This window comes from Pygocentrus nattereri, chromosome 3 (genome assembly GCF_015220715.1).
Source record: "Pygocentrus nattereri isolate fPygNat1 chromosome 3, fPygNat1.pri, whole genome shotgun sequence".
Lineage (NCBI taxonomy): Eukaryota > Metazoa > Chordata > Actinopteri > Characiformes > Serrasalmidae > Pygocentrus > Pygocentrus nattereri.
In genome coordinates, this window is record NC_051213.1 from 27199329 (window position 1) to 27271417 (window position 72089).

General features: G+C 40.5%; 2 protein-coding genes across 2 annotated transcripts; both read left to right on the top strand.

Annotated features, from left to right (window-relative positions):
* Positions 1-11384: 11384 nt before the first annotated feature.
* Positions 11385-14960, top strand: sox4b (SRY-box transcription factor 4b). The gene has a single exon (XM_017710327.2). The coding sequence runs from the start codon at positions 11775-11777 to the stop codon at positions 12840-12842; it is 1068 nt and encodes a 355-aa protein (XP_017565816.1). The 5' UTR covers positions 11385-11774; the 3' UTR covers positions 12843-14960.
* Positions 14961-54411: 39451 nt separating this feature from the next.
* LOC108434890 lies at positions 54412-55361 on the top strand. Its single transcript, XM_037536929.1, has 2 exons — positions 54412-54738; positions 54924-55361. Exons 1-2 carry the CDS (start codon positions 54532-54534, stop codon positions 55359-55361), a joined length of 645 nt encoding a protein of 214 aa, XP_037392826.1. The 5' UTR covers positions 54412-54531.
* The last annotated feature ends 16728 nt before the right edge of the window (positions 55362-72089 follow it).

A 72089-nucleotide genomic window follows, 5' to 3' on the forward strand; every position in this document is an offset into this window, starting at 1 on the left:
CCAACCATTATTTAATAGTCAGTTCATGACATAACCACTTTTTGGGGTACCAGGCCAGCATCAATTCTGCCATCTACACATTTTTAGAAACTCTTACCTTAGACGTACTTCCATCTTCATGTTCCACTGTGTACCCTTGAAGTTACAGACCATAGGCCATTGTTGATGCACACTCTTAATTAATCATCTTCTAGCCTTTTATTAATAGAGAGTTTATAACCACAGAGCAACTCTTGGCTGGATATTTTTAAGTGGTGAACCATTTTCAACTTAGCTGACGTATAACTCCAATGTGATAAACTTATACTAATACGACTCACACTACAATACCACTAACATGTCAGTGTCACTGCTGTGTTGAGAATAATATTTGGTTAGCAGTGGTTCTGTGGTTTGAATAAAACTGATCAATGATGAACAGGGTAGAGGGTGCCTGACGCACACACACACACACACACACACACATATATATATATATATATATATATATATATATATATATATACATATATATATATATATCACTACTGTTAGAACAAAACCTAATTTCTCCAAAATGATACATTTACAGAGAAAAAAACATACTTTTAATGTAAGTCAGTGGAATCATAATTTATTTCAAGTCATTTTGGTTCATTTCTTTTGGTCCATGGATCATGAAATTTACACACAATGTAAATGGTAATTGACCTTTTTAAATGAAGTAAAAAACTGAAAAATGTCAAAAATGGAGATACAAGTTTTGTTCCAAGAGCAGCGATATATAGGTGAACTTCATTAAGTGGTCAGTGTATGGAAGTGTAAGAAAAGTGTTTGTAATAAAGTGGACTTTGAGTGTATTTTGTGAGAGAAGAATTTGAAAGTAAATTTTTTTTGCCTCTCCATATGCAAAGGAAATATGATTCTCTATATTTGTTCAAAATATATGTGACATTTTGTGATATATTTTCAGATATATCTGACCTGTGTAATTATAACTATTACATGTATTTTCATGTACACATATTTTAATATTTAAAAATGTATGTGTCATAAATACATATAAAAATGCATAATAACTTTATGATGTATGATGCTTTAGTTCTTTGATTCTTTCATTATAGTAAAAGTACATCTGAACTCAATGGTGAAGTCGTGACACTGCAATCAAACATTTACACATGCATTTGTGGCTACATTTTTATCAGTTATATAGTTATGGCTATACATATATTACATATAGTTCTTTTCATGTGATCTAACATCATAGAAACCTGAAAAAGCATAATCATAATTGATTTCAAGTGACATAACATTTACAGGAACACAATCAAAATATTTTATTTTTACCTTGAAAGGAACAATGTCATTTGCACCAATTCAGCATTTGAAAAATTGGATGCTGGGTAATTTTAATATTCAATCTAATTATAAAACATTCTGACATTGCCTCTCTCTCTTTGCCCGTTTCAAAAGCCATTTTTTATTTTCGTTTTCCACACCGATAAACTCTAGTAGTCCTCAGTCAGGTCTGTCTCCAGTCCTAAGAGGCTTGGCATCCTCTGAACAGTCTAAAATTGGCAAGAGCTACAAACCCCACCTCTCCTGCAGTGCACATGCCATTTACAAGTCTGTCTTATTCCTGAGAGAGAGAGAGTCAGAGAGAGAGTCAAAGTGAGGACAAGACGAAGGTATACAGAAGACAGTCGGATGCTCCTTGTGCCATAATCCAGGAGAGACAAGACAGTGCTTTGAGCCGCTCCCTTTGTACTGCACAGCGTCGGCTCCCTCTGCCTCACAGATCAACACAAACTCACTCTCAGTCTCACTTATAGGCAGACAGAAGCGTCTCAGGCAGCTCTGCATGCATCCCCAGTGGAGGCACAGCACAACAGCTTTGGTGTAGATTTTAATCCACCTTAAAAAATGCAGTACTGGTCACCGGCTGGAGAAGGAGAGGGGAGGTTAGGGTGATTGTAAAGAAGAGTCGATCCCCCTAGATGAGCGTCATCTCTTCAGCGGCGGCTGGGAAGCATGCAGTCCCTGAGATTCTCCACACGATGGCTGGCAGCACACACAGAGAGAGAGAGAGAGAGCGCGAAAGAGAGAGAGAGAGAGATCGCGAGAGACAGAGAGAGTGCCAGTTATTGGCCATGTTGCTGCTCTTTCTCTCTCTTGCTCTCTCACTCTCACTTTCTCTCTCAGCATCCAGGCAGGACTAGGACTGAATTAGGTCAGCAAGTCTGGGGATGCTCTCTTCCATGCTATGGAGGATTCCAAAAACACCGGAATGATCGCAGTATCACAGCATGGCAGGACAGGCCTTAAATCACCTCATCGATGAAGAAATGATGAAGAATAGAAAGCAATTTTTCCAAAGAGATAAAGCTCCTGGAGTACACTTGACTTGCTTGTTTTAGTGTTTTTCTGCAGTAATACACCTGATCCTTCCTCCTCCTGAGCCCTTCTTGAATTGGATTGGGTATATTAGAGCAGGAGCAACACTACAATATGCAGGACAGGGGGTACCCCAGGACCACGACTGGTAACCAATGCTGGACATCAGCTGAACCCATGGTGAATGCAGTGGAAGCTGTGAATGCCTTAAATCTTGGCGAAAAAAGCTTTAGTTCTTCTTGTCCAAGCTGCATACAATCCAAGGCTTTTTTCCAGGGCATTTTTTCTGACTTGCTGGCTCCTCGATGAAGGAAGATGAAGACCTCCAGATGAGATGGGATAGAAGAGCGGCTTGAGAAACTAAAGACGAGGCGGAGACGCGTTGCCTCGTGCTCTCCCTTGCTGCCGAAAGCAGAAGTGAGCTGCTGCTGTGTGTGTGTGTGTGTGTGTGTGTGTGTGTGTGTGTGTGTAGGTTGCAGGGAGGATAGCGGTACTCCTTTTGCTTCTGCCACTGGAGCTCAGTGACACGATGGTCAGCTGACTTACGGTGGCATCGCTCAGCTTCCCCCTCCTAGCCTGAGTGTATGGAGGGCGAGGGATGGTTGTCCTCTTCTTGAACTCTCCAGCCACAGCTGACCACTCCACTGCTGTCTAGAGGGTCTGACTGTAGTCAGAAAATCTGCTGCAGTTCTGTCTGCTTCTCCTTAGCCACCTTTAACAAAGGAGCAACGGTTTAGTTTGGGTGATGAGCAGGTGTACTGTGTGTATACAAATGGAAACCATGAATATAGTCCTTTAGAAATGTACAGTCATACAATTTGCCCATTACTACCATCAAATATGAAGTTTTGATGCAAGAAACATAAGTAATGATGGTAATAGAAATAAGGTAATAAGTAATAGAAATGTAAATCATATAGGCATATACAATGAGACTCATATACAATGAGTTTCCAAATGCGTTCCTAGTTTTGTTTGCTTGTCCTTTATAATATTTAAGTTCCTCAGAAAAGAAACATACCCAGTGCACCACAGCAGTGAGAAAATCTCTGAGGCACTTGTGTGCTGAGGTAATCACAGCATACCCAGTACTTCCTACTATACCACTGTAAAAAGTAGAAAACCGGGAGAGAGAATGTGATCAATCTTATAAGCAAAGCCTTATCAGTTTATCTGGTACACAAAAATACAGAATCTCTACCATCTGACTCTTGTACACTTCCCTACTTCCTTTTACATGCACTCTCACTCCTCATATACTCTCTTCTTGATGGTAATCTCTCACTTTGGCTGCGATTTGTCTGGGATTGGCTGATGCTGTGTTGATCAACCCTTCCACTGGTCAGATGTTACAACACAGTAGAAACCTGTTAGAACAATCTACATGTTGATATGTTTGTGCCACCTTCTTAATATTCATGTATCATCCTGTAACTTAATAATAACTATTTTTTGTGGTGTTCCATGTAGTAACTGAGTAATAAGCCTTAGTAGGAAGACTTCCATGAATGTTAAGTGGTTCAGCTATATTAAAACACACCTCTGATGCCAAATAGTGAACAAGCAACAATTTTAAAATGGACACAATGAAACCATGCTTTATCTTTTTTTTCATGTGTATTTATTGCTTATGAATCAAACTTTCAAGATGTAAAGGCTTGAACATGATCACCAACTCACTTACCCTTGACAAAGCTTTGAGTGAAGTGTTCTTGTTATTTATGTTTAGGAACATCTTAAATTTTTAAAGAAAGGGATTAATGATATTCCTATTATAGACTCTTTTTGCTAGTAAATGAGTTTTCCTGGGATCTTATGACTGGCTCTACTTCATGTCCATGAAGTTGTTGGTTTCAAAACAAGCTTAGTCTCTGCCTTTAACCTCTGGATGTGTTGAAGTGGTGCTGGGAAAGAGAAGGAGTGAAATAGATGAGATAAAGAATCAGTGAACATTTGCAATTTGGAGGTCTGAGAAGAGCAAGAAAAAAGCAAGGTGGCACCATCATAGCAGCACATAACCCCTGCTTAATTTACTCTTCAGAGGCCCATGTTTTCTGTCCTCTACTTAGATATCACCCTCCTATGTCCCTCTCACCTTCCACAGACATGATCTAGAGATCTTCCTCAGTATAACCTCCTGCAGTGCCTCATGCTTGACATATACATATATATACTTGTCCAAATACACACATACACACACACACACACACACACACACACATATATATATATATATATATATATGTATATATATATATATATATATATATGTAAGAAAATACACCCTGTCTTGATTGAGGTTGGCTTGACTTGCACCATTGTGCCACAGGACCAACAACAAAACAAAAACAAAACAAAAACACATGGATCGACAGTGACCACTGTGCCACAGGGGGTCAGAAACTGAGCGTGCATTCTGGATTTTTGACATTGACCTTCATCTTCTGAAGATGTTGCTCATTTGAATTAAACAAACACAAAAGACAAAAACGAGCCCGTGGCAGGAGTATAAAAGGCTGATGTCCAGTTGTGTGTTGTGATTTCCCTGGGCACTTACCTTTGCTACATTGTATGAGGGCTTCCTCATAATTTAAATTGAAATGACACTGGTCATTCTCATTATAGTGGTTGAAGTCCTTGAACATTCTTTGTTTTAGTTCATTTTAGTTCATTTCTAATAAAATCTTCAACTTTTTAAAATGTTTTCATTTGTTTTCATACTGTTACAGCATAAAAAATCTTAAAATCTCAGCAGTTGTCATGGCAGGTTTTTCTTACAGCTAAAGCTAGTGCTTATAATGTAAGCTAAAATTCAAGGCTAACTTCGATTAGTTTAGGTAGCCAAAGAATCCAGTGGAATCCAGAGATCCTTCATTCTGCAAGACTAATATTAACTTAATTACTTAAGTACTTATCAATGAAAAACTTATTTTCTCTCACTATAGGAAATTTCTTTGTTGATATTGTGTCATTATAACTCTTTGCTTGTACTATTATAACTGTGGTACAGATTTTAGCAGTGGTATAGTTAATTGAGTAAAGATGTTTACTCTTTCCACCCCTGGTAGTTTGTAAAATGAAAGATGTGTCCATATTTCTTTACCCTTTTCTGTCAGGTAGATTCTGTTGCTCTGTCAAGGTGTCCATATGCACCAGCCACCACTGGACACAGGTCTGGTGTGGGCTGATGGGTAATTGCCTGGATTGTGGGGGTCAGTGCAGAAGGTTTCCCCCTGCATTCTGGATAGGTGAGGGTGTTAATGTGCCATATGTCTCTGTAATTTGCCACAATCGCCCTGCCTGTTCTTGCCAATACCACCTGCCCTGAGGCGCACTGATCCTTCCTGAAGCCAGAGCGAATCAGGCTTGCCGGTAATGGGCACAGGGTGAGAATTTTGTCCTTTTTCCTTTCTTTCTTTTTTTAAATGCAATAGCTATGTGGTTGGAGTTAATCAATGGCAATTCACACACTGTCAGAAGAAAAAAATAATGAATTACATCTTGTTTTCTTGGTGTAGCACATTGCAATTAATCTGTTGCAATTAATATTTTATTTCCACATCTTAGCAGCCACTGGTTGACGTTGGGTTGGACTTTTTGAAACATATAAATGTTTATGTACCTCATCATCATGTTTTTCCAAATCATAATTCTTAACTCTACAAGATAACACACATTGCATGTAATTGCAGTGCAGTTGCGAGCAACAATAACATTAAAAATAATACGATCTTGGATCAGCAATTGCTGACGTTCATTAAGAAAATTTGATCTGATAGTAAAGCCCTATCAGTTGTGTTTGAACAGCGAGTATAAGAAAAAAGCAGTGGCTTCCATTGTACATTTCATTGATTTCTTTCTTATTTAATCTGTGTGATCATAAATATGTTTTACCATCAATAGGATATCGTCTGAGCATCATTGCAAAGCTGGAGTAGGTTAAATTCTACCTACTGTCTCCTTACACAGCCACAAAATACTCTGAGAATCTCCAGAGAAGCTCTTTTTATAGCTTATGCTGACATTAAATTTAATGTCAATGTGATCATGGTTATGATCCTGGCGGAGAGCTAGAGATGAGACAGGTGTCTTCAACAGTGAAGTGCTAGAAGAAGACAGAAATGAAGCATATGGTGACTTTATTGGTATTTTGTGATTTTTTTCACGATGTGCCTTCATACAGACTTCAAATTACTGCATGCATTCTAATTACCGCATTCTAATAGTGCTGTGAGGTGTTTGCATGTTCTTTTGTGTAATTTAATGTAAATACTTCTGTTCTACACTAACCAACTCTAACCTTAATCTCAGCAACCAAAAAATTTACTTTAGCTTCTTTTATTTCAGCCTGCTAAATGTGAGTGCGTGAGTTAACAATTTACAAGCCAGGTCCCTGAAGTGCTCTGCATCTGAAAAGGCTACATCAATGAACATAGTAGGCTTTGCATGCATTACTCTGTATTGACTGCATTTTAGGGATGTGTTACTGGTTGTGGGAAGATAAATTAGCAGATATCCTAAATGACCTTGATAAACAGGCTGTAATGTGGCTTTTCTGCTTATTTTTTCCTGACTATGTGGCTCTTTCAAACAATTTCATCACATATTTGTGGCATGTGGAAAACTATAATGCATGGAACCCCCCCACCCCCACCCCCCACTCGGTTTTGGATGACCTACTCATTATGTAGCTCTGGCCCTGGCTGATACACGTACATATACACATGCACATACTGCACATCCACAATTCACTCTCAAAATCTAAAAGGCACCAACCTTCTCTGCACATTCTGAAAAACAATTCCCCTCCCCCCACAACACACACACACACACGAATAACCATTATCTGCAGGCTCAATCTCAGCTCTCTCCCATGCCTATCAGGTGTGAAGAGGTTGCCATTTGGCTGTAATTGGTGTTCTGTCACTTTGTCAATCTAGTGGAAAATGTGTCACAAATGCAGGTACGGCAATTTCTTCCCTTTTTTCATCTTTCAGTTTGAATTTCGCAGGCAGTATGTAGCCACATTGTTTGTTTTGTTTCTGAGGGCAAAATAGCATCCTTCTTTAGGTCTGTAGTAAAGAATTATTATTATAGATGGATGGATTTGGTGCTTTTAGCTTGGAAAACAGTGCAATAATACTATGAAATAACATGAAATTAAGTAGCAACAAAGTGTTAAATCAAACTTGATGTCATCACAGAAAATAGTAAAAAGAAAAACCTTGCCTAGTGTTGGTGTCCAAACTTTTAAGTTATACTGTAAGTCTCTCTAGTCTCTCTCATGAAGTTATGCTCCCCCAACACTTCATATCTATCTGTTTTCCATATACTGCTCTGCATTGCTGTCCAGTGTCCCCATGAGCTGAGAAGACTGTTCCCTTGTTGCTGCTGTCCTGTCCCACACTCTAATACACACACACCTGTCTCTCACTGTTCATGTATGCACTTTGAATTCATAAATCCAAACAACTGAAGTCATGTGAACTCTGCATGAATCCTAAAAAAGTCCTGTGAACCACTGTCCCCTTTTTCTGTCCTCCCCTGAGAGCTCTCAGCTCATGCTTTTCAGACTGAACATAAGGCAGCCAGACATCACTCAGTTAGGCTTGGGACTGGTAAGACCATTTTTTTGTGAACTGCTGTTCTCTGGAGATTTCATTGTCTGAGTAAACAGAACCATGACATCAACATGTAAAGATACGGCATGTTTTCATTTACACATCCATACACATGCAGAGTCCATGCATATGCACTCACTGTCCACTTTATTAGAAACCCCTTCCTTCTACTTCCACCCATTGGCCACTTTATGAGGTCCACCTACCTTCTAGGTGCAGTTACAAACTATAGCCTATCTATTGTCCTGCAAAGTGGGATAAGTCACTCTCTACCCCTTTTGTCATCACTGGTCAGTTTTAGACCACATGACTGCTACTGACCACATACTATATTGGTGGTGGACCATTCTCAATGCAGCAGAAAGACTAACAAGATAGCACATGTGATGCTGGCATGAGCGTGTCAGGTATAGTAGTATTGGTAGGGTTTTATTCAAAACTAAGTTGTCCACCATCCAATAAAATCCAACTACGAGCAGAACTGTGGTCATAACTCCATGCGTACAGTGGTTACAAAAGGTAATACAACAACATGTTCACTTTGCTAATGGACTAACACAACACCTGTAGCATTTATCAGTCCATTGAGGCTTCTAAACGTTGCTCATCTGTAACCCAATCTGTCTTTGCAACAGCATCTCCTGGCATATCACCTTTCGCCTCCACTTCCGATCAGTGCTAAAAGGAGCAGATGTTCAGGTTCCCCTTCCTGAACTTCTGAAATCAAAGTTTGACACAAACAAAACTTGCCAGTAGGCAGGCTAAGAGCTCCCTCTGTAACTGATTAACGTGGCATTACCAAGCAGCTGGTCCTCAGATAAGATAAGAAAGGCCTGTGCACCTGTTTAAATATGCTTTTCTTGATATGCCGATCAATACATTCATTATAGCACAGCAAAAGTGCTGTCCCTTGTCAGTCGATGACACAGATTTATGTACTGTGCCTGCTTTTTTTTCCCCCTCTTCTACAGTACATATGGCAAAGGTTCATGTTGATTTAGTAAGAAAAAAACACTTGCCATCCACTTGATTAGAAACCTAGAAACCTTTATTAGTAGTGCCACTTTGCTGATGTACAGTTATAGACTGTAACCCATCTGTCGATCCACATTGAGGTTAACCATCTTCCAACACCACATATCACTACCATGTATGCCAGTGTCACTGCTGTGTTGTGAATAGTCCAGCACCCAAATAACATCTGGTCAACAGAAATCAACTGACCATTGATTAATGTGCATCACAATACATGAGTTACAGTTTGTAAATATACACCTATACAGTGGACCTAGAAGGAAGCTTGACTTCACAAAGTGGTCAGTGAGTGGAAGTGCAATGGAGGAGTTTCTAATAAAGTGGACAAGTCTATTCTAGTCAATGAAAAAGTCAGATAGTCACTGGGGAGCTCAACAGTCATCTGAAGTTTATCAAGTGCCTTACAATGATATACATTAATCCTTAACGTTAAACTTACTGCTTCCAGCCTGCATGTGCCACATTAGAATATGAGATTACCTTGCTTGTTAGAGCATTTTTACCCCCTGTTGCTTCCCTTAAATGAACACAGCACTTGTTGAAAGCCCATAAAACCATAAACCCAACTGCTTATTCAGTTGAACTTGAATTACAGGTTGTTCCAGTGGCTTATTTCCACTAAACAGTGCAGCACTACAACAGCAAATGGCAATAGGTTCATAGAAAGTTTCTGCAGCCAATAACTGCATGTGTCTGTTTGTTTGTATGAACTGCACCTGGCTCAGGTAGAGAGACATTCAGTCGCCTGCTGAATGACAACTTGTGCTGGCTGGTTGGCGTGTGCTTAAGCCACAACTGGTTGCATGCTCGCCACGTGCCAACACAAGCTATAAAAATAATCAAAGGAGGGAGCGAAGGGAGGGATTCTAAGGAAGAGAACAAATAAAAGGTTAAAAAATTAGGCGGTGAATTTTTATTACAATATAATTATAAGTAACACCTTACCAAGCACTGACAAAGACAACAATCTGGAAGTTTAATTTCTATATGCTAATCAGCTGAGATCAGATCTTATCTTACACCAGAAGTGATTTTCCTTCATTAATTGTAATAACTCAGCCACAGATCCCTGAATGTATTAATGATCCAGTACTGTGCAATGTGCAATGATGGCACTTGTAGCTCTCTGGATATGTTTGAGTTATGAGGAATTGTAATATTGTGGTTTTGCTCCACAAACACAGTTTCCAACACATTGGTTTGCTGACATACAGAAATTTTTTGGATAAACCTCTGAAGCATTATGTAATTTGCTCGGCTGCTGTAATAATAAAGGCCTGAAAGGCAGAGTCCTGCAGTGTGGCTCTTGGCTTCACTCTGCCATCTAGTGGCTGAAAATACTACCAAGCGTTCCTCGGTGGAAGATGAGTAAGGATCACTCATTAATAAAAACTCCTTTGCCAGGAGCTGAATTCTATTCTGTGAAAGCAACCTTGTGATAATGATGGTGATGATGATGGTGGTGATGATGATGATGATGACAGACCTCTATCTAAAAAAACAAAGAATAGACCTAGAAAGCTGTGGAGAGCAGAATTAGACAATGTTGGTCTGCAGTGAACGCAGGTGAGGGTAGACCATGTTGCTTATTTTGAATGTGAATGAGTGAAAACCTTTCTGCGCTGAGGACAAAAACCTGCCTGCCTTTTCACTGACTCCGCCCATCTGAGGCAGGGAAAGCAATAATGTGTGTGGACTCTTCTCTCCCTCCCTCTCCCTCTCTCACTCTCTCTGTCTCTCTCCACAGGCTCCATAACAGCAACACCACAAGGCGTCTCGTCTGCACTGACAGAGACGCTGCTGGGGAGAGGAAGACTGAAAACGTGGTGCTTAGGGCAGAGCAAATGAGGATGACTCAGAGGTTAGAGTACAGTAAGCAAGGCTTTGCTCATATATCTATCTATCTATCTATCTATCTATCTATCTATATATATATATGTGTGTGTGTGTGTATAATGATATTTTAAGTTCTTCACCTCCAGTCAAACAGCTCTGCCACAACAGGTCCCACCTTCCACTGCTGAGATAAATCAAAATAAGCAAAAAAATAAACATAAACAAATAAACAAACACTGATCAGCGTGTCCCTGTAAACCCCGAACTGCCCTCCTCGTGCTGCTGGAATGAGGTCAGACCCAAACACCCCTCATCGCACGCGCCCATTACCATCCCACCCCCTCTACTACCCCGCTCCTTCCCCCGCTTATACCCCCCCTCCCCTCCTCTCCCGGCTCGTCTAATCAGCACGGGCGGAGGGCGTGGCCTTGGCTGTAAGGCAGGATGGAGACAAGCGCTGATTGGCTGGAGGCGGAGACCAGTAGAGGGATAAAGAGCGTCAGAGCGCAGGGGAGCTGAGAGAAGATAGAGAAAGAGTGAGTGAGAAAAAAAGTGTGCTAGAGACAGAATCTAGACAGCGCGAGAAGAGAAGCACGTTTCAGAAGTTTAAGAGAAAGAAAGAGAGCTACTACACGAGCAGCGGGGGCAGAGAGGGGGGCTATGAGGGGAGAAGGATCAGCCAATCTTCCTCCTCCTCTACTTCTTCTTATTCCTCCTCGGGACGTTCGCCCCCGAGTTGACGTGAACTTTTTTTGCTTTGGCTGAAACTTTGGACTACAGAAGAAGCAGCCTGAGACGGCGAAAGAGAAGCCAAGAAGTTTCTTGTTTACGTGCTTGTTTGTTTACCCTTGAGTTGAGAGAGAGAGACAGAAAGAGAGAGAAAGAGAAGAAGAGAGAGAGAGAGACATGGTGCAGAAAGAAGCGAGCAGCCCCGCTGATTCGCTCTTCGAGTCCGGGACGATGGAAGTGGACATCAGCTCGTCTTCATCATCATCATCGCGCCTGGGTGATCCGGGCTGGTGCAAGACGCCGAGCGGCCACATCAAGCGACCCATGAACGCCTTCATGGTCTGGTCTCAGATCGAGAGGCGCAAGATCATGGAGCGCGCGCCAGACATGCACAACGCTGAGATCTCCAAGCGGCTCGGCCGGCGCTGGAAGCAGCTGACGGACGCGGACAAAGTGCCGTTCATCCGGGAAGCGGAGCGGCTCAGGCTCAAGCACATGGCGGACTACCCTGACTACAAGTACCGGCCAAGGAAGAAGGCGAAGACGGGGGGCGGCGCCGGGGCTGCTGGAGCAACCAGCGGGGGCAAAACGGGCGCCAACAAGTCCTCCAAGAAGAGCGCAAGCACCAAGGCTCAGAAAGTCGTGGACGACCAGCAGCAGCACGCGTCGCTTTACAAGTGCAAGCCCGCCTCCAAGAAGTCGAGACGCGTGCACACCCTCGGGGGGGTGAACGGGGGCACCAGCGGTGGCATTGGGAGCTCGTGCACGGCGGCCGTGCCAGCCAGCCCGACCCTTAGCACGGCGGCTGAGTGCGCGGACCCCCTCAGCCTGTATGAGGACGGGGGCGCGCGGGAGAGAGCGGAGTCTCCCGGTGTTGGGGGGAAGAGCGCGAGGAGCGCGCACGTGTACGGCTACGGCTTCGGGGGGCGTTCTTCTCCCACCCCGTTTTCGTCCACCGCTTCCTCGCGCTCGTGCTCCACGTCGTCCATGTCGTCGTCGTCGGACGAGGAGCTGGAAGACGACCTGGTGGACACGAGTACGAGCGGGAGCCCGGGCTTCGACAGCGTGTCGCTGGGCAGCATGGGCAGCAGCTCCGCGGCGGCGCTGGACAGAGACGCCGAGCTGAGCGCGTGTGAGTCCGGCTCGCACTTCGACTTCCCGGACTACTGCACGCCCGAGGTGAGCGAGATGATCTCCGGGGACTGGCTCGAGTCCACCATCTCCAACCTCGTGTTCACGTACTGAGAGCGGCGAGGAGGGAGAAAGATAAACAACAGCAGCAACAGCAGCAGCACTAACGCGGTCTCGCGAGACCAGCAGAAGTTTGCTTTCAGAAGAAGGGCAGGCTGCGAGGCTGTGACTGGCTTCTTATTCGCCAGCTTCTCGTTCGAATTTTGCGCTCCACCTTAAATTTAAGGTGGAACGGAAAACTGGAAGAAGAAGTCAGGTTCAGCTTGAAGGACTTGAGTTGTTTCGGAAGAGCTTATTGAGAAGAACGAGAAAAGAATAATAATAATGATAGTGAACTCTTGTGAACTGGAAAACTGTGATTGATTTGCACGCACGTGAAGGGCAGGCGTTTGGTCCGCCAGTTTTTTTAAATCAAATTTTTAACTTAAGAACATTTAAAAAAAACAAAAAAAAAAAAAACAAAACAAAGGGACTTTTGAGGACATTTGCAGCAAATCGCCATGTGAACTTTCTTTGCTTAAGAGGTACAGACATTTTGTTCGTTCTGGTGGATTTATGAGCGAGGTGAGTTGATTAAAGAATGGACGTTTTTTGAGAAAAAAGAAAAAAAAGAAAGAAAAGAAACGCATGTAAACTGTCCTCTCTTGTATTGAGATTTTTTGTAAGACTGTGGACCAGTTGAACTAGCAGTAGGGTTATTTAAGTGGGTAGGTGGCGCTATGTTTGATTCCTACTTAAAGGAAAAAAGTGAAAAAAAGGAAAGAAAAAAATCACCAGCTGTTTTCATGCTTAAACTTCAGGATTCAAACACAAACTCAAATCTGTGCTGAACTTTATACTCTTACTGATTCAGGACCAAAATCTTCCTGTCTTTCTTCTTCTTTTTTCCAGATGTTATACATGTTGAGAAAAGTGCTCTCGATTTGTCAGCATTGTGTTTCTTTTCTACGTGTGTGTTCAGATGCCATTTTTTATATGGATGTATTTATATAGTACTGGCTGATGTTTTCTTTTCTTTTTTCCCTTTTCTTTCTTTTTTTCCACTTTTTTATCTCGTCCCACACTCACAACGTCTGTCTCCTTCTCCGAAGAAGGGCTAGAGTTTTAACTTGTTGATTTTTTGTTTTTATATTTAAATGTAGACTTTTGACACTTAAAGAGAGGAAACGTTTGATTATTTTCTCAGTGTATTTTTGTACAAATATATATATATAGATATATAAAAAAGGGGGGTATCAATCAGTGTGTATGGCTGTTTGGATTTCCTATCATTTTAAGATCCCAGGTTGGTTGGTTGGCTCTGAATCAGCCTCCTGTCCGTGTTTACAGCTTCAATCTGCAGGCGTCTTAAAGACACAGGCTCACTTTTTCCAACACCCCCCACCCCCCAGTATAGCCTTCGAAAGGACGTTTCTACATTTCTCTCCAGAGTCTTGCTGAACACACAGAGATTGTAGCTTTAAATGACCAAATCTCTCGGCGTTTTTATATGTATCGAGATGTTCGGGTTTTCTTTCAACCACTGGACGGAATTTAAATCGTGACGTATCGAACCGCCGATTTTGAGTCCGCGACGATTTATTGTGCTGCGACTTTCATTGTATTTGAATATTTTAATCTTTTCTACTTGTCGACTAAGTATGGCTAATTGTTTAGTATCTTACGGCATGGTGGATAGATTTTTGTATTTCCAATTCAGGTTTATAGCTGTTGTGTTTAAAAAAAAGACAAAAAATGAAAAAAAAAGAAAGAAAAAAGTTGAAAAATTAGGAAAATCGTGAAACCATCTTTGTACAGTTGACTGTATTATAAGCAAAAAAAAAAAAGAAGAAAAAAGATTGTGTGTTTATGTATGTTGTTGCGCTATAACATGACAGGCACTAGAACAGCTATCTTTATACACTTTTTGCTTAGCCTACTTACTTTAAAGATGGTTGTTAAGGATTTTATATATATATAAACAGTTGAATTATATTAACTTTATTTTCATTCATTCTGTGCAATATGCTGTGTAGAAATATTGTTTTGTCTAATCATGCCATAACACATTTTTGAGGGGAAATCTCATGCCAGCTAAATGTGTCAAGTCACTGCCTGTCAGATTGTTAATATACTCCTGTACAGAACGTTTTTTTTCAGGAAGGAAATAAAATCAGCTGGAACTGAACCCTACCCATGCCCTGACGACTCCTTTCTCTTTCGGTTTTTTGCATAAATGTGGGCATGTCCTACACTGTGTGCCATGTCTGTTCCAAAACGGTGCGAAACACATGATTTACAGTCACTTCACCAAGAAAATATACAGCCTTATACGTTTCGTGGCCTACGTTTGGGTTTCAGGTGAGCAGTGCTCTGCCTCGGTGGCTTCAATTAAGAAACTGCGTGTGGATTAACCACAGTATAAATACCTAGAATTAGTGTTGCACAAGCACATCTCACAAAAAATGTGAAAGGTGAGACACTGGGGCTTCATGTATTCACATGCTGAATGTCTAGCAGACTGTTCCTCCCCTCCTCCTCCAGCAGACACAGTCTGTTTTGAAGAAGTGGGGGATGGTAGCAAAGGCCCTCCAGCACCACATGCAATCCTGCATGGTTAGACTGCTCCATAACAAGACATCATAACCGGTAGCGCATCCCTTTATAGACTAAATGAATAAAAATGAATGATGTTAGCTCGATAAGGAACAGATATAACAGCCATACTCGTTCAAAAACCCACTTAGCTTGCCAGCACTTTGAAACAAGGCTTTGATGTGATTGATATGAAGAAAAGAGAGGCCTTTCTTTTTTTGCTTTCCTCTGTCTTCCACAATCCCTCTTAGCTGATTTTACTCAGCCTGCAGCAGAGTCCCAGGAGCAACTCAACAGGGGGCTTTGGCCAAATCTCTCTCTCCCCCTATGGGAGGGGTGTTAGACAGGGAAAGGAGAGGAACCAGCCTGCTTGTCTCAGAGGAGGCTGAAGAAAACAGGGCTAGAGAAAGAGAGCGGTCAGATACACAGTGAGAGTATTGTTAGTAGAGTTGTGTGTGGGCGCACACATTGCCTGCTTGGCTGCATGTTACATGAGCGTATCCTCTGTGAAAGAGAGATGGTTTTATTTTTCATTAGACACCTTCTGGCAGGCAGTTATTGTAAAATGAAGCAGGTACAACTTGCTTATCATCACTGCCTTCTGTGCAATATTCCACAAGCTGGAGGCCTAGTCGTCTCCAAGTGTAGCAGCTTGAGTAAAGTACCAGTTCTGCACCACTAGTCTGAAGACTGAGAAGTTCTGTTTGATGTTTATGTTAGTTTAGTCAGAATCTTTCTACGGGAATAGCTCAACAATATTAGTAAAATTAGTTTCAGGGGGTAATATGTATGTAATATGCTCAATTTTCTCCTTTGATCTGCAGTTGTGTGCAACAAAACATGCAATCCGACTGGGTATGTTCAAAGTTGTTCATGTGAATGTATGTGATCCCAGATAAGCTACATGCAAGAAAATGAACACATAACTAACATTACAAATGGTAGAGCAAGATATCAAGACCATTGATCACAACTGTGCATTGCCATAGGCTTTGTATTTGTATCAAAACAGTCTTTATGACAATGAGTGCCTGGCAGTATCAGTGCATCAGTGTTTGTACCCTAAATAGTGCCCCATCGCTTTCCCTGATAAGAGAGACGTTGTGACATGAGTAGGCCTCCAGCGATCAAGGATGTTTCTGAACTCACAAAATTCTCACACATTTGAATGGAAAGAGAAAATGACCTTTAGATGTCCCCTTGAGGAATAGTTTTACTCCGAAGCATTCATAAAAAATAAACAAACACTTTTGATGACACAGTTTATTTATTTAAGAAATAGATTTTGGACAAAATTTTGTTTGACTGCCAAGAAAATTCTTGGCCACTTTGAGTACAGCTGCTCTGAAACTGAATACAGTATATTCACCCCTCTTGGATTGACTCTTTAGGAATTTCTTTATGAATTCTCTCTTCAGGAGAATGTTTATGCAGGCAGTATTTACTTATATATCTATGGACTTTGGCTTTTTCACTGCACTTTAGAAAAAATGTGCAATATTACAGTAATTTGCCAGTAACAAACTGTGCTATAAAACTACAGTACTGTTATATTGCTGTGTTTGTACAGTTTTTTCTTGCATCCTTGTCTATCTAATGTAGATACATTACAGCTGTCTTACAGCTGTCTAAGGACCCCCAGTTTTGCTGTATCATGTGAAGTGCATTTAAAGATATAGACAAACACAACAAATATATCTAGCTAGTTTATAATAGCAAATGCTTAAACATTCTTGCATATAATATTTAATATAAATATAAGAAAGCAGAAAATGCATTTACTGAGACTAAGAATGTACCGATACCACATTTTACCCTCTGATACGATACCTGATCTGCTTGTACTGAGTGCCTATACAGATGATAACATTATCTAACCTATAACCTGTAAGTTATAACTATCTGACAAATATCTATAAATCTTGGTATGTATACCATTCAACGTTTTGAAATCTTTTATTTGGGGAAAAACAGCATTCTGTGTCAGAAATAAAACATACTAATCTTGAATGAATAGCATTAAATGGTTGTATAACTTCAGCTTGAATGGCTTCCGAGCTTCAGAAAGTTGCTATGCTCTTCAAAATAGTGTGTCTTTAATTGCATAACTAAATTTGTTGTATTTAAGTGCTTGCTGGTTGTACGTCCCCTTGAAATACTGGCATTACAGATTTTGCAATAGGCCTTTTTACAAACATTCACCTCAATACTGCATGTACTGTGTGTAAACTGAGACATGTCATGGGTTTTCGCAACAAAAGTTCTAACCTCTGACTGGAGCTATAACATCTGCAGAAGGCAGTAAGTGATTAATGTTTGTTTATTTGACCTCAAGCTTGGTCTGATGTCAGTTGGGAGCTAAGATTGAATAGGAAACGAGATACATAATCAGCCCAATTAGCCACTTTGGGCTTCTGCTTTAACAGATTTAACACAATTATTAATTGTAATTATTTATATGGCAATTAAATATCAGCTAAAATGTTAAATGTTATTTGATAAGCCTACATAAGTGAATGGTCATGATATATTTCACAGCAGCAAAAAAGTTTATCAGCACAGGTTTATTGCAGTTTATGAATCAAACCATGAAATGAAAATCACATTACAGCAGTTACATGATATTGCACCAACATTAGGGCTACAGAAATGACAGAAACTTAATATCTATTCTAAAACCTATTATTATTAGAATTCATTATTGTAACATTTCTGTATGAACTAGTTAACAGAAACACAAAACACCATCACTGTTGCAATATCAAATAATGTAAAATGCATTCAAAGAAAAAACTCTAGTGAGATGAAAAAATAAAAGCAAACAAAAACTAACAAAACTGAGACTGGCTGCTTAAGTTCTGGTCACTTCACAGTTTGCATTTACATTAAAGTCCAACTTTTTAACTCCTTAAACAAGAAACTTGGTCTGTTTCTCCAAGAATGAACTATTTACAGCAATCTGCTTTATTTGAGTAAAACGGTGCCTGTAGTGTTTGTGCTGTACATTCACATCTGTTCTGATGCTGGTTGTATTTAAGCAGTTTTGTAGAGCCCAGCCACTGGGATAATGACTGTGTCACAATAACATCCCAGCCAAAGGCTTAATTTCCAAATCATAACAACACCAGCTAGAGCAAAAGTGGGTTAAACAGCTTCTCATCAGGCAACAGACCAGAGTCACAGCTAAGAGGAATGAACATTTCATAAACTATAACCATAAATATAAACAAAATATTGGTGTTTTATTTTGGGAATTGACAAGCTATATCATAAACTGTATTTTCCTAGTTGTGATATGAGATTGATAAGATTAACTTAGCTTAGCTAACAATAGGCCTAATGTTTCTCCCCCCACTGTTTTACTAGAGGGTCTCTAGTAGATGTAGCCATTTGTGACATTTGTTGACATTTGTAGCTGAATATGAAGTCATTTTTAGGTAAACTTTAAAATGATCTGTGTAATAGCTGTACTTGATGTGGCTAACGTTAGTATACCAATTCAATTACCTAGCCAACCTGAAAAACTTGGTTTGAATAGATTTCATTTCACCTTCTTTCAGGGACAGGAAGTAAGGTACGTTACTTTGGACAAGGTTTTTTTTTGAGTGCTACAGTTTGTCATGTGTATCTTTTCCTTTAAATTTTACTTTTCTTTTTTACAGATTGGAACAAACATAATATCTGCAGCAAACTGAGAAGAGGTTAAATATTAATAAAGACTGGATTTAATATAAATGCAAATGAAATACAAGCAAACAAAAAATATCAGACTATAACTCAAAAAACCGGTTAAATGAACCCAGTGCTTTGCTCGTCAAAATAGCTATACTTTAGCGTAACTCTTATAACCCAGCCTGTTGGGTTGTTCATGGGTCCGAATAACCCAGCTAGTGTTCTGTTATATCGTGAGCCAGTGCCTGGTTGCTGATATGACCCACATGGGGATGGTTTTAACCCAGTGTTATTTTGAGTTTGCTATGCCAAGGATTGCATTGACTACAACACACAATCAAAAAAGCATTTCAATTGCTCATGTGTGGACCATCGTGCTGTTGAACACTCACATGTAGGACCTATAAAAATACATAGATCTCTAAATAAGGCTGATATTAATGTAACACAATGGAGCTCATGGGATGAGTTATTCGGGTTGCATGTAGCTGCACAGGATTTTTTCATTCTTTGGTCATAATAGAGAGTTCTTGTAGACCACTAAGTGTCTTAATTAGTACTCTCATCAGGCATCATTTACATCTACTGGCTGCGGCTGCCTTTCAATGGGAATATTGGCAATAGTATGAATATATATATCCATTTGTATTGATTTTATGTGTCTGTAATTATTAATAAATGTAAATAGACCTTATTAGCATGCATCTATATGAAAGTTTTTAAAATGAAATATATGGATGTGTTGAACTTCCAGTCAAGGTAAGATGCATGTTACCTCTCAAGCCTTTCGATTTAGATAGTCTTTGGATAATTTGTACATTTTTATTTTATCATCACAAACCCTCAACTTAATGTGAGTAAAGCTGTCCTGCCTGTCATTTTGGCCCATTTTTCCCTTAAAATAAAGTTGCAACACTCATGATCTAACATCTGTGGTCTATTGTACTGTATTGTGTTTAAAAATGTTTAGTTAACAGAAAAAAACTATTAAAGTACTTTGATACAATAAAAAGTTTCACTATGAGTATAACATGATTATTCTGACTCTGAAGCAGTGCATCTATGTAAAAAGCCTAAATCAAAGTTACAGACGTAACTTTATAAAGATGTAGTAGTTACTTAACATTTCTTCAAGTTAAAGGGCTGGAATATAGTACAAAGTTCCTACATTATCCCTTAAATATAGTTAAAAAAACGTGAGTTTGCTTTGTATACTTTAAGCAAATATCAATTACTTTAGAGAAAGAGATTTTAGTGCTTAATAGAGTAATTTACTTTGAATCAAAGTGTATTAAAGAAACACAAACATTACTTTGCTACAGTAAAAGAACAAAAAATATGAGCCCTTTGACTATTATAAAACAATACTAAGAGAAAAGGACTTTTATAAGTACTTTAAGAAAATTAACTACTAGTTTGAGAAAGTATAGGCAAAAAATATAACTTTATATGATTAGGTAACTTAACTGTAATATAGTAAAATCATTATACTGCGTGTTAAAGTCATGTAAAATACTATAATAATGTATAATACTTTATGATGTTGAAAAATATGTATTTTTGGAGTGTTTGTTTGAGTTGAAGCTCAGCTCCCTGCCTGGTCGTTTGCACTGGGCTGGGGATGCCACGCGGGTCTTCTCCTGTAAGTTAGCCTCCCTTTGTTGAGTTCTCCCCTGTTGTTGGAGTTTCGCCGGGGTGGCCGAGCCAGGCTTCTCCTGTAAGTGCCCCTCTCTTTGTTTTGCAGTTGGAGCTGCATGCACTGGGCGGGACTGGGAGTGAAGTGAAGAAGGCGCGGCCGAGCTGCAGCCGCCCCCCCCCCTCACTTCACTTCACACGTGTAGACAAAGGGAGCCATCAACAGCCAGCAGCACCAACATTTCCCCCCACTCTCCAACTTCAGCCAGGAGCCAGGAGCTCCTCAGACCCCGCAGGTGAGTCCATGCTCTCCACTGCTCGACACACATCCACTAGTTTGACCGCGTTTTTGAGCTGGAGCAGTTTTTTGGCGGGGGGCGGGTGTTTAAAAAGTTCTCTCAGAGTTGGTGCGTCAGCGCGCAAACTTGGAGAGCTTTCCTTTGTCCAACAGATTTTTTGGAGGCGCACTCTGGATGCTCCAACTTTGCATATCGGTATCAAAACACGAGTTTGGTTGGCTTTATTTGCGAGGATTTATTGCTTGAGTGATGTCTTTTTTTCCTAACGTCGTTTCTTTGTGGGACTGGAACCGTGACGCACGAGCACACACGCAGCTGTCAAAGTTGATCGTCGAGAGGAAGTTGGTCAGAAAAAGAAAATGCACGAAGAACGAAGAACGCTGTGTTAGAATATTCTGCTCTTTATAAAGAGGAGTGAAAACTGTACTGAGGGCAAAAGCTGTCGAGTTCTTATAACACTATTCAGGCACTTACCGCAGGCTGTAAAGCTATTTCGGCAACGTCTCATTTGAAGAGATATTTGAATTAAAATGCCTATTTTGAATTTTGCTGGACTCTTGTTGAGACTCGTGAGGCAGGATATCGAGGAGAAAATGTGCAGATGAGCAACAGGTACAATGAGCCACTGACTCCTTTGTTGCAGAAGTTGGAGCCACACACACTCACACTCACACACATACACTCACACTCACACACACTCGCCTGTTTCTTTGTTCTGCACCAGATGCAAACACACTCACATGAACCAGACAAAACACTCTAGCTTCACCTCATCATCTCAGCAAAACACTGCAGTGGGTATTTTGTCTAAATCCATCATTTTCTTTAAACTGACTCATAGAAACAAACGAGAGTCCAAATTAGGAAAAAGGATGACTTGTATTGTCTTTCTGCACTAAAAGAATACACTCACAAATTGTGTGGCTGCTACTTTTTGGTCAAACTTGTATTTTTCCATATTTTTTCCCTCTTTTATTAAAGTTCTTGCTTGTTTAGAGGAAAAAAGTCAGCACCGTTTTAAACCAACTGCTCATCAGTTACATTAAAATACATATTTTCTTCTGCTTCTGCTAAACAATCTGACTAAACCCATGTCTCAGCACAGATTTCAGCTTTGTTATAAAAATGTATATTCCCTCTACTAACCTTTTGAATATTTGAATAGAGACAGGGACTTTTAAACAAGATATAACCTTAAAAAAGTAGACTATAGGCCTTAATGCTTTCTCTCTATTTTTACAGGTTTTTTTATAATCTAAACTCTTTCTAGCTCACAAACATCTGCACTGTTAATTTTGCAAAGGTTTATAATAACGTTTTGGCATAATGTATAAAGTTTTAACTCTGTATAAAATTGCGACATTGTAACTAAAAATACAAAACAGGCGTTAAAATGATCTAAAGCTCCAGTGTACTCAAAAAATCTAGAAAGGAAGCAAATAAGCCATTTAGTCTAATGTACTTGTTGCCTGAATTAACAGCTGAAGAAACTTTTTTTTTCTTGTATGAAGTTAGTTTGAAAACATTCTGGCTGGATTTTAAAGTAGTTGTCTGTTGCAGATCCATGGACAGAAGAAGAAAACATAATGATGTTCAAGATACCTTGGCTCAACTTTGGGATTTTGGATAATAAAGACTTTTTGTTTGGCAACATTGTCAGGATTACCTTTCCTCATTGGGATACTGTTTTCCGAGGGATTACTGTACCATTTATACAGAGTATAAAGATAGATGTAAGTATAACTTTTTGATTGGTTTTATTTAAAATATTGACTTTTTGTTTTGAAACACTAATTTTATGTTTTTATTAGTTTTAATGCTATCATTTGCACTAATTACTTTCCTTTTCTTTTTTCTTTACGGTGACTTGGGTATCGTTTTTGTTATTACTGTTTTTGTTTTTATCTTCCATCAAAATGTAACGTTTGCCAACATCAAAAACTTCTTTAGATTTTTTGGTTGAGTTACCATGCACCATGGGAAACTGATATAAGTCAGTGGTATCTAGTTCCAGGACACTCCCAGATACTGTGTTTCACTTGGAAAATGTCACAGTATAGAAGAAAATGTGGTATGATTTTTAATTTTTGTCGACTTTGAGGCCCTATTGATAATATTAGGCCCTCCTGTGGGGCACAAGTCATACAGACCATGTTAATACACTGGAGTATAATGAGTTGTATTGCATTAGACAATCACTGGTAGTAACAAGTATGAATGTGTCAGAGCATTTTCAAATAAGAATTCTTGAACTTCCATTCATGTATATTTGTAAGGAAATTTTTTCAGGTTTGTTTTTGACTTTTAGTTTCTAATTCCTTTTCTAATTTCCTTCTGTTCTGCTGATTCAGCACCTGGTCTGCTTTGTTGTTGCACATCTTATTTTGGAGCCTTAACATTTTATTTTAGATGAAAAGGAAGAAAGAAGGAAAAATTGTGCCTAACAAACTATGTACTGAGAAGTTTAGCTGCAGTTCTTGAGTATTTACTTTATTCACTATTCACCACTTGATGAGATTTTAGACCTTATTCTTTATTTTTTAGTTATGCACATTTTTTGGTAGCTATGTTTGCTTTTAGTGCTGAAGTACTGCTTCGTCCGAATAATTGATGTAGGATGTCTTTACCTCCAGCATGAGGCAAGAAGTTAAACAAAGCAATACTGTTTGCTGGTTTTGGTATGTTTCCTCTGCTGGAGCCAAAGAAGTGCCTCATTTTGCCTGTTTTATTTAGCGGTACAATGTTTTTCAGCAAGAGTGAAGCTGGACAGCGTCTCATGGGTTTGTTAGAGAGTGAGGCTGCTACATTCCTTCTGGAAAAAAAGTCTGTGTTACCCCCCAAATCTATTTTCAGACTTTAAACTTATCCTCCCTGAATCCATTTTATTAATCAAACCCAAGCTCCTACTCCAGGGTGCTTTGATCGTACAAGTTGCGTATCTGGCATTACAGCATACATCCATGATGTCATTAGGAGCCAATGAAACGTGAGCAGGAGCTATTGCGAGCTGCCAGCGACCACCCACAGCCACACCCACCACCCTCCTCATCCCCACACACACTCACACACTCGCTGCCTGTGCACACGTGTTGACAGCCACAGTGAGCGCCCTGAGATGGTGATGAAACAGTGTGTGGGTGGGTGGAAGATAGAGCTTCTTATTAGGCTTATTACAGATATCTTAATACTATTTATGCATTCTTAATTAGCCTATGAAGTAGGATGCAGGTTACTATATTGATTTGTCGTTATGTGGTGAGTTTTCATGTTTTGTAGAGAATGCCAGAAGGTGCCACTCATACATCTGGCTGAGCCGTTGATGAGCCGTCCCCCGCCGTAACCCCTGTCTGCCCGTATGAGTCACTCTGTAAACTGTAGTGATCACACACACTGGCCTACTGAGTGATGTCACCGTTATGTTCCGATTCTAAGCATAGCCATACAGCTCAAGATTTTTTTTTTTCTCAAAAAGGTCTCACATCTTTTGTGTTCTTCTCTTTGTACTCAATTCTTATTCCCTTCTGCATATGAATGTGCTTTGGTGCAGCCACGCTCTTTAGGCTAGCATTACCAATTGTCATGACAGCATACCTTTCAGTTTTGCCCAGCGCCTGTGGTCAGCTCAAGAACCAAAGAGGAATATCAGGCTTAGTTTTGCTCCCTGGCGCCTGCGGCCCCAAGATAAGTGAAAATGTGTGCTAAAACGGAGCCAGGGATGGCGACTGGAGTAAATGATTTCTTTATGACTTCACTCCGAGAGCGCTCTCTCACTCACTCTCTCAGTCTCTTTTCCGATTGTGGGCTTGCTTGCTAATTATCATATAGTGAAAAAAAGCATTTTTTTGCCTGTCCGATAATAAACATGAAAATAGCCCTGTTCTATCCTCAGCTTCTCTTAAAACTTTTCTAGATTTAGACTAGGAGAACAACCAAAGCAAACTGGGAAACACATTGCACTTTTGCTTACACAAAGACTGAGTAAAATCTATCTTTACTCGCCCTGTTTGGGGATTATGCTCTGGCTACATCTAGCCTTATCAGGCTATGTCGTCAGCCGACTGTCCAGTCTGGGCATACAGTTATGACACCTTAATCCTTGATGCCTATTAAACAGCAAAAATGTGCTAACGGTATAATTGTGGCTGCTGGCTGCAGAGAGTGAACAGATAATATATGCGTATTGTGCAAGAAATTCATGTTTTACATACATCATTTGTACAATAAAAGAAGCATATAAGCAATAAGAATTCCTCTTGTAATACAGACCAGCATCTGTCTCCCACAGCAGATGGCCCAATGAAATATTTTATCTCTGCATCGGTTGACAAACGTCCTAGCATACTGCCTGAATTATGCTTTTTTAAATATCTAGCCACCTTTTTTTTTATCATTCGTCAAGTGTATGATGCACTGATACAGAAAGATGGTTCCACCATTTGTTAGTTATTGCTTTTCTTCCATTATTCTACACTTACAGGTGGAATGCGATTGGAGGCTTGTGTGCAGTCTTTCATAGCAGTTGCTCTACTGTATTGTCTGAAAATGTGATTTTGTCCATGAGGAATCTCTCTGATGGGAGCTGGATCGGCAGCATTTCATCTAAGATGAGCATAACACCACCGAGAGTAAGTGAGACACAATGAACAGCCCTGATTGTACCACTCTGGTCTCGCCAGAGTGAAAGAGCAAGAGTTAAAAGGAAGAAAGAGAAATTCAGGGAGAGAAAAATGAGAGGAGGCAGGAAGGAGGGGAAAGACCAGTCTCCCCGCAGTTCACCGCCAGTTCACTTGGCCTTGTTTGCATGTCTAATGAGTTGAGAATCCGGGCAGGCTGACACACTGCTGCTGTGTAAGCCTGGGAGATACTCTGTTTAGTTTAGTCATCTACACTGACCCACTGAGAATATAAGACTAAGCACTACAAATGCTCTTTTTCCCATGTCTGCTGACCATGTGACGTAGCTTGTGTCTGGGGCATAGAACAACCATTTGAGCGCTTACAGGTGTAGAGCACATCCCAAAAAGGAAATTTCCCATCTTGTTATAAATTAGTCAAACATTATACCCTACTTTAGTGAATCAGATCTGAGGGAATAGATCACCAGACACTGTGTATCGTCAGGCATGTCAGGCCTGTATGAACTAATTCTGGCTCATTTTCTTTTTCCTCATTCCATTACACTGATATCATTCAGGTTAATCTCCATCTTATCTGTGCACTAGACTTTGTTCTTAAATGCTACAGTTTATAGGCACTTTAAACAAAAAAAAAATTAAACTGTAACCTTACCAGTGGTTTGCATCTTGAACTCTCTGAGGTCATGCTGGTGTATTCTCTTCACTGATGAGGGGGGCTCATTTTTATGGTAATTTCTGGCTCCTGTATGGGATTTCTAGTAGCACGTTAGCACTAAGCTAACAGTTGTACGTGTGAATATTTTTTGACCTTTCTATATTAAACACGGAAAAGACATTCAATATGTTTTATTTGATACTTATTACAGACAATAACATAGGTTTTACATTGTAACACGCTCTTTCAGTAAAAAGCCCTGGCATAAAGCTGTCGGTCCATTTCTAACAGCTCATTGAAACCTAGTGGTCGGGCTACTTGTATTCACAGTCAGTGACTTCCAGAATCCCTCAAGTTTTTTTTTGAGTCTTCTGTCACTTTCTAATCATATCGGTGGTTAATCTGGCACATTAGCCCTTCTGTCGAGCTCCTGAGTTCCTCATGAATAGGAGAGGTAACTGTATCTGCCTAGACACTACAAAAGTTGTGTCCATTAGGTGATTTTAATCTTATTTCCAACCAAAACTTAACAATGAAACAAGAGTAGTACTACAATACTTGCAGCATAATGATTATATGAAATAATAGTGAACAAAAATTACCAACATGTATTTTTTAGTACCCAGAAAATCAGTAAGCCTTATTTAAAGGCACAGACGGTCCCCTCTACTTCTCTTTATGGTGATCTTCATAACTAAAAGTTCTTTCATCCACTGACATGGTTTTCTGTGGGTCATCAGGCTTCGACACATCTAAGGTATCACCTCATTGTCTGACTGATGTATTCAGATTTTTCAGCATCAACATGAGCTGCTTTACTGGCACTGACACTAAAGTAGATCTCTATCTGCAGTTTTTCGGCTGATATTAAGGATTTTGATTACTAGTTTGTTTTGTTTGACCTGTGTACATGCACTTATTTATATTTTGCATATAAAGAACTGCCATGGTCAGGTTGTAAGCTATTTTTGCTGACACCTGCAGAAGGTTGTGTTAATAGCAGGGAATGCAACATAATATTGTTGAGGTAATTGCCTCTTCCAAAGCTCAAGGTGTTAATGATTTTCCCTGTGCTGCCTTGGCTCTGTCAGTGTGCAGGGTAATGACATGGACGCTCAGCTATGTGGGTTTGGTTGTGCATTGGTGCTTGATGTGGCTGCAGTCTGATGGACTGACATGGCCGTGGCTGTTCCATAGAGGTGAGCTTCCTCTCATTGCCTTGTTGTAACAGCTGGTTGTGGAATGCACTCTGGGTGTGTGCTCACACACTGGCTTGGCTTAGCTGTGCCTGGCAAGGGTGCGAAAGGGCTCAGAACAGAAGGAAATGAACTCCACTGGGTTCTGTTATTTGAAGGGACTGAGTTTGTAGTAAGCATATGTATTTGTATAATTTTCCAGCTAAGGGTGCATTCAGACTTGGCAGGTTTGGTGCGATTAAAATGAGCCCTGGTGGGATTGCTCTGTTAATGCAGTTTGGTAGAACAAGTGAAGAATGCTGTCACACCCCCTATTCAGGTTGGTCTCAGTACACTTCAATTTGAATGAATGCAGTACAGACCAAGGACATCTAAACAGACCAAAGACAGAATCGTCAGGACCGTCATCTCCTCTCTGCATAACTTCTTTGGTACATGGAAAAGAGAAGTGTCTGATGCTATTTTGACTCATGAATATTCTCATGAACCTATTTTCATAACCTTCATGGAAATGGAAATTATAGAACATATAGTTTCGGTTTTATAGTGAGGTTGAGATATGTTTGAAGAAACTATTAAAGAGTTAATATACACGTTTGACTGCGCACATTTATTACAATAAAAGATTCTTTATTTTGCAAAAGCCGTAAGCCTTTAAAAGCTGGATTAGACGATGAACTGAAAACTTGTCCTGTTTTCTTTACCAGTGCAAGCTGTTGTATGTAAGTAGAAAGGCAGGTAGGCCATCATTCGGTTTGAATTAAATGATCGGCCGGGGGGATTTATTGATTGCTATCAGGATCTAACGAGTATTTCAGGAAATATAATGAAAAATCTTTCTAAAATAAATCACCTACTTCACCTTTAAGGCTATTATAGGGACGTCACCCTGTCTTAGCATTGTGCAAAAGCACAGTTATTATTGCTTAATGAAACAAGACCTGCATAAAACCGATGAGTACAGATAGAATGGAAAACAGTTCCAAAAGTTTAGTGGATATTGTAACAGTTGTATATTGTTATGCCTAATAGATCTGCCCAATCAGTTTTTTTAACTGTACTTCGATATTAATTATGCTAGTGTGGATGCTAAGCAGACCAGGGCTAAAATGCAACAGCATATCATTTTTTGCTTTGGTTTGGACCAAGGGAACTGAACTACAAGCGAAAACAAATCCTACAGGCCTTCACACACTGAACGTGATTTATTTGTGCATCTTTTATTTGGGTGACAGTAAATTAATTTGAGCAATTTGTTGTACAAAATATCTGATGGTATCTTATACACCACATGCAATCTTTCAGACAGCGAAAATGCAGCATTATGTTATTTGCCCTCTGCTAGATTTTTGCAGATTTTTGGCTGTGACAAAGACTGACTAACCAATCACATTCATCTCTGATGTTGGCATTGCAACAACCAAGCTGACAGAGTAGCTGTGTTTGATCAAATGGGACATTTTCACAAATGCTAAAAGGATCAGAATCTCCAAAACCAGGCCAAATGAAACTGCTGAAATTGGACTACAAACATCTTAAATGTGGAAGACCTGTTTCAGCTTCTGAATGAAGTGATGAAGCTCTTCATGCTACTTTTACTTCTCCAGAATGGACAGTAGTCACTGTCTGTCCTTTCTGCTGGGAGCAAAGAACTGGATCTTATTTGCACTTTAAGACATTCTGTCGGTTTGTTTTGTGCTTCTTCTAGTGTGGAGCCGCATCTTCAAAATCAACTTAAACTCAGCTGAGATCTGAGCTTTGAGTGAAAACTCCTGAAATGAAGTGGAGAAACCATCTGTTTTCCTTTTGCTTTTTCACAATGGAATGCATCCTGCACAATGTCACAGTTCACCCATTTTGTGAGGACCAAATAACCATTTTTATATATTTGAGACATATTCTGTGTGAAATGACCTTAGTCTTCAAAAGTCCACGGTTTGGTGCTTATAATAGGATCATCCATAAAATGTTAATTCCTGCCTGCTGATCATTCATTTGTACTCATTACATTCATCACTAAACTGCGACAAGAATGATATATTTGTTAATCATTTAAATGCCTTCTAGGATTCTTGAATTCTTCTAGGATATGTAAGAATGGCTCACAGCATACAATAAAACACTGCAGTATCACTGTTGCAAAGGCTAATGTTGCGATTAACAAGCAATACATTGTGCAGGCCTATTCTTTTATTACTATTGGCATTACTATTGCCACAGTCCACACTGCGGTCCGTGTTTCAGGAAGGATAATCTCTGAGAATGTTTTAAGATGCTCCACATGTGCAAACCCTTGCTGGATTGGCAGAGTTGTGAAAAGCAAAAGTGCTGGAGGAAGACTGCAAACGGCAGGGTGTGGGGGTGGATGAGCAGTAAAACCCAATTTCCCATGTAGGGCTTTTGAAGTCCAAATGCTCTCATCACATGCTTGATTAACCCAGTCAGTGGCTAAGCGCTGTGAATAGCTGTTGTTGTAACCTCTGGTTCTGCCTGTAGCCATCACAGGGTCAAAGGTTACTGGGCTGCTCTGTCCTCATCACCTACACGTTTTTTTTAGCTGTTGTTAATGTGTTTGACTCATTTAGAGCATTTCTGTATTGGATTGCCATATTAGCTTCCTCTGGCTTTTTTACAGTAATATTTTAGCCTTATTGGTTTTATCTAGAAGCTGTTGTAGCCAGTTGCAGACAACTGAAATTAGCCAGCTGGGATATGGGACTTCAGAATTAAACATTTAGTTAAAACAATGCACCTAAACTCTTCAGAATCCTATCCAGAATGAGTACTGGGACAGGCACAGCATTAATTTTTCATCCGTTTCTGAGTGAGGCTCTAATTTAAGGGTGCTCTTACTGAGCTATGCTGTTATGTCACAGAGTACAGAGCAATCTAGGTTGTGGTTGCTTGCATAAAACATCTTAAGTATTTATCTTAAGTTAAACGCTTGAAGGATATATTTAAGGCTGTACATGTACATTAAGCCACAGTCAGAAACTCTAAGTATGTCTAAAAATTGTCTACAACTTCTGGATTTTTTTTTCACTTTACACTTTAAGCATTTTGTGTGAAATCACAAGTGATTTTATGCAGCTCACTTGAGGTAAAGGAAAAACTTAAAGCCAATTTTTTTTTTACCATATTTATGTAAATGACCACTGGACTTTTGTTATTTGTTGTATTGATTTTGCTAGTTTTTCTTAATATGTCACCAAAACAACAACAAATAACTATCAGTTTATATGGGTAATGTAATATATAACAGTCTTTTTTCTCTGAGAAGAATAGCATTGCTAGTCACTTTGGAGACCAAGAGAGTGGTTGTCCAACCATAACAGTCTCAGCAGGTTTGCTATTTGGCCGAAAGGGCCTGGACTTCACAGCTCGAAGCCTGCCAGAACGAAGTGCTAACGCACCTGCTGTAGTGCCAGCTCAGGATGAGGTTTAGTTGGGGCACATGTGCGAACACACCATTGAGCTTTTCACAGTCTTCTATCTGTCAAATGCAATTTCTCCACTGTTGCTTTCAGCATCAGTGAAACCTCATAGAGGTTTTCTAAACATTGTCTAAAAAATATGGAACCTGATCATTTAGGTTGGATGAATGCACCAAATTGACACAGACATGGAAGTCGAAATGGCTGCATGAAGACAAATGAGCAAAACTCATCATATATTCTGACTTTTGGGTTTAGAATGATGGAGTCTATTGTAATGTGATGATCATCAAGATTGAAGAGGCATTGCACTGAATCCCACACAAGCCTTCAGCATGAGACACAATGATTTTGCTAAGTACTCACTACACAAACCCTTACAGCAGTGCTGCAGCTTGCCTCATTAACCAGTTCCACTATATCCTTTCTGAGTCCTCCATTCTACTGAAGAGACCTCATTCCAGAGTCAGAAAGAAGAGTTTTATCTGTGACTCTGTGACAGAATCAAATGATCCCATTGCTTTCTCTGCAGCGCTTCATCCCCACAGTGCTCCAAATTCCTTAGTATGGCATCGCAGTGGGGCTCCCCAATACACCCACCCACGGCCCTGCTCCCCTGAGTTTCATCCAGCCTAGTGAGGCAGCAGGCGGGGTGGAGGGGGGCGAGAGAGCAGCTAATGTATTTGCAGTGTGCCTGGAGGGCTAATCTGCCGCCTTGTCTGCTGCTCGGTAAAAACAGCCGATGATGCATCAGACAACAAAGCCAACGAGCTGTTCCTCCAGCAGTGGGAGGCAGTGCTGGCCGTGCTCAGCCGGTGTAGGGGGCTGTCACTGTTAGCGCAGTAATTAAATGCGATAAATTATACATGGTGGAGGAGTGGCACTGATTGGCAGTTGCAATAGAAACCACAGTGGCAACTGACAGCAGAGAGCAGGGCAAGCCAAGCACTGACCACCAGCTCTCACCTTCATAGAGGAATAGCAACAGATAACAACAGTGTTGCACAACTTTCTCCTCCCCACAAAGATGAACGTTTGATGTTCCATCTTTGCCACTTTAGTTTTGCTCTGGAGCTGAAAGGATAATTAGCTCACAGGTTAAACTCAGAAAATTTGCATCATAATTGGCACTTACCTCAACCTGCACTGAGGAAGCAAGTAGACTTGCTTATGTGTTTTCTGACACTGTTTGACATACCTTTATGTATAAAAATGCAAAAAAGTATGTTGGATATTTTAAAAAAGTAGTAGCTGTTATCTTGAAACTTAAATTATATCTATACTTTTGTCCTTTACTTGTTAGCTACATTAGCCTTTTAGATCCAGTTCAAAACTATGTGGTGCTATGAAGTGTTATTTGGAGACCAAATATGTCTAATAGTTAATCTATTGCATTTTACCGAACATTTGGATGGGGCTGTGTCTGAGTAGCTCTGGTTCTAGATTGCTTTGACTGGTGGGGAGACATAATGAAATGTAATGCATAGGCATGTCTATGAAACATGAAAGGTCATGCCTGCATTCAGTATTGCACCAATTTACCAATTCCTGTATGGACAATTTGGCCTTTAAATCAACAGAAAACAGAGAAGGGTTGGGTTGCCCTGTGGTAAGAAAACAGCAAAGTAACCAAAAGTCATTAAAACTAAAAATGAGTCAATATACTGTAATGTCTAAGGTACCATGGCCATTTTATTTTGAAAACTATAAAAATAACAGTGACAACACCTCCATCCGTTGCAGCCCCCAGACCTGCGCCATTTAATGAAGGTGTTGTCACTCCAGGTCAGGTGCTGAAGTTCAAGTTCAGTAGCCTAGTGTACACTGAGTCAATTAGCTTAAAAGACACAGAGAAACTGGGTCTCCTAAGAACCATGCGAGACCCAGTAGACTGTCACCATCAGATAAACAGTACTTAAATCTTTTATCCTTGATAGACTTACTATCAGATAAACAACACATATTGCTTTCATCTTTGAGAGAAAGGAGAAAATTAAGTCCCACTCATGATTCAGATATTAAAAAAATCCATAGGTGTTTTTGTCCGTTCCAAAATGAGAAGACAGCTCAGCACTCTGAGTCTAAAAGGATGTTCAGCTGTCAAGATGCCCTTAGAAAAAGACAAAAAAGAGAAAAATTTACAAATCAAGCAAAGAACTTACTGGTGCTCTCAGAACAGTGAACTGGACACCCCAGTGCCCAGAATGTTGGGGATTACTTGCAGCAGCTCCACAAGCAGCACTGTTTTTCCATACACAGCATGAAAGATACACTGCTACATCACAGTGCTGCATTCTCATCAAAGTTGTCAGTTTGGCAGCTTTTGATCTACAGACACAAAACATGGCACAAACCCAACTCCGCCCAGCTTGGACTGCTGTAACTTTTTCCTGTCTCATTTCTGTAGTTTTCAGGCTTCAACATAGAAATTCAAATACTATATGAGGCAACACCAACTTCAGTTATAATCAGCATTGGCAGTTAGTGAAGAGATGAAGTTACATAAACCAGCCAGGACTTTATTTAATCATGTTTTGAACTCGTTTTAGAAACTCTTGTTTGACACTTATTTTCCCTTGACTTTCTCCTTCCTTATACAAGTGAATTAACTCATATCTATTATTCTCAGAAATATCTCCTGAAAAGTGAATAACTACTCAAAGGCTGTTTTGACTAAAACTGTGCACAACTGTGTAAACACATAACACATTTTAATATATATACACATTTATATATATATATATATATATATATATATATATATATATATATATATATATATATATATATATATAATATTTTACATCTGTGACAATGTTTGACACCAGAAATGATGTCTTTGTTGAATGACTACCTTTGGATAAGATGAACATTGAAACATTGTGAAATTAAGGATGAGCCCACACAAGGAGAAACAGTGAGCACTCTGACTGTGTGTTGACTGTGCCTGACATTTTTGTAGCATTGTGACTCTTTTCTAAAAGCCAAACTCACTTCTCTGGCCTTATTTCTGGCAATACCAAAGTCCATTCTGCCTCTAGTGGAGACTACAGGCCCTACAGGTCCCAAATGTAAGATATGATGTTGTGGTTTATAAATACAGATGGACAAGGAGGTCACTTGTGAAATAAGAGTATGCATGTGTTTGTGCAGTAATATAATATATAGCAAGTATATAACAAATATCCTTCAACTTTTTACATTTTAGATCATCATAATTTGACTTGTGAGTTAAAGCACATTTGTACTGTTAGGACAAAGAAAATCTACTTAAGCGGTTCAGGGGTCAAGCTTCTTGGTTTCATCTCATTTGGAGTTGAAGGAAAAAGCATCCAGTCTCAATAAGGTTATTGCCCTTCTTGAACTAGCTGGAGAAGCAGGAGCTAATGTTGTCTTAATGCAGCCGCTCCCTCTCGGGATGCTTAGCTCCACACGAGCAAATGCGGTGAAAAGAGAATGAATTTGTCGTCCGAGGACCGAGACGAATAGAGAATATTAAAACACACACACTCCTGGTTTTAAGGGGATGTGTCATGCTGTCTGGCGCTGCAAACAGGCCTGGTGAAGTTAATGTGAATTTATGATGCTATTACTCGCCTCCCTTATGTTTTTTATGCATGACCAGCACAGTAGATCGGTGATGCAGATATCATCAAAAAAGAGTATGTATGTGTATGGTCCAATTATCCCTTTTGTTTTCTCCTGTTGCCAGCAATGCAGTGTAACTGACACCCCTAGAAGACATCGACTAGAGATTTTAGTCCTTAGATAACACATTTTTCCTCCAGATTTGAACAAGTCTGGCATCTGTTTCACACTCAAATCTCATGTGGATCACAACTAATGATAACATGTTGGCTCACTGTGATCCAAACTTCCTGTTGAGTCTTGATGCATTTGAACTTTTAGCTGTAAAGGCAATTGAACCTACTTACACTGACTCCCCCTCACATATACATACACACACACACACACATACACACACACACACTCCCTCACCTCACATCTCACCATCTCACTCCTGCTGCGTCTCTGACTCGGCCAGCTGGCAGGATGTGTGGAGCAGATATAGGAATGCTGATGTGGTTCTCACTCTGCCAGCATCGCATCCCAGAGAGATTTGCCAGCCTGCTCGCCACAGGAGCTGTGCTTGTGTACACCTTGTCTCCCAGACACTGACGGCATGATGACACCATGTTCGCCACATTCACACGACCGCTGCCGCTTGCCAGCACACACTTTCTTCGCCTATGCTGCCACACCATGCCGCCGTTGGTGGTCTATCATGATCCGCAGGATGCTTGCATGTTGAAAGCGGTCACATTTGCATTTGGATTCGATGACGTCCTACTTGGGATTTTATCTGCGGAGGATAAGGGTAGAGTAGAGGCAGGTAAATATCCCATACTTCAGGAGAAATAGGCAGAGGCACAAGTCGAAATGGCACCAGAAATCGTCGAAATAAACTGTTAACTTTCACAGCTTTTCTGCGGCTTATCAACAAAGGGTCCTAGGAGGCCTGGGAGAGAGGAGTTGAAAGTAGCGCCAGGGGTCTTTAAAGTTTATCTCCACTGGGCTTTAAAATCAAGGCAGGTCTATATCTTTTTTTTTGCAAGGAACAGGGGGTATAGCTCTGCCAATTTTAAACTTGTTGAACTGAGGCAGGTGCGGCAGAATCTGCAGCATCTGCTGTGAGAAGAAAGGAAAGTAGATTACCTTTTGGAGTTTGCAGGCAATGGGCAATGATCATGCCAGACTGATAGAGATTGGGGTCACTGCTACAGGGGAAAGGCTTCAAAATGTGGCTGCTCCATAGAAAGTCTTATTCCTGAGAGATACTGATGCAAGTCCCATTCAATTCAGAATCTGAAATACTGACATTTCAGTGTTTTGATTCTAACAGTGACAGTCATACCATCTACTCTAATTATAACCCATCTGGATGCAGCTATTCCCATGTGGATCTCATTTTTGATGGGTTATAGTAGAAGATTTGATGATTATCACTACAGCAGACAGTGTCCATGGTTTTAAAAAGATAATCACTAGTTTGAGAAGAGTTTGCAAAGCAGCTCCATATGATGCAGCTCTGATCTTTACTTGGCATTATTAGAGTCCTGTGTTAAAGGTGGCTCTGCCCTAAGCACAATCTCACTGCTTGTAACACCCAGGACAGAGCAGCTCTCAGGCCCTTGTTTGCATTTGTGGAGAAGGGCCTTCCTCCCACTCATTAACCTTTGCTAATACCTAGCATATATTAATAATGCTCAGAGGAAAAGGTCAAACCATCCCGGCATCCGTCTCTTCTCCATCCCATCGGCTTCCCTCGTTAGAACCATGCTTGGTAAACTCACCCCGTGTTGGGTGACTCCGCACTACATGCCTAAAGAGCATTCACTGTGATTTAGAGCATCATTTGCTAGCCGAGCATATAAGCCTGTATGTAAATAGTCGAGATTTATTCTCGGATTCAAGCTGACAGCACAGCGAGGCTCAGCATTCAGCCTCAGGTGCCCTTCCGTTCCACATTCCCGCTGCGGAGGGCTCAGGTCTGGCCAGGAAGTATGCTTGGGCTTACATAAACAACTGAAACGTATGTTGGCCGATTCATATAAACAGTGCCTGTAAGCCAAACAGTGTCACATTTTTCAAATGGTTGCTATTTGCGGCATGATAAAGTTGAGGCTCACTGTGGATGACCAGCCCTGGTATTGCAGGCTCTAAACACACTGAGAAACTTTAAAAGAAATAATTGTTTGATTTAATTCAGTCTTTATTCGATTAACTGCTAATGTTTTAAGAGTGCTCTGAGGAAGTTGTGTTCTTGCTGTAGTGCTCCGAGTGCACTGTTATTTTCCAGCTTGGACACTGTGTGCGGGATTTTGAAACTGTTTTCCATGACCTTTGAGACACATTTGATTGTGTTGCAATTAAACCCATTGTGAGATCTTTTGAAACAGAGTGCCATCACATATTGACCACGGAGTGATGAAACCTAACAATTCCACCCAATTCAGCCAAGCTCTTAAAAAGGTGGTTTGGATCAGTTTTTCTTGAGATGCAACCATTGCGTTATATGTTTTTTTATTGAAATGTGATCATATTCACTCAGACATTGTGTTCTGCCAAAGAATATAATGTGCATTAATGATTTTGGACTGTGGTGTCCATGAGCTCCATTTCTCATCAGGGTCAAAACTGTATTTCATTCTTCCAGGTGATTGGCATGGTTTCAAACAGTGCTCGAACTGGACCACAATCATCCTCACAGTAAAACATAGACTCACACAGATATGAAACAGACATACACTTGATGTTGTCAAATGCTGAAAATACAGTTTGTGCTACTCTAGATTTCGCATTCAAAATCACAAGCAGTTGCATGAGCGATCCGGCTGAGACATCCTAAATGCTAAATAGTATTTCACAGGGTCAGTACAGGGCTTCTGGTATTTTAAAAATCATTGAAAGTTCTCCAGTTCTTCTAACAATGCATAAGCGCCATGCTCAGAATGAGCAAATATATGAAAATAAAAGAAAATTGCGCACAGTTGATATTCAGCGTTCTGAATGGCTCCCCGCCGAGGTGTGAATTGAGTTTGGGTTTGTATGTGTAACATGCAAAAGCATCACGTCTGCAGTTATCTCCCACTAACGTTTCAGCTGAAGTTGCCTTATCAGAGCACATCAGAACAACATGACCGTTGACACGAAAGCAGGGGAAACAGGCAGAACAGGAAAGAACAGCTGTGCGTCAAATGTCATAGCAAGGCTGCTGATCTGAGGTCAGGCTTATTTGCCTTTTGTTAGTGAACACAGCTGTGTTGGCAGGGAAGGAGCTGATTCCAGACCAGCACTGTCTCTGTGGAGGTGCTGGAGCCGTTACAGCCTCAAAGTGGTTCCGTCTGTAGGAACACAGATTACAGTTTGACTCCACGGCGGTTAGCACGCTCTGGTTTCTCTTTCCACTGGTCAGGTCTCTGATGACTTTTGCAGCAAAAACTGTAGGAGAAAACAAAGTTGACTGTGCTGAGCTGATAGAACCTCATCATCCACTTTATTGGAAACCTCTTTCTTGTAGTTCCATCCAGGGCTCACTTAAGGAGGTTCACCTACATTATAGGTCCACTGTTTGGGTGTACAGTTGCAGGCTGTAGCACATCTGTTGTCATGAACAATATGTTTCTGAGCACATGGTTGCTGTTGACTGCATATCATTTGGGTGGTGGGCCATTTACAGCACAGCAGTGACTGTGATATTTACATTTACGGCATTTGGCTGACGCTCTTATCCAGAGCGACTTACAATTTGATCATTTTACACAGGTAGGCCAAGGTCGTGTTAGGAGTCTTGCCCAAGGACTCTTATTGGTGTAGTGTAGGGTGTTTGCCCAGGTGGGGATTGAACCCCAGTCTACAGTGTAGAAGGCAGAGGTGTTAACCACTACACTATCCAACCACATGTTACCATGATATGGCATGGTAACATGTGGAGCTGATTCATCAGGTATAGCAGTGTCAGTGCTTGGTTAAAAATGGGCCGCCACCCAAAAGAGCTGACCACTGACGAAGGACTAGTTGATGGCTAACACAAATCAATAGAGTAGCTATTGTCCTTGACTGGACATCAGCAAGGAGGTCATACAAGCTAGGAGTTTCCAATAAAATTTGGTTGTTAATGCAAGTACAGTCATATGCAAAAGTTTGCATGCACTGGTCAAATGAAATTTTGTTGATTTTCTGTGATTTACACATTTATGCACATTTTAATGTATAGTTACTGTTCATTTGCAGAAATAGACATTTTGGGGAAATAACACTAAATGTGGCCTTTGAAAAAGTTATGGCCAGTAATACATGTAGTTCTTAAGTCCAATATAAGCAAATTTGACACAGGTTGTTGTGGATAATCTGATTAAAATACTGCATCTAAGCATATTGATTGTCAGTACCTGGCTCATAAATTCATTGGCGCAAGGCCATCACCTTTCTAATCTCCTTTTCTACAGTAATCCGGACATGCTGTACCTGAAATCAGCCAAAACAAAATAATGCTTGCATGGTTCTAGTTGTGGTGCCCTTTCCAGTTCATGATGTAGCTTGTGCTCTTCAACAGAAGTTGTTTTGCTATTGTGGCTGTCGCAAAGCATGTCACACTGTAGTGACAGATTTGAACGTGCAATGCAAGAGTACAGAGAGGCAGTGTGAACACACCCGTGTAATGTGAACGTGTCGTTTTGGAGGGACAGAAAAAAACAGTTGGTGAAGTTGACATCATTTCTACACCTCACTAGGGGAGCTGTCTCAATCTCAATATCTCTCTGTGTGATATTTCTCTCTCTCTCACACACACACACACACACACACACACACACACACACACACACACACACACACACACACACACACATCCTCATGCTTTCTCACTCTCTCTCCCTGTGTGTCTGTTTCTCACTTCTCAGGTTAGCTTCTCCCATTCACTCCTTACTTCATCTTCATGTTCAACCAATTAAAAGCTGATCGCAGCTCTGCAGAAATGCTGATAGCATCCTTATTAGACCCTAATCCGTTCCTGACATCTTTGACCATGCCCTAACGTGAATGGCTTATTCTTGCACATGGTGGCATTTGGAATGCGCTCGCCTCCTGAGGGTTTGTCCTCGCTGACCCTGTTTCTCTGACCTTTACTGAAGAGGTGCTTCCTGCTCCTACCAACAGCAAAAAGCCCACCAACTATCAGACAGGAGCTGTTGTTTACTCTGAGCTGCATTTGCATTTGTGTAAATGGTCATGCCTGCTATTTTGGGGAGCCCGTTTAATTTCTTTTGGCCCAAAGAACGTTTCTCTTCTCCTCTGTTGCTAGCCTTGTAACTTGTGTTTTTCATATGTACAGTTGTATGCAAATGTTTGAGCACCCCTGGTCAAAATCAATGTTTTGTTGATTTTCTAGGTGCAAATAAGTTAACACATGCTCTAGAGAGAACACACTTCAATACAACGTTTTTCTGCTCATTTTAGTGCACAAATTCTATTTACTTGCTTAGTTTAACATATTAACATATAACACATTAACATAGCAAAACACACAAGTGTCATAACTTTTGCACAGGTCATATATATATATATATATATATACACACACACACACACACACACACACACACACATATATATATATATATATATATATATATATATATATATATACATTTTTTCATGTCATTTAACCAGGGAGGGCAAACGTTTGCATGCAACTGCATGTATCAGAGAAGGGGGTTGGCTGCGAGTGCACGTCTCACTGACCATAATCAAATGCTGTCAGCATTGTTTAGCCTTTACAGTCCTCCATTCTGCCTTTCTAACAAGTTGTATTCTTTAGGAGTCTAGAATCTTATAGTTTGCTATACACTTGTTTTACATTACACAGTTACTTAGAAGTAACTAGTTGTTGTGTAGTCCTTTTCCAAAAAAAGAATGTTTGCACAAAAATAATAAAGTATCTCCCGTCCTCTGCTTATGAACACAAATGTGGTATCAGTTGAAAACTTAGAAGCCACTTGTTTGCTTGTTTATATGAGCTGTGAGTAAGACTTATTTTCACTATGCTTTTGTTATGGCCAATGATAAGTGTGACTTCTAAAGATTAATAATGAATCCTGTGGAGAGCTTGTACATTCAAATGAACTCTGCTCAGTGACCTCAAGCTCTAAACTCGGCCTGTTTTCTCATCTGGATCTTTGCATCAGGAGAGCCTGGACAGCCTGGTTTACACTTGCAATCAAACAAATGACTTTTGCAGCTGGCCTAAACGGACTCATATCCTGCTCAGACAAGACTGGGTGGAGATGAGCTTCAGAAGGAGAAGGGCCAGAGATGTGATGACCAAAACATTCCACCAGTGTTCCAGATTTAAAATTAATATCATCCATTGGTGACAAGTGTCTGACATTGTTGCTCATGTTGGCACTGCATTGTATTTTGAATGCAATAGACATATTAGCATTAGTATACCACAAATTTCAATATTCACTATGCAGCATAATTCAGTTATAGATATCAGTTTATTGCGTTATTAGAGAAATTCCAGTGTACCACTAAACAAAGTAAACAATGTAATATAATTCAATAATAACACTGTGATGCACAGTGATAACTAGTGTGCAGTGATAGGACTGCATGAGTGCCTTCTCCTCAGACTCTGAGGGAAGTTATTTGGGAGCAGGACAGGCTCTCTGAAAGTACAGTCCACACAATCTCACGTTGGACTGTTTATTTTGTTGCACTGATTATTGCGTGGCTTTCTCAGTGCATGCTAAGTGCAACAGTGCACTTTAGTAAAGGTGTTTTGGCAAAATATTTTTGTCTATTGAGTTTTCCAGAGTTTAACACTTTCCCTCTGGATGTTGGTTATGCAGTTATGTGACTGAGCCACATACTGGAAGGACGGGTCCTGCATGATGATCCTGTTTTGGAAAGAAGTGAAAATGCAGTCATAGCAGGTCATGATCAGCCATATGATACCCAGCATATAAAAAATGTTGACATCCAAGGATCACATGAAATGCTTTCACACAGGGAAAATAAACTCAGCCTTTCTCATTAATTGCTAAGCAGGCACATTACAGTTTAGGGCATATACAGGCATATTAAAAAGTTTAATCACCCCCAGTCAAATGGCATGTTTTGTTGATTTGTTAAGTGAAAATAAGTAAACACATCCTCTACGGGGATGTACAAATTTAATATGGCACTTTGTGCAGATAGAGTTTAACATGGTGATTATGGTGACAAAATTAAATATAAAATGCAGAATGTTCCATTAGTTTGGTATTTAGTTCCCCAATGTGTTACATTAAGCAAATAAACAGTAATCATGTATTAAAATGTGCAGAATATGTAAGCTTATATTGTACCAAAAGACAAAATAATTATTCACAAAAAATGTGTTGAAGTGTGTTCTCTGTAGAGGATGTGTACAAAGTTTCACTTGTGTATTATATTTTCAACAAAACCCATAATTTGGTGCCCAAACCTTTGCATATAACTGTAGGAACATAGCCTATCAAAAGTTTAAAAATGCTTAATTTTCTTTTTAGTGATTATTATGATTATTATTTATTCATTTTTATATAGCTTGATTTACACTGTTACATTTGTTAGAAGGGTCATGTGATTGTGAACAGAAGAGTTTGATGTAGTATGTAAACACTGTATGTAAAAAAAAAAAATCAAATTGTTCACACAGTCCATACAGTCCATATCACAAAACCCAACAAATTTATAAATACCTGCCCATTCAGTCTACAGCAGTTTAACCTTGCCATTCTTACTGAAGTTATAAGGAGTGTTTCTACCTTTTTAATGAGTCACAATGCAGGGTAACCAATCAGAACAGAGCTAACATACATCTTAAAGACATATCTACAAATAGGCCTTAAAAGAACCATAACAAAAAAACATACATACACAAAAAACTGCCTGTTTATTCTTAAGGATAAAAAGAAGTTGGAAAATGGTGATGTAACAAATATGACTGTTTTTGGTACAAATATTGTTAGAGGTCCCCATGGAAAAAAGGTATAAAATAAAAGTAGGATTATGGTCCCTTTAACATAGAATAGTTTTTTGTTAATGCTTTAGGTATATTTTCATCAAAGAGGAGGTTTTGCATAAATAATTATTTGACAGTTGTCTTCTCCAAAAGTACATATGGCAAATCTTTTTTCCCCAAAGGTGGTTTAAACACATGATAGGGTGGAGTGCTAATGAGTGTAAAATATAAATGTTGGGGTATAGAATGTCTGCAGTAGTACTTTTGCCACATATCTTCATTTTTTTGTAGATTTTGAAAAATAAACACAATATTTAATATATCACAGCTCAATATTTCACAAAGTAACTGTTTAAGAACACTCCATTAACCAGTCAGGAAGCCTCTCTGCAAAGAAGTGGTCCTCAGTGCGTATCAGTTATTTTACATGCACACTGGTAGCTGACAAACTGAGAGGCAGTAAATAAACAGGACGTGAAGTGGTAGCATGATTCAGTGGTGGAAAGTAAGGAGGAGTTTAAATATATTTTATGAAAACAACCATAGAGAAGTGAGACCGTGGTGTGCAGCCAATGTTAACTGACAGAGTAGTTAACAGATCATTAAACACATTGCAATTTAAAATGCAAGCATATGTAGTCACATGTACCCACAGTTTTGATGAAAAGAAGTATTAATGACAATAACAAACATATAGTTGATAAATTACTTGAAAGTATTTTTCATTTATAAACAGCAAAATTTACACATGTGGAATACTAAAGTGTGTGGAAAACTGTGCTACATTATGATGGAAACGAAAGCATTAAGAGCTTTTCAGGACTGAAAAGAGCCAGAAAACAGTCACTGTTGCTCTGTGGGAAATTATTGTTACCTGTAACTAAGGCTGCATTCAGCTTAACTCAGAAGTGAGAAGTGAGAGTTCAGAATTACATCATTTTCAGCCTCCAGACATTCGTGCTACAGAGTGAAATTAATACATAGATGGTTTTTATATTGTTAGCAACAATTCAGATAATATTCAGATAACACCGATGATAAGAGTGAAAACAAATACTACTATAATCTCATTATGTATTAGAGACATTGAACTTATTTACTGCTGACATGATTCTGATTCCTGATCTGATGCTGAATTCCTAGTTGAGGACACCTTCCAAATTTCTTAGAAGGAAGTTGGAATGAATTGTTCTTTTCCTAGTTGGAATTGGAGTTGTATGGATATAGTCAGTGAGTGAGAAGCAACTCTCAGTGATTTCATTACTGGATGTATCAAAACATGACTGCTGTGACCAAGCCTGACCCAGTGCTGAACCTGGACAGCAAGCAGTGCAGAGTAACCGAAGCATTAGATTTAGGCCTAATGTGTTTTATCTCTCACCACAAATGGACAGTGCTGAAGGAACAAGTGTTGTCTCACTCATGTTGAGCTCCTGTGTAGATATAGCTGTGAGATCTGGCTGCAGTAATTATTATATGCTCCTTTTTATATAGGGATGAAGGCGGTTGGAAGATCATTATTAAAGGGTTTCTGGGCTGTGAGTGGGTGCCTCTGTGAGTGTGTATTTAGCTCTTTGTGGGGACCAAATGTCCCCAGAATGTTATAAAACATTAACATTTTAATGCTATCTGCACCAGGTAACATTGGGGAGTAACATTGTACAAAGTAACATGCTGCAGTAATGTGATTATGTTGACCTGTAACAAAGTAGCTAGTATAATGCGTTAGAGTTTAATGTCTTATCATCACATTAGAGGTACTTACTTAACCCTTTAACAAGACAAATTTGTATTACACATTTCTATAACCTAAGAATAACCCTAAAAGTTTGCACTGAAGTCCATGTAGTTACTGAATAATCTATTCTCTAAACTATTGTATGAAATAAACCTGGAATATTAAAGGGTTAATACCTTGAAATCAGTCTTATTACATATTAAGTTTACTTACTTATTTAACTTACTTAATTACTTATTATTCAGTGGCTACTAGGACTCTGCAACTAGCTGAGTGCAAACTAGCTGAGTTATTCTTAGGCTATAGAAGTGTGTAATAAAACTTTGGGCCTGCCAGCTGACCCTTATCATGTAAGGGGTTAATACGAATTTTGTTATCAGCATTACTAATGTCACTAAGAGAACAATATTAATTATGTGTGATGCATTTAAACAGTACATTTTGTGTGTATTATTGTCTGTCCTGGTAAAATCATCTAATTATGATTAAAACTCCTGAGCCTTACCTAAACAGGTCAGACTTAATTTTCATTCAGGAACTATTGTAACGTTTGGGAGTGATGAGGAGGTGGACATGTGCGAAGACAAGTGAGATTATGGGTAAATCCAGAATCAGGGTCAAGACAGTCCAGGGTCAGGTAGCCAACACATAGAGATCGGGGTACAGATATAATGAAACAGAAATCCAAACACCAAACAATACCATAGATCAAACAATCTTCGTGGGAAAACACAGGTCTTAAATACAACAGGGATTACGAGGGACAACAAGACACAGGTGGCAAACGCAGGTGGTTACAATCAAGGGTGGAGTCTAGAAACAAGGGAGCAGGGCAGGGAAGAATCAAGACAAAAAACACATTGACAAATAAACAAAAGCACATGGACAATGGGAGGGGCCAATCATGACAGAACCCTCCCCCAAGGCACACAGCACCAAAGCGTGCCAAAAGAAAAAAAACAAAAATAAAACAAAACCAAACAGACACAGGGAACCAAAATCAGAACTAGACAGGGACAGGACACAAAACACGAGGAATAGAAGACAGAACAAGCACAGGAAACAGGGCAGGCAAAGAAACAGGAACGGACACAAGAGCATGCAGAACAGGAGCTATGGGCACAGGCACAGAAACTGGAGCAGACAAGAGACAGCACCAGACACAGGAACAGAGGAAACATGAACAGACTGAGGACTAAACAAAGGCTGGGAGGGAGGACGAGGAGGAACAACAGAAAACACCAAACGAGGGACGACCGAAGGCACAACAGGACAAGGAAAACAACTTTAGACAGACCAGGCAAAAGACAATGGAACAGGAACCAAAACAGACAGAGGCACGGGAACCGACACACAAACAGATACCAGGACAGAAACAGAAGGAGAGATAGGAACAGGAACCACAACAGGAATAGGCACGGGCACAGACACAACAGTAGGGAACAAAACAACATCGGGAACAGAGGAAGGCAAAAACAAAGGAGCAGACAGATGGAACAGGAGACCCAGGGGGAGCAACAGACACAGACAGAACAGGAGGCCCATGGGGAGCAGCAGACGAGACAGAACAGGAGGCCCATGGGGGGCAGCAGACACAGGTGAGGGCGGAAAGGGTGGGAACAAAGGGGCTGCGACGTCCACAGAGTCAGGCAGACCTGCAGCGGCATCCACAGAGGTGCGGCACCAGGCGGCGGGTTCAGAAGCATGTCAGGCGGCAGGTCTGGAGGTGCGGGTGTGCCATGGGGTGTGGCCACGGGAAGAGGCGTGCTGTGGGTAGTGGCCACGGGAACAGGAACTCGGGTGGCATCCACAACACCAGGAACAGACTGCGGCAACAACATGGAGGAACAAGCAGAAACAGAACCCACTCGGCCACTCCCAAGGCTCACTCGAGCTATGGGAAGCTCGCAGTGGCACTTGAGAACGAGCCAAGTGCCATAAAAAGGGTTTTCTGCATGTTCTGTCCATCTCACCTTGTCTTGCTCAAGATGGGTGGACCCAAGGCGCTTACCTGAGCTCTCGTACAATACAAGATGGGTTTGTCCTTAGCCTTCTTACGGGAATGATGAGATGCTCTTGTACCCTCAGCGCCAGGGGATTTGCTGTCTCCGGTTTGGTGGCGTTGGGACATGTCTAACTCGGGCTGCTTGGAAACAGCTGGAGTTTCGTCCCAATGGAACAACCACATACTGGAGTCTTGCTTTTTCACTGCGTCCTTGGTCAGCTGGTCTTTCACTAATGTTTGGGAGTGATGAGGAGGCGGACGCATGTGTGAAGACAAGCAAGATTTGTTATGGGCAAATCCAGAATCAGGTTCAAGACGGTCCAGGGTCAGGTAGCCAACACAGAGAGATTGGGCTACAGACAACGAAATAGAAACACGGAAATCCAAACACCAAACAATACAAACAGCACAAACAAAGACCAGCAACTTAACATGGGAAAACACAGGGCTTGAATACAACAGGGATGAAAGGGGACAACAAGACACAGGTGGCACACACAGGTGGTTACACTCAAGGGTGGAATCTAGAAACAAGGGGGCAGGACAGGGAAGAATCAAAACAAAGAGCACATGGACAAGTAAACAAAAGCACATGGACAACTGTGAGGGGCCAATTGTGACAACTGTAAACTTTACAATTTATTCACTAAGATTTTATTTTAGGCCAGCTGTTTTTGATCTGTTTCTACTGGGTGTTCATATAGCACCAACTATTCATTTTAATCAAGCATACGTTTCTGTCTTGTTCAGTAGAAGCACGGATATTGATGAGCCTTTTAATTTATATTTACAATGCCTTGCTATTAATTTCTAAATAAAGTACTGAAAATAACTATTGCGTTTTCCTTTGTACTTTCTAGTTGGTACAGATTTAAGGAGAACTGCAGAAGGAAAGTAATGAATAGTGAGATATTTATTCCAAGAAGTAATAAGTAATCTAATACCAGTTTGAGAGAATTAATTAGTGTTTTATAAGGGAACACTTTTTATTACCAACCCTAGGACATTTAGCTGTTCTATAGAATAATAAATGTATTAAAATAGAAAAAAAATTGATTTTATTACAAAAAGATTAAAAGTATAGCAGAGCAGCATTAACATACACTCATACTGAAGAACATGAAACACCCACAAAGACAGTAATGAGTAGTGTGTGTAAACTAGCCCTTAGGATGTCAGAACCTCTGTGTCATCAAGTGCAGAAGGATTCGTCCTGTCTGGGCTGGAGGTGTTACCTTGGTGTCGCTGTGTCAGTATCTGTAACAGCCAAGTTTTTTCTTTTTTTCCTAATGCATAAATCCGGGTCTGGCAGGCCAGTGTGCTTTCTGGAAGGTCACTCCTCTAGCCTTCGCCAGTGCTGGTGGTTCTGGGCCAAAAGCTCACCAGTGTCCTGAGCAATGCTCAGCATGCACGTTCCCCATCCACAGACTCCTTACTACATGTAATGATTGTACAGTGTCTGGAGAAAGAGAGGGAATTTACCCAGTGGCAAAGAGACCTATTAAAGAAAGAGAGATATATGTTGCTCTTGGGTCGGTTTGGGGCAAGTCCTCCCTATGGTCCACTCCTAAAGATCAAAACCTGTATCTCATCCACCTCGAGTGAAGTGAGAAGCTGAGTTGAGCCAAAACCCCATATTGGCGCCTTGGCTTTGGACAGCCATGCTTATTGGCTACTGCTCAAGCTGAGGTCGGACTGCATCCAGAACGAGAGCAAGGCTTTGTATCGTCGTATTTCAAGGGTGTGTGCGGGTGTGTGAGTGTATGGGGGGTCGAATAGAAGGAAGTAGGTTTTGGGTTCAAAGCAGGCATGTTGAATAGTTCAGCTTCCTCCTAAACTGCTGGGTTGGAAACATATTGCTGAGAGCCTACAGATGAGAGATAAAAAGTTGAGCGTTTCATTTACATATTTAGTAGATTCACTGATTTAGCTTTGAAGGCTTGTGGAAATGGAAAAGTATATGTTTTTCATAATCTGTATATTTACTCCCTGTATATTTACTCACTGAACCCATGACCTTTGTATCAGTTGAGCTTTAAAGACAGTGTTACAATATCATGGGTGAAATTTTGGGGGACTTTTTCCCAGCTAGAATGTTTGTCAGCTCACTTTAATATCATCTACTATGTATAGAGACGGATCTCCCTTACACTAGGGGGCAGCCTGCATTCTGATGCAACGAGTTTTCATGCAGTGCAGTTACTATCGAAAGCACTGCAGTCAGCACATTTAACTTATGACGTGGTCAGGAGCTTAGCTAATAGCACAGTCACTACTCTGCTAGTAATGGGAACAGATAGCGACTTTCAAAACTCTGGAAGCACACGGTTGTACGGAGTCTTGCTTGACATCCCGTATAAATTAAAATAATGTGTGGCCATGGGAAGAAGATCACGCCTTGCTGAGTCATAGGCCACACATTAGGATCTCATTCTTATGCCTTACTAAGTAGAGGCCATGACTTAATTATCTTGCTCCCATGCCTACTAAGTTGTGGCCATGCATTATTTTTATTTATACAGAATATCACCAGCAGGGCTCTGTGTGGTTGACTTATGTTCTCAGAACAAGTACCAAAGCCCACAGCTTCCATGGAGGAGGTCCTGTTGGCTTCGATCAACGATAGCACTTTTTAAAGGTGGTAGTCCAGTAATTGTCACTAACTTCTTCAATTTGCTCCTGACTGTGCAGCGCATTATGGAAAAGGGACTTTCTTTGCTTTCATCAATTGGAAACTTAGATGAGAAACATTATGAGTCAAAATTTAAAAGATACAGTCTGACATTCTAGTGCTAAATACTGAACTGGCCATTTACTGTGCATTACATGCCGTGTCTGGAGGGTTCCATTTTGCACTTCACTAAGGTAGGACATTTTTTACACTTTGTCAAATATAGGTTATTTGCTAATAATAGGTTTTATTCTTACTATATAGTTGACTGAGAGACTGACAAGTCTCAAATGTCACCAGTATCTCTAGATTTTTACTCCTTAATGTAGCTTTATCTTTTGACTTGACTTCTTCAGGATTTAGACATTTGGTTCAAACATTTTCAGAACAATTTTAATCCAATTTTCACCATAGTCTGCCCTGGACTGCACTCTATACTCCCCAGCCTTGAGCGTTCTGTTCCCCATAAACCCCAGACACCAGTGAGCAGAGAGTGTTGTTAAAGGCTGGCTATGGTGAGAGCCTAGGCTTTTCACTGGGAGGTACAAGGCATGAGCTCTGTTTTAATTAGACACAGCTGAGCGGACCACCCCTCCATACACATGCACACACACACCAAATCTATAATCCAGTCTTGGCTTAAAAGGAAATGCTGGAGTTTCCATGTCTTCCTGGGTGGCCCATCGGTCATTCTGTGTGAGGGGCCTTGGAGAGGCTGTTTTTCTTGGTCTCAGACTTCAAAAGCGCATGGCTTTCGCCCCCAAATAGAAGGTCTGATCGAGAGGTCTGCCATTTGAGAGGAAGGCGAAAGCGTTTGGGGAATGTTTAGTCTTGATTTAATGGGGAACTTTTAATCGAATTGCTCCTTTTTTCCCCCATCAACGCTGCATCTTCTAGTCAAACGGAGACACATGCTGTTCTCTTGGCACACTGACACTGTTTGATATTTGTTTAAACATGGTTGGTGAAGGCTGTGGGATTTTGTCTGAGATGTTTTTATTTGATTATTTTTTATTTTGTGGTCATAGCTCTGGTCACTTTGAATAAAGACAGTATTTGTCTCAAAGCTCTCCAGTGAAGAGTGCTTGGTTAGGGCTGAGAGAGGTAGATCTGAGGCCCCTTTACAAACTCAATGTGTGCACAGGTCCAAAGCACTTGTGGTGTTACCATACGGTAATCTGGGTAAAAGTCCTGCTGACAGTTCATTCGTTCTGACATACAGTACTGGTCATATGTTTGGAAAGACCTGACTGAATGTTTGTTTTTGATAATTCTAAAAGCATATTATTGTTTTTAGGACAGGTGTGAATAGAGAATTTAATGCATAAGTGTATAATGTATAGAATTTATGTTGTAAATTATTTGAGGTTGTAAAAATATTTTTAAACATTTATTAAGATCTTTTGGGCTGTGAAATGTTGAACAAAATCATCATCCTAATTACTTTGCACAACTCATTAAAAGTTAATTAGTAGAATGTCTGCCCTCGTTAATGCATTTGAGCCAATCAGCTGGATAGTGAAGAAGAGTGAATCTAAATAACTATTTGGTAAAAGTCCAATATTCCTGGATTTACTAACTCTTTAGGAGTAATTTTATAGTTTTGATGTCTTCGCGGTTATTCTAAATAATAGAAAATAGGCAAAATAACAAATGGAAAAATATCAGAAACAAAGAAAAGCTCTTCTATGAATAGATGTGGTGTCCAGAATTTTAAATGGTACTATGTTTATTTTCACTTGCTTGAGGATGAAGTGGAAAGTGAATACAGCGGCTTTCCTATACAGCCAAAGTGGGTGGGCAGCTAGACCTACTCTCCCCTACAGTTGGTACGTTGTTCAAATGTTTAAGCTTGGATATTTCCGTATTTAAACATATTCTGGCTATTTTTCTTTCCCAGACTAGGCTAAAATATACAGCCTATCGAATGTTACTACATACATTTTCAAGCACAGCTTTGAAACAGGGTTAGCTGACCACATTACCACGTCTCATGAAGCAAACCTGACCCACCACCTTCATTCTGCTGCTTACCGTCATTCTTATCATCCTCATAATCATCACGAGTGCTGTGTGCTGTTCAAGCGCTCTTACTGGGCGGCCTGCTATGAGCGTCTGAGCCATGTGGCCTTCAAAAGCCTTCATTAATGCGTCTGCTGAACCCGAGCCAGCTGCTTCTAATCTGCTCACCACCATGTCCTAAAGTGTGTGAGAGAGTGTGTGGGAGTGTGTCAGGGGTGGGAGGGTGTTGTAGCACTTCTGTGCATGTATATGATTGTGTGAGTGTGTGTATTTTTTTGGATTACATGTATGTGTCCTTATCTGTGGTAAGGTGGTATCACTACTGTGCGTGATGTGATTTGATGTGTATGTGCCCTGTGTGCTCTGAATGGACTTGCACATTAAAGAAATACTCCAGTGCTTTATACGATCATGAAACTATCACCATGAACAGTAACTTCAGTGTTTTCACTATACTTAGAAAATAACTTGTTCACTCAAAACACACGTTTGCCTGATTTCTTGATTTCTCTTATAAGTGTACTTTTTGTATTTTGCATTTTTGAATAGTCATGAAAGCTTAAAAAATATAGATGCAAATGAGCTTCTCTCTAATATTATATGTCCTCATTTTAAGCATCATGAGTTCATGTGAACTCTGCACTCCAACTGTGAAGAGCCTGCGTATTATGTTTTGGTCAAAGTTTCTTTTGCTTATAAAGAAGTTTTATTTGTTTAGTGCAATGAAAGAAACATAGAAAAGCAACTACAGTTGTTTAAAGGCTACCACACACTGAATGAGTACTGCAGTGCTGCAAGGCAGAGAGTGCAAAGCACAGATATAGCACATAGAAAGCTTTGCAGATAAACATGAAGCTCAAGCTCATTTTAACAGGGATAGACGAAGCACAGTACTTTTATACTCAAGTATGTTTTGAAAATCGCATATTTCATATTTAAGTATAGGTATTCTATCTATATTTTTACTTGAGTAAAGGTTCAAAAGTATGTGCTTGTGGATATGCCTAAGTATCAAAAGCAAAAGTAATTTGACGTTTTGCAGATGTTAGGTTATTGTAGATGTTGTGTTATATATTCTTTGAGCACCGTCACATACTTTTGTCTCCTTACTCAGTAGAAATATAGAGAATACCCATACTCTTACTTATTTATCGGTATGCGGATGCGGATGTTAGTAAAAGGATTGGTTTTATTTACGTGAGGCAATGTCGAAGTCCAAGTGCAGGCGTGGGTCAAAACCAGTAAAGCATCTCCACAGGCAGACAAAAGTAAGACGTCAATCCAAAAAAACAAAGTCGGGTAAACAAGCAGAATAGTCAAAAACAAAAATCCAAGATCAGGCAACCAGAACCAAAAGGGCAAGGCAAAAATCAGAGTCAAGATAAACAAGTACGAGGTCAGAACCAAACAGCTCAGCAAGTTCATAGGAGAAACAATACTTCACAAAGAGTACTAGCTAAAGCCCGGGCTTCTAAACTATCCTAACCAAGTAATGTGATAATGTAGCACAGGTGAAATGAGTCAATAATCCGGTGACTGTGATCGCTGATAGGTGCGTTACCAATCGTCACCGGTCATGTGATCTCCCATAGGCTCCTGGGAAATGGAGTCCGTTATGGACTCCGACGCTATCGGGAAGTCTAAACTCACGTGTTCTCCCAGGGAATCTTGATAGAGATGGAGTTTGCAACACTGGGAGAGTCCGTCTGAGGCGGGACACAATACCTCTACAAGTACTTGTATAGGTATTGTAGATGTGTTATAGATTTTTGAGGGTTAGGTATAATAATAATGTATAATAATGTATAATATCTATGATAACTCAACATACTTTTGATACAAAGTACATTCACAACTGTGTCCTTTTGTACTTTTACTCAAGTAAAATTTTATCAAGAACTACTTATGCTCTAGTACAGAACTACTGTACTTCCTCCACACCTGCATTTTACACCTTTATACTTAAGTCATATGTATTTAGTATCATCTGACGTTTCACAAACCTGCCCTGTTTAAGTTAAAGTTAGTAAGTAAAATAAGTTACAGTAGCCTTTATTGATCAAAGTTGCATAAAAACGAGTGCAAATGTAACTGCCTTTATTGACGCATAAGCTACTCTGCGTGAGATTCATGAAATGTAAGAATGTGGAAAGAAGCAGAGATTTGAGCTTCAGTGTGTGAAATCAAGTGTCAGCCTACTTGTACTTACATATCATTTACATAATGCACACCCTAATTCATGCAGATGCTTTGGTAAGGAGCCAGTAGAAGTGCAGCATTGGCTGTACTCATAGGTGGAGTTTGAGGTTGAGCAGTAAATGCACTGCTCCCCCTACTGACCAAACTTTATAGTGTTTATATTATGATGATAAATAATTTCAAAGATTAAATTGATGAATAACTAAGCTGTCTGTAAGATTTGTGTGTGTTTATTTTATGATCAATTCGACTGTACACAACTTAAATAAGTGCCAATGTGACTAGGCTAGTGCCATTAGCTGAAGTGAAAGCAGATGTTTTGTCTGCTGAGTCTGCTCCCTGCTCCTCATTGCAAATCAGTAATAGACTTTCTGCTTTTCAGCTGTGTGTACATCAGGAAAAGCAGTGGATCAGCAAAGCAGCTTCAATGAGCTTAGCAGAACATTTGTGTGGATTTTGCAAAGGCTATGTGTGCGGCTGGTGCTTTTCTCCTCTTTTATTTATTTCTCCACTGGCAGGATGTTGCCACTAACTGCTCCCTGCCCTGCTCCTGCAGACCACCCTCACCAGTCATTTAGTGTCAGGGCCACCCAGCGCTCACATGCAGTCAGACCAGATCTGCCCCTAAGCCTGGAGGTGGGGAAGTCTCAGGTCTCACAGGCTTAAAGGAACAGCTGGGCAAAAAATACAATTAGCACAATTTCCCCATGACGTTGTTGTCTGAAGTTTGCTTCTTTATTTTTACACTAAAGTTGGAGTTATGAGGTTAAAGAAGCTAAGGAGTAATGAAAGCTTATACTGCACCAATTAGCACAGTGTAAACTACATAACTACTAACCTCAAACTTGCTTACTTATGTGGTTTCTGACACTGTGTGCCAAAGAAAAAACTATTATTTTATGTGCCTTAGTCCTTTCTTATAGGTAACAATATGTAATACAGTGTAGGAAACTACATAATCAAGTCTTTTTGAGATTACTTAAGAACTTGACACAGTTTTAGCTGTGTGTGATGACTTAGGCATGCAGTTTGAATGGTGCTAATCAGTGTAGTATAAGCTTCTGAAACTTGTTAGCTAACTTGCTAGCTTGTTAGCATTAGTGTATGTCACGATTGGCCCCTCCCAGTCCTGTCCATGTGTTCATGTTGTGTTTTGGTCTAGTCCACGTGTTTTCTTTGTTTTGGTTTAGTCCAGCCCCCTTGTTTAGTGACTCCGTCCCTGATTGTCCCCACCTGTGTTTCTGCCTGTCCCTCGTTTACCCTCATGTATTTAAGCCCTGTGTTTTCCCCTGTGTGTTTGCAGGTCTTTGTTTGGCTTGTTTGTTTGATGTTTTATGTGCTGTTTGAATTGTTTGCTGGATGTTTTGTTTGATGTATGCTTGTTTGAGTTGTACTTTTGCTATTAGTTCTCTGTTTAGCCTGTTCTGTTAGTTATGCCTATTATGTAAGTTATGTATGTTAGTTCTGTTAGTCATGCCTGTCTTGCGATTTCTTCGTATTGGCCATTTGAACCTGGACTTTCATCACCATGAACCTGGATTTGCCCTAAAAAAAAGTCGCTTATCTCAGCGTATGCGTCCGCCTCCACGCTCCCCACCGTTACAGTGTAACACCGCATGTGCTACCCCAGGCCTTAAGGAGGATGCTGGAGGCAGGATTCAGGTTTGCAGCAGCCATTTCTTTATTCTCCCAAATAAATAAACAAAACAAACAAAACCAACACCACGTTAAGCTGGCCACTTTTCAGTGGCTGATGCTAACTAGCTTTTTCAGTCTCTTCACCGAACTTTTCAGCTCTTTCAGTCTTTTGCTGCTGATCGTCCCTCTCTCTCTCTGTTCCCTCTCAGCTCTTTTTAAAAAGCGCTCATCGGCGCGCCAGAGCCAAGAGGGAACAAGAGCTCACCGCTCTGCCTCCCTGTCACTGCCCCCAGCTGGCAGCTCGGCTGTCTGGGTCGAATGTGAGGCGTAGTGAAGCGGCCTTGCTGCGTAACAGGGGGCAGGGCCTGGGCGGCGGAGCTCCTCACTCTGGTGCCTCTTGTGGCTGGCACCAGCATCCTCGTCCTCCTCCTCCCGGCGTCACACTCGTGACTCGTGTCCGTCAGGGGATCACGGGCTTTGCGCTCTGCCCCCTCCACACTTACGGGTCTCTCCGTGGCATCCTCGTCGAGGTTTGTCGCCGCCTTCCTGCCGACCCTCGTGGTCATCATCATCGGGGCCCAGGGGGTGGGCGCATGCCACAATTAGCTTTACATCTCTGGTACAAAATTAAAACCTGTCTTGGGTGATCAGCTAATTTAGGCTAAGGATAAAAAAATGAGAAATTAGATTTTTGCTAAGCCATTCTTTTGAGGCTACTTTTAGCTACTCATCACTCGACATCAGACTTGAGGTTCTGTTCATGTTGCGAGCTCATGCTTGGTTTATGGTGGGGGGTCCTAACTGCTCGGGAGGAGTTTATAGCTTTCTGGCACACTAACTTCGATTCATATCAGCACAGTACAGCGATTATGGGCCGCTCAAGACTGGTCAAAGGAAATGGACCAGCTCGATCTCTCTTTCTCTCACTAACTTCTCTCTCTCCTTCTCCTTTCCTCTCTCCAGCTATGGTAATTAAGGTGATTAACTCCAGGCCGGGTGTCTCATGCTGTAGGCAGCCTCAGTGAACACGCAGATTTATGGAGACGACGACTAGCAGTTTGCTCCTATGGAAATGTGACGCATGGAGAATGCAGAGCAAGGTTAGGGTTTGTAAGAACAATTTAATTTCGATTCTAGCTGGAAGGGGACCACCCACTGACTTCTGGCAATCGCCTCTGGCTGTGTCACCTTGGTAGGATGGGGAGGACTTTTGCTTGCATGGTATTATATAAATAGTACATTTTTTGCCTTTAATGATACCTTGAAACCCAAGGCCCTGAATACATACATCTGTATTCAAAAATCTTATGAAGAAATTGTTTGTACATAATTGACTGCTAGGAATTAATGGAGGAGCAGTACATTAAATATACAGGTTTAAGAATAGTAAATGTATTCATTTAAAATAAAAATGAAGCTCTCACTAATATGTGCATGTGCGTGTTGGTCTGAGTGACTGGTGGTGGGGATATGTGTTGCAATTTGATTTTTTTTTTTTTGTCTGGTGATTTATTCCGCCCTTCATTCTGTGTTGCTGCATCAATTCCCCTCTGCCTTTCCCCAACATACAAATTATGAAATTTACATGTGATGGTGCAACTGCAAATCAGGCTCATCTGTAACCAATGGTGATCCTGAGAAATCTCACTAGAGCACTATATTACCAGGAATTTCATTTTTTCTCTCTCTCTGTCTCTTTTGCTTGCTTTCTATCCCTTTCCACCAAGGTGGAATGTGTGTGTATTTATTACTTTATGGGGACCAGATGTTCCTGAGATGACCAAGATGAATGGTCTCCACAGCATCAGGATTTTGTAGGTTGCTCTCCATGAAGAAAAATGCCCTCTCTTCTCTTAAAATATGCATATCTTGTGAGAAATGGTTACAGAGACCAAATTATTTATGCTTTGAGGTAGCTGGGGTTAAGGTTAGGGGTACAGTAGCATTTAGATTCTAATGCACTAATATAGGACATGAGATCACCTCACAAAGCCGAGACAAGGAAACCCATTAGTGTGTGAGCATATAGGCCGCAGTGTTAGTAAGTAGAGGTTATTCCCGTTCCGTCAGGCCACCCTGTGGAGATTGGAATTCAAGCCACAGGTAGCTATTAAACTCCCGCTAGAGCTGAGGCGAGTAATTTAAGAGCAGGCTCTGGCTCATAGAGGGACTTTGCTGGAGCTGAAAGCTTCCGCCAACGCACTTGCGCCATTCACTAGCAAACCAAATTAGTGCTGATTGTGGAGATCTGGCATTCTTACGTGTTTGTGCCTTCTCTTTAGAGAGATGTGCCAGTCGGTATGGATGCAGGAGCCAGTTGGGATGGATTCTGTTGGGTATCTGTCTCAATAGGATGTTTCCCCGCTGCACTTCATATGTGCCGTATCTTTCCATTACTGCATTAGTGGCATCATTTATGTCCCATTAAGATCAACAATTGCCTTGTTACGAGCTAGTGCGAGGACATTGGCATTTTCAGAAACAAGTCATCCCTCACTTCATTGACATGGCCGATTGTAAATGAGCAATAAAACCAAGGAAACATCAGGGAAATTGTTATGTTTTAGCTCTACTCTATTAACAGGAGAGTGCGCTCTGCCTGAGCATATAGGGATGTAGGTGTAGGTGCAGTAGGAAATGCAATGAGTTGTAGCAAAATAAGATTCATTTCATTCCTGGAGATCATAATCTAGTCACACAATCATGTTTATAACTGTATATGCCAACAGTAGTGCTGTCATGCCATAAACATGTCTCAGGGAGAGACTAAAGAGATTTAACAAAACACTTCTAATGCAATTGACAACTGACAGTTCCAGATCACTTCCTAACACCAGTGGGTTAGTTATATCTGCAGATCATTTAAGCTTGGCCTCCATTAGCTCTTTCTTGGTCTGCGTCCACCTGTGTGTCCTTGTCCTGTGGTTTGCTCCATTAGGCTGAACTCCAGATTCTTCTGGGGGGTCTGCTGTGCTAGGACTCTCTGACCACATATACATGATTGCAAAACTCTGGGTTTTGTAGAAGCAGAATGGCATTAGCATTGAGAGACGCTATTATTGTGTATATTTTTATAACAGTTACATATTCTTGCATCACTCTAGTCTATAGCAAGTATCACTTTGGGTGTGTTCATTCTTTTGCCCTTATGTTGATCATTCTTTCAAGCGGACAGTTAAAATTTCACCTTTTTTTCTACTTTTGTCTAGAAGTACATCTTGCATATAAGATGCAAACAAAGTACTTAAAGTGTTTTTAAAGTCAGAAATATTTCTAGTGGTTGGTCCATATAAAAAGCCATATATGGGAGCTGTACATGCAAGGCATTGTAGGGTACAATAGTCCCTGACTAAAACTAATTTTCCACTATTTTATCATTATCAAAGATATATATGAACACTCAGAAGATGTATGTAGGTTCACTGGTTGTTTTGGATTGTAAATAAAACAGTTATATTTGTGTTGTTGACATTACCAACCCTGGTTCTTATTGCCACCACTGTAAAGAAATCAGAATCAGAATCTGAATCTGAATAAGTTTCCATACAACAAACCATTTCACATAAAAACGCTCTGACTTTGTTGACATCCCACTGACTAAACTGAATAGAGACGTTTTGTATAATATGTGGAATTCCCCTTTCAGATGTAAAGGTTTCATTTAGGGACCCAAAGTGAAATACTATGAAACATGCTCTTAAAGTCTATGGTCAAGGCCTTTCATATAGCTATCATATTGATTTCATATAGGCTTTCATATTGCTCGTGATCACTGATCACTGCTAGCTATGTAGCCCTATAGCTTAAGAGCCACCTTTGTCTGTCAGTGTTCTCGTGTTGAATTTCACCTTAACGTGATGCTTTCTGCTAACAGATCTACACCGCCTGTCCTTACTTGAACCCTACAAGCCTATCCAATCTCAGCAGACAATAAGCTAAGATTTCCCAAGAGGGATGAACAGATATATCTTCATTCATATCCTCGCGGATAGCCGGTTCGGATGAACAGAGAGCAAACAGAGAGTAAAACAGCACAGCACCTGAGGATCACTCGTGTATGTAGGCAGGTTTTTATGGCACCTCAGATCAAATGGAAGGAAGTATTAATGGCAGATGGACGCAGGGAATTGAGGAGGCTGAATTCAAGCTCTCATTAAGAAAACAGTGCAAGCTATTTGTTTTACCCTCGCTAATATACAATTCACTGGAGGTGTTTTACAAGAAACACTGTTCCTAATCAGCTTTCCAGAAATGTTGGCCCTAGTCTGTAAGCTGGGCAGTGTCAGAAAATTCTCTCCCCAGTGGAAAACCATTCTGAAGTTCACCAAATAGTGGAGTAGAGCTTGAACTATTGGTCCCAGCTTGATGGGACCTGAATGCTCACAACATCTTTGGTTGGGTTCGGATGTCATTTCACAAACATATATGTTGGGTCAGGTTAAAATTTCACAAAGTTCTCACAGCCTGACTCTTACCTTTAACACATTTACCCCAGATGTAGTTTTTCTCCTTGCTTTCTTCTCTTAAGAACTATTATTATCTTAAATATTGCAGTGTTTTTTTTTTATCTGGCATGCAAGGGGGGGTTTAACATTTACAATCTCCTGAATGCTTGGGGTCTGTGTGTGTATATTAGGGGTGAGGGGGAAATCGATTCTTAGGTGCATCGGGATGCGGATGATGAACCGTTCTGGATTGATTCACAAATATCAAAAATCGATTTTCTAAATTTTAATTGATAACGTAATGTTGACGGAACGCAAAAGGCAGGACTTCGTGAAATGCAGAAGTGCAGCGCCCAGAAAGTCTGTGGCGGGACACTACAATTAAAAGCTAGTGCAGGAGTTGCAACCCAAATGTTTAGTCTACTGAACAACAACAACAAAAAAAAACACCTTGGGAGCCACAACAGTTTGAGTCCATTTTACCGTCTTGGTTGTATGTGTCTCGGCACGTGCTGATGTGCTAGTACAGGCTAAAAATATAATACAAACAAAAACACTTACTTTGACTTTCTTTGCTCTGCTTTAATCTGTAGCTCAGCTGTTGCCACTTTTCTTGCATCACCAGCTGGAAACTTCTCCACAAAAGTAGAACAGTTTACTGTAAAATGTCTCTCAATGTTCTACATTTTACGAGGCTTAAGTCGCTCCTCACCAGCTTCTTGTTCGAATAATTTTCCCGCTCCACCATAAATGGTGTCTGAGGTGCCAGAATGTATCTGCTGCACCATTTAAGGTGGAACAGGTAAATTCAAACAATCTGGTTAATGAGAAGCGACATTGGCTTCACGTTTTTTAGTGTTTAACAGTTCCGTGTTGCAGATTAAACGAATCAGGAAAACAGGAGTGATTACAAACATATATTTGTATCCAAATTCTGGGTCTCAAATCGTTTTCTTTGCCTTTTCGTTAGCTACACACTAGGTGAACTAGTGTTTATATGCTACATTAACTCCAGCATTTAAGACCATTTACTGTTAAAACTCTGTCTGGTCAGTAAAACAGCCGCTGTTCGCCGACCCTTGAGCTAGCTTATGGAAGTACTTTGGCTTCTATGGAGCTGAAGGGGAAAACCATATTTCGTTTTCCGTCCGGTTTTACTTACTGCTAATCAGAGGACCATTCAGCAAACGATGGCAAAGCTTCCACCCATTTTGGACAGGATGAAGGGAACTAGTGAACAACAAACTCTGTCACAACTTTTATTGCCAAGGATTTTCGTCCATTCTCATCGTTGAAGAGTGAAGAGCCACTGTTACTATCTGATTTTTGACCCTACCTGATTTTCACTGCTTATGTGCACCACACTTACACTGATTACATATTGCTAGGTACCTGATCTGTAGCATGCATGCCGATCTTTTTGTGGTGTTGTATTCAAAGATTAGCTTGGGAAAACATATTTCATCAGATCTGCTCTGATATTACAAAATCATGAATGTGTACCAGCTACTATTTCACTGTAAAGGACTATAATGCTGAAATCACTATATGTAGTCTCTTTCATAGTTACTATTTATTAGTATTACATGTGAAACAGAATGCTTTTCTCTTTGAATTAAAACATTTGTGTTAGAGCACACGGAGTTAAGAGAACCTGGTCAATATTACTATTACTATGATTTAGCGTGAAAGCATGTGTATGACTGAATCACAGATGGCTCCTTACTCCCTATAGTGCCTGATGCTGGTAAAAGTAATGTTCTCTATTTGAAGCAGGGCAGTGGTGAATCGGGCAAGGGATGCAGATTTGTTTGCGTCAGCCTTTATTAGCATTTAAATACACCCCCACAATGGGAAAAATGGTCTAATCCAGCTGTGCATTAAATCTAGCTAATTGCAGTGTTGACTTATATTCGTTGGTAGTTTAAGGTGTGTTTCAAAATGGGGTTGATCATTATTCATTATTAATCATGTATTATTAATTTTTAACCATTATTTTGACCTGTTCATGAGGGAGATGTTTTCCCTTAAAAAGATTGACTAAACTGGATATTTTGTTTTGTGACTAAATTCAAATGAAAACATCAAAGAGATTTGTGTACGTGCATTTATTAATATTTGAAAAATGTGTATAAACAAAAAATTTGGTGGGGTGCATGACATGAATGAATGTCGAATCCCACATGCAGACCCACACCATCATGTTGTTGACAGAATTTAGCTCAACTTAATTTGACCTACGATTCCCATTACACGCCCATTATTGAGTGGCAGTTTTGGGGCTCAAACTCGGTAACGTGGTTCAGGTTAGGTCAGACAAAATGCCGTCATGCTCAGGTTGATTTTAGACTCAAAGCTTGATGACGGCTCAGCTTGGGTCAGATTCAGGCAGGAAATTCTCTGGCTGTATTCAGGTCCAAACCAAGCTTTATACTGGGGTTATTATTATTAGTGGGCTTGTTATCTGCATTCTGTGACTCCAGACCAGCGTGAGTACATACAAGGCCAGATACCAATACGCATATGATGCCAAGTCCTTTCAGCAGATAACATTTCCTCATACCAAGGCATTTCAATCAGACGTAAAAAGCACAAAGTGGTTGGCAGCTCAGGACATGTATCATCAGACTGTTGGTGTGCATGATCTCCCTCTGCTGCTCGTGTCAGAAATACGCCCTGTTCTTTTGCATCATGTCAGGGACTTGTCAGTATCTGAGGCAGATTTGTGGCTGGCTTTGAAAGTTCACCCACTACACAGAGAGGAGGGATGATATTGCTTATGCAGGGTAACTTTGAAGCTTTCCCTCTAATGCGCTATGCTTATGTGGAGAGAGATGAGAGGAAGAGAGAGAGAATGACAACAAGCACTCGGACAGCCTCTTTCTTTCTCCCACAGCATGTGGATGGGTGAGTCATGTATCTTACTGCTATGATGTGCCTGGTGATACACACACACACACACACACACACACACACACACTTGTTAAAACATGTGGTTGGAATGAAAGAGCTGTGTGGTGGTGCACAGATTGCAAAGTGCTGATGAGGCATACTGCGCTTGCCTCCATAAAATCGTAAAAAAATGTCCGTCATAGTAATTAACTCAGTCACAACCAAAGCCTTTTTTTTCATTACCATGTGACATATGAGAGGTTGGGGAAGTAATGATGCCTTGCTGAGGACAGAATTAATACTTCAATTTTATCTGGTATCTAGATCATAAATGGCCCTTGAAATAGGATGAAATGAAGGATATACCAGGAGGAAGAGCACTAATCAAGCACAACTATAAAGCCACTCGAATTGCTGAGATTCATTAAGTCGTTTGTTATGTTTGACGTTTACTGTTTATGTCATCTTCATTTGACCTACCCAGCTAGGGAATCCTGTTACATACCCGTTACTGTTTGTATGAGCCAACATAAGAACTTCTGTGATAAACGCTGCAGCTCTTACTACTAAAGTTTCTCTCTACTCAGACCTTTGTGTCAAGCCTGGCTGTGTCTACAAATACCCCGGATTACTGGTAATTAAGCCCTCAAATTCCTACGTGCCTCGTTTGGCAGATCATTAAGTCACTTTTTGAAAGAGAGAGAGGGGGATCTAGTCACCTCCAGGTCTTCAGAGATGACCTTAACTCTCTCTCAGTGCTTAATTAAACTGAGCAGTGAAGTGCATCTGGCACGCTTGGCCCCCTGCCTCTGACTGAGCGGTTACGTAGTGGGATCACAGAGAAGCATTTACCCAGACAGAGGAGTCACTTGAGCGCTCAGAGACAGAGTTAAAGGACAGTCTTTCAGGTCTGGACTGATGCGAGGACATTTGGGTTTGAAGTGTTATTTTTGTTCATTCTCTTCCAGGCCTTAATTAACGGAAATTCTAGCACATTCATCTTAATCTGAGTCATACTGTAAATGACATCATCCACCAGACATAGTCAAAGGGGTATTTTATGCTGAAATGATAACTGAGCTTACAGTTCAAGCTAGTGCAATTTCCTGGAATTCATATTATCTGAACAAACCAATTCCAGCTTTCATGTGGCAGTACCACCTTTGAAAGTAAATTTGCTTTGAGAGTTCACTGTAGATGCTCTGTAGATACTCACCTTATCATTAACCAACATTCAAACTAAACTGTTAGTTGAATGTAATCGATTGTTATATATAACCCTAATCCTAAATTTAACTTCAACTCAAGACCTAAACATAATCCTAACCCTAAGCCTAGTGTCATAATCACCAGAGAGTTTGTTAACTGAAACTGTACAAACAGTATAGTATATATATTTATAACCAGTAAACCAATAAAACCTTTTCAAGAGCCATGCCAGCTGACGTTTTCAGCATGTCAACCAAAAGGATCAACTGGGTCAAAAATAACTAATGTTGAGCAATATGTATATTAACATGTTCCTTTTTATTCAATGTAGAAATTAAACAAATTTTCTGTCCAAGGGAATATTTAAAGCTGCACTATGCAAATTTTTGTTAAAATGGAAAGAAGTGAAATTACTGAGTTATTAGGAGAAAAAACACACTGAAACACTGTCTATGCACTGCTGTGAATCTCCCGTAAAACTATAAAATAATGATCACTTACATTTCAGTTAAATTGATTGGGTTTTCTTGGGAGGTTTTTGAACTATGTCGTACATCTTATTAAAATCACATACACAGGCTCAAAATGAAGGTCCAGCTCAATGTTTATGTCACAAATGCAAAATCCACATTATGCTGATTTGATGACAATAATAAATAATTCACTGACATCCTCAGAAGACCCATCCTTCACCAAGTTTGTCTGAGTTCTCTTTGAATATTCTTTCAACACACTCATCAGACTTATCCTCTGAGGGAACGAGTGTTATAGAACTGATATTATAAATATCAGCCCTGTGGATTGGGCTGCCCACCTCTCCAGGCAACTGTGCTCACTGCCTCCTAGTGTGTGTGTGCTCACTAGTGTGTATGTGGTGTTTCACTTCATGGATGGGTTTAATGCGGAAGTGAAATTTCCCTGTTGTGGGACTAATAGGGGTCACTTAATCAATGACCCATGCTGCTAAAAACAAAATATAATGTGCAATAATTGATGCTGCAAATGTCAATTTCTTCACTTGTGCATATAGGAAAGCTTAGTGTGTAAATAGGAGAGCTTAGTTAATTTATGCGTATGCCTGTATAGTTAACCGTAGCTCTAATCTGTTATCCATCCATCCATCCATTTTCTAAGCCGCTTCTCCGTCAGGGTCGCGGGGGGATGCTGGAGCCTATCTCAGGAGTCTTCGGGCGGAAGGCAGGATACACCCTGGACAGGTCGCCAGTCCATCGCAGGGCAGACAGACAGACACAGACAGTCACTCACACACTCACACACTCACACCTATGGGCAATTTAGCATGTCCAATTGGCCTGACTGCATGTCTTTGGACTGTGGGAGGAAACCGGAGAACCCGGAGGAAACCCACGCAGACACGGGGAGAACATGCAAACTCCACACAGAGAGGACCCTGGCCACCCAACCGGGGAATCGAACCCAGGCCCTCCTTGCTGTGAGGCGACAGCGCTACCCACCATGCCACCGTGCCGATTCTCTAATCTGTTATTTAATTTGTTAATATTCAAAAACTTTTCTATTTTATATTTAAACTTTTCTATTTCTATTGCACCAAGAGGGGAGGGGGGCTGCAAACCAATTTCGTTGCACAAATGTACAAGTACAATGTGTAATGACAATAAAGGTTTATTTCATTTTCATTTCATTTCATTTCATCTAATAAATCTCTTCCATACATTGCATGCAATTACATACTTCTACCAGAGAGGCCTCCAAATCCCCAAAACTTAAATAGTGTAGATATATAAGTCATCTAAAAATGTATGTGGCAAAGAATAAGTGAAATGTGTGGCCTTGTTGTCAGCTTTTAGCAAATCAGAAAACAGCAATTCTAAAATGCAACAAATAAATTGTGTTTTTTTTTAAATTTGCTGTTGTTATTCTGAATTTGCTGTTGTGTTCTTGGTTTATTCATGTATTTTGCCCTACTATGCTGTAAGTCTTGTGTGGTACGTGAAGATTTGTTGCTTTTCCATCCATTACTGAGCAGACAGAAGAGCATGTCAGCATGAAGAATTTTTAGATATGAATCGATACTTTCATATCAGGTGAAATCCTACCTGAAGACTGGCAGGCAGTCAGGCAACAGTGGAGAGACGAGCTCAATGCCGGCTGAGCAGCAGCAGGGCGCTAGTCCACTCCCTAGTAACTGGAGTAGGACTGATTTGGATCCGGTTGCCTGACAGATGTTGAGCAGAGCCATGGACATGAGAGTCCCATTTAGTGGAGTGGGATGCAGCCGCCCCAGGCCGGCCAGCACAATGCGACCGAATGGGCAAGCCGGCTCCAATGGCAGTTATCAGAGCCTGGCCCCAGGAGACGGTCCGCTCACTCGCACGTGGAAATGATATGACAAGATGGTGTGTGTTTCGTGCTGGCTTTGCCCCTTCCGTGAGGCATAAGTCATTAAGTGATTGAGTTTCAGGAATGTTCAGCAGATGCCCTGCCTTGAGATGATGGCCAGACCACTTGTTCTCTCTCTCTCTCAGGCACAGACATCATCAACTCATTCAGGTCATCCCCTCAATTGCTCATTTGACATTCTTGCTAGAAAGTATCCACTCCAGTAAGCTCACATGAACTGTCTCTAGGCGCAATTTGACTTCAAACCTTTCTTGTCAACCAATATGGCGTTTCACCATCCTTGCCTTCCATGGCTGAGGCATACAATAAGAGAGAAGTGTTTTGAAACAGTAGCTTTGTTCGATGGTGTGACATCATGAGAAGAAAATAGCCAAAACAGGGTCAACATAATGAAATCGATCAAAGGAAGATGATCGAAAGACACTGATCATCATGGCTAGAGGTGAACAGGGCTTCCCGAGCCCCTGGATTATGGACATAGAAGAATCATCGGCTGTAATATCAGTTCCTATGAGGTCAGCTCCATTTAAGCACCATGCTGAGTCAATCAGATGGGAGTCTGCAAAGTCAGACTCATCATATGCTGCATAAAGACAGGATGCATTTGAGAATTTGCACATGCTTCCCAGACTTGAGCTTAGATTATTACTTTAAGCATGATGAGGCATGTGGTGTAAAGTCCCTGAGGAAGGTTTCAGAACACTTTGAAAGACATCTAATGGCTTATGGATGCTATAAGCCTAACACTTTAGACACCAATTGTGAAACACACAGCTTGTAAGGCCAGAGCACAATCACATGAACACAAAGGAAAAAAGCCCTGCTGGGAAAGCCCCCAGGGGACTTGTTTATTGTAACTCTGGTTGAAATTTGAGATGCTAGGTGTTTGTCCCATGTAAAGAGGTGCTGGAGTTCCATTTACTCTAACTTGGGTCTACTAGCAATAGCCAGTGACTTCTGTGAAGCGGGGTTATCTGTAAAAACATGGCAAAGACAAATACATGTTATTAGTGTGCTCAATTTCTACTCACCTACCTGCAATGACTGAGCCACTGAACTGAAACTCAGGAGTGGATTTATTTCCCTCCAACTGTGTGTAGTCAGTGGGAATCACCCACTCATCTCATGGATGAAGCTGGTCCTTGACAAAGGTGCTGATCTAAGGGGCAGAACAGGATTTTAGCACTTTGATAAGCTACCCGTGAGTCCCAGAAAGATATCTTTGGTTCTCTGTGGGGATGGTGGCCCTGGCAACATATTAGGATAACCCTGTTAGGTACTTTGGTAGTTACTGTGTACAACCCCAATTCCAGTGAAGTTGGGACGTTGTGTAAAACATAAATAAAAACAGAATATGATGATTTGCAAATCCTGTTCATCCTGTTCAACCTGTATTCAATTGAATACACTACAAAGACAAGATATTTAATGTTCAAATGGATAAACTTTATTGTTTTTTGCAAATATTCACTCATTTTGAATTTGATGCCTGCAACATGTTCCAAAGAAGTTTGATCCCTCAGGCGGCACTGCATTAAAAACCCACATCATTCTGTAACGGATATTACCACAAGGGCTCAGGAGCACTTCAGAAAACCATCGTCAGTGAACACAGTTCGTCGCTCCATCTACAAGTGCAAGTTAAAACTCTGCCATGCAAAGTGAAAGCCATATATCAACAACACCCAGAAACGGCGCCGGCTTCTCTGGGCCTGAGCTCATCTGAGATGCACTGACGCAAAGTGGAAAGTGTCCTGTGGTCTGACGAGTCCACATTTCAAATCGTGTCCCCGGGCCAAAGAGAAAAAGGACTGTCCGGATTGTTATCCGTGCAAAGTTCAAAAGCCAGCATCTCTGATGGTATGGGGGTGTGTTAGTGCCCATGGCATGGGTAACTTGCACATCTGTGAAGGCACCATTAATGCTGAAATGTACATACAGGTTTAGGAGCAACATATGCTGCCATCCAAGCAGCGTCTTTTTCAGGGACGTCCTGCTTATTTCAGCAAGACAATGCCAAGCCACATTCTGCACGTTACAACAACAGTGTGGCTTCGTAGTAAAAGAGTGCGGGTACTAGACTGACCTGACTGCAGTCCAGACCTGTCTCCCATTGAAAATGTGTGGCGCATTATGAAGCTCAAAATACAATGGAGACATCGGACTGTTGAGCAACTGAAGTTGTACATCGAGCAAGAATGAGAAAGAATTCCACCTACAAAGCTTCAACAATTAGTGTCCTCAGTTCCCAAACGCTTATTGAGTGTTGTTAAAAGGAAAGGTGATGTAACACAGTGGTAAAGATGCCCCTGTCCCAACTTCTTTGGAACGTGTTGCAGGCATCAAATTCAAAATAAGTGAATATTTGCAAAAAACAATAAAGTTTATCCGTTTGAACATTAAATATCTTCTCTTTGTAGTGTATTCAATTGAATATAGGTGGAAAAGGATTTGAAAATCATTGTCTTCTGTTTTTATTTATGTTTTACACAATGTCCCAGCTTCATTGGAATTGGAGTTGTAAATGCATTGATAGAAGTACATAAATATCCTGAGATCATTCTATCTGTATTATGGAGACCCAAAAATTGGGCGGTTTTGCAATCCCACATTGAATGATGAATCTCAGATCTGGAAGAAAGGGAGATAGCATTAGATTTACTTTAAGATACAATCCACTGTCAAAATTATTTAATCCCTCTTCTATCCACCTCAACATCCCTGTGAATCATTCTCTTAAAACATTGCACAACATCCTTCAAAAATAAACCTAACTTTATCCTGGTCCTAATCCTATTGTCTTAGCCAATGGATAGTACACCAGAAAGTTTTACTGTCTTTATAAGTTTTCTCATTATAAGCCTGGAGTTTTCATTTCCTGGGACAGAGAGTGGCAGTGTTTTGTTTGCACTCCAGGTTGATCTACAGTGAACTTAACCCCACTGAAATGATCTCAAATTAAGGAGTTTATGAGCCCGTACTACAGTATTTGCAGTACTCGAGCAGTTGGTACAGATTTGCATGTGTACTGGGAGTGTCCTGTTATCAATAGTCTGTAGTCAAATGTGCAACTGTGGTGCCAGATGTTGTGAAAGTGTAGCTCATGGTTGTCCTCTTGAGAGGTAACTGTACACTGCAGCTTTTTTGTAATACCCTGGATCCACCACTCTTTACAAAGCAGAGAAGACCATTCAGGTGCTTTCTGTCTATTCTGCTGTTATTTTATTGGTAATACTTTATTTTGATGGTCCACTGTACATACTTTTATAGATGCTTTCCTTGTCTTTAACTGGCATTCAACTAAATTTTATTAACTTCAATTAAACTTTGCTAATATGAAACCTAAAGGCCCTGACGCACCAACCCGGCTGTTTTGGGCTGTTAGGATGTCAATGAACAACACTGGTGAACAACTGCCCATAGTATGTGTGTGTCATGCACCTTTTGCTCTAGACAGTCCTTCTCAGCACTATCTTTGCCAATTAGGCATGTAGAATCTGTGCCGGTGGTCAGCCATAAGAGTGTTCTCTGATGAACTTTTCAGGATAGCAAGTCAATGTATGACTAGAGAAATGAAAGAGAGCAAAGTGTACAAACCACTTTTTTAACCAGAAAAATCAGACTGATCTTTTGCAAGTAGCAAAGTTTTATCACGATGGCTTGGAATATTTTAACCATGTTTGCTAGTCAAGTTTTCCATTTTTAATGAGTAATTTGAATATTTGAAGCCCAATGAGAAAATATTTTAAACTGTTCAAACAAAATAATAGAGCTTTGAAGGTGCTCAAAGTAGGATTAAACTTTCATGTTTCATGTGTCAACTTTTCATTTCACTATTTACTGTCTAAGCCTTAATTTCTAAGTAGCATTTTTAACCACTGTTATAATAATGCTTGTTTTATTTTCATGCCAAGATAACAGTAGTGCATTTTTACCTTCTTGCTTTAGCTTAAACATAGACATTTCAAGTTAGTAAGACATTCAGATATCACAACAAACAACATATTCTGCAGTTTTACAGCGAATCCTTTAGTAAATGTTTCTGCTTAACACTTGTTTCTAGTGAAGAACCCCATTAGCCTGTAAGCCTGCGGATCATTTTTAATTATCCACAGCTGCCTCTTCTGGCTATGGACAGACATTTTGTGCATGTCAGATGGCAGCTGTAATCTTTGCAGTGTGTTTGAATGCCAGTTTTTACAGAAGATGTGAGGCAGCTGTGAGTTGATGGAAGGTGATCATAAGTCAGCCTTAGTTGGTGCTAGTTCTTGAATGTCTGCTTGGCCTGTTTTTCCTGCCTTGGATTACAGATTTTTCCAGTGAAAGATGAAAAATGTTTAACTTAAACACAAAAGCTCAACTCCTCACCTTTCACCAGGTAACCAATAAAACAAGAGGGCTGGTAAAACTGAATCAGATAGTGATCGCAGGGCTGTAAGACTGCTCGCATTTGCAATTAAAACAAACTCAGCTCAGAGTGCGTGCAGATTTTTGTGGAATATGCTCTGCCGTCTGCACGCAGCCTAATGAGGCAGAATGTGTTTAATTTGGTCACTTGCTCATCCTCTTTCTGTGTCTGCCCTACCTCTCTGTCTGTCCCTACATGTCCGGATGTACTTGGCCTCCTCTCGGCCAGCAGCAGGACCTGTCAGGGGTTGTTCCCAGAGGAGATGCAGGCATTAGCAGGGCTCAAGGAGCTCCTAACGGTGGCTTGCACCTCCTCCTCTCTCTCAACTCATACAGAGAGCATAATTAAGAACAAGTCCCGCTCCTCTGCCTCCCACCATGAGATGATTAACTTTTTGTTGCTCTCTCATGCTCTGTCCTCTGCCTCTTTCTCTCTGTATCTCTTCCTCAGACTCTTTATCTTTCCGTCCCTCCTTCCCTCCCTCGCTCGTTTGCTTTCTGTCTCCCTCGCTAATCCAGCACACCTAATCTATTTTTCATAGCCTTCCCACAGCCAATGCATATTAAGCAAGAGGGCCGTTTTCCGGCTAGCTGGTGCATGGGGTCATAGACGGGCGTCTGGCGCTCCTAGCTTGGTCCAGGGCACTCTGTCTCCTGCCTGCCTCTGCTAATTTCCCCATTTGAAGTAATGTTGTGTTTGGGAAAGAAAAAAATAACAATAATTTCCCCATTTTAGGTAATGAGGTGACTGGTGCTCTTAGAGTGAAAAGATGGAGAGTTACAGGGTTTGACAGAGAGAGAGAGTGACAGAGAGAGATTGAAAGAAAGCTAGACTAAACTAAGAAAGAGGGAAGGACAGAGAGAGAGAAGGGCAGGGGAAAAGTGACAGGGAGAGAGATGATAAAGTGTGTGCGTGTGAGAGAGAGAGAGAGAGAGAGAGAGAGAGAGGAAGAGAGAGAGAGAGAGAGAGAGAGAGAGAGAGAGAGAGAGAGAGAGAGAGAAAGAGAGAGAGAGAGAGAGAGAGAGAGAGATTCCAGTGGGAGATTGTTACTAGACTCTAATGAACTCCATTTGCGGTGCAGGCGAGTCAGTGTTCCAGCAGCAGAGGTTCAGACAAGGTCACCCCACAGGGAGGGCGCTGGTGAGCCAGCACCGTCTCCATAGAGCTGCTGAGAATCACACTCGCTGCACTGCATTTATCTAAATATACGACTTGGAAGGCGATCGACCTTTTTTTGCCAACACTGGTACGGTATTAAGTTTCATAATTCAGAGAAAGAAAACAGGGCATACACACAACAAGGGAAAATCTGCCTTATAAGTCATAGTGTAAATCTGTCAGTGGTGGACGAAGTACACAAATCATGTACTTGAGTTAAAGTAGAAATACCCAAGGTAAAATATTACTCCAGTAACAGTAGAAGTCCTCCCTTTAGACCTCCACTTCAGTAAAAATACAAAAGTGTTTGCCTCCAAATGCACTTAAGTATCAAAAGTAAAAGTACTAACAGATTAATTATCTTAATTCTAATAACTTAGTTACAAGTTTAAGTTTAATAAAAACTTGCTTTAAGGTTCCCAAATGTGTTTTCCTTTACTGTATTGCATCTGTAGGTCTCTGTTCATAAACATAAACTAACCAAAACACAAAAGTGTTTGTATAAATTCAGAAAAAAGACATGTTCATATTTCTATATTGTGGTCTATTTACACAAAGTTAGGTAAGCCCCATCATTTATGTTGGAATAGATACTCAAAATTTTATGCTGCTGCGCTGATGTTGAACCGTATGCTTGCACTGTGTCCTGATTGGTGTTCTTGCTTTGCGCTTCTTTCGTTTATTTCGACATGTTTATACACGCATAAACCAAGAGGAACGACAGATTTTGCAAAATGTAATGGAGTAAAAAGTACTTCAGTAAAGTACAGATACATGAAAAAAGTAATTAAGTACAGTAATGAATTACATTTACTTAGTTACCAGCCACCACTGAAATCTGCCCCCCCCATACCTCACTGCCTGATACCATTCATCGTCAA

What these genes read in the sequence shown, in the direction of transcription:
- sox4b (XM_017710327.2), top strand. Translation starts at nt 11,775, where the DNA reads ATGGTGCAGAAAGAAGCGAGCAGCCCCGCTGATTCGCTCTTCGAGTCC.
- LOC108434890 (XM_037536929.1), top strand. Translation starts at nt 54,532, where the DNA reads ATGTTAGTTCTGTTAGTCATGCCTGTCTTGCGATTTCTTCGTATTGGC. An exon ending in ATGCTGGAGGCAGGATTCAG is followed by an intron (nt 54,739 to 54,923) that starts GTTTGCAGCAGC and finishes GTTCCCTCTCAG; the next exon opens with CTCTTTTTAAAAAGCGCTCA.